The sequence below is a fragment of the Pollachius pollachius genome (assembly GCF_949987615.1).
Source record: "Pollachius pollachius genome assembly, chromosome: 19".
Classification (NCBI taxonomy): Eukaryota; Metazoa; Chordata; class Actinopteri; order Gadiformes; family Gadidae; genus Pollachius; species Pollachius pollachius.
Genome location: NC_136952.1, coordinates 16,911,676 through 16,971,102, shown reverse-complemented (window position 1 = coordinate 16,971,102; position 59,427 = coordinate 16,911,676). Strand labels below are relative to the sequence as shown.

Sequence of the window (59,427 nt, the reverse complement as noted above, 5' to 3'; positions counted from 1 at the left end):
TAATTGTATTGTATACTGTAAGAGTGTGTATGTTTTAACATTACATTGATAAAATAAATTTCATTTTCAGTGTACCTTTTCTTATTAATATTTTTACTGCTGTACCTTGCCATCAAACAGCCCTTTCCAACAGGAAACTGAAGTATGCTTGTCAATTCACTCTCTCCGACATACCAGATTCCATTGGCAAAAACAGCAATTTTACCTGCATCATACAGAAATTGTTGGTCTACTGCTGGCTCAATGATTAAGTCTAATTGTGCAATTCTATGTCTTCGGTGATAATTCAGCTTAGTCGTGAATTACCTAAATTACATTAACAACCTTAAGGAGGCAGCAGTAGACTAGCAGCTAGCAACTCCAATGTGCTGCAAAGTAAAATTGCCATTTATATCAATGGAATCTGGTGTGCTGGAGAGAGTGAGATACTGTTGGGAAAAACGGTCTGGCTAGTTACTGGACCAGATGAAATGAGACGGAGAGGTAATAAAGTCTATCGGCACGAGGACCTTGGATTTATTAAGTAAAGTGGCAACGGTTATACAAAGTCATAAGCGTGAGAAATCGAATATGTCTAAGTCCCTAATCAGCGCTGATGGTTCGTCCGGAGCTTCGCCTCCGTGGAAGGTCTGCTTCGGAAGAAGGTGAAGAGTCTCAGAGTGATACAGTTTTATGCTGTATCTCCTCGTGATGAGGTGTGTGCGTTTGAGATGTGTGTGGTTCTGTGTGTTTTTACTTGACCTTGGTTCCCAGGCTCTAGTGTATGCATGTATATCTTCTTGTGTTCCTCCTTACGGGGGAGAGCTTCAGAGCATTCATCCGTTGTGGTCCTCCCGTCCTTGAGGATGACTGGTGCATTGTCTGAGTGTCTACTATCTGCCGGGAGGAGATATGGGGCCCTGGCTCCGGCCCTGACCTGACTATATTCTCATGTATGTGTTATGTGTTAAAAGTTGACTATATTATAAGGTGACTGCCATGTGATGTGCTCAGCAGGTTATTTTGCCCCAACATATCCCCCTCAAGTCGTCGCAAGACGACTTTTACTCATTAGGGGTACGAGGGATAGGACTCCAGCGCGGGACTACCATCATAACATTATTAAACAATAACAATATAAATGCAACAATCACACAAATACACTAACGATCACAGGAAAGAAATGTAACCACGAAACGTGTCCCTAAATAATAGCGAAGATAGCGAATGGCAATCCCCCTCAACCCATCCCCAGAGGACCACACACTAAGGATGTGAGGAGGAGTTGACTGGCCGTGTTACAACAAGCAATCACACGCATGGGGCATCCAGGGTAGGCCCGGGGCACGGGAACAACTGAAACCATGGAATAGTCCTGAGCGTCATCATGGGCAGGTGGTCGCAAGGCGCCACCTGAGCATTAGACCCTTTTATTCAACTGCGCTCAGGACCTCGTCTGATAAACGGGCAATCAAGGCCCCTGGAATCTCGCCCGTGTGAATCCCCGAGCTCCATCTAGTGGGACAGCGATATAAACAACAACATTTACGTTCCCGACGTCGGTTGCGTAGACGCGGGCATAGATATGGGAGCGGCTAAAAACAGTGAAGCGTACAGAAGCGAATACAGCCAGGGGTGCCCTCAAGCCGTAAGGGAGCGGGCCGCAGCCCCTGGTACCGGAACGCAGATCCCTGGTCCGGGCGTCGTGGGTGCTTCAGGTGGGAGGGGGGTGATGCCGTTGGCGGGGACGGGAATGGGGCAGCCCACCTGGAGAGGTTACTAGCACGTCACAGGCGGGGGGGGGGGGGAAGAGGGAAGGGGTGTTGCGGAGGGGTGTCAGCCGACGGTGATGGAAACAGGACGCCGGGGCCGTGCATCTGGAGAGGCCACTCGCACTCACGGGTAGATGTCCGGCTCGGCGGGGACACAGTCGTCGGCGGGGGCTGGGAGTGTCTCTTCGGAGGCGTAGGTTGGGAGTGTGTAGGGGAGCTCGTCCTCAAAGTGAGAGGCTGCAGGGCGAGGGAGGGTCCCTTGGAGGTCTGGTCGTGCTCGGAGTTCCGACAGGATGCGAGGCGCGCAGTTGTGGGGGGTGCCGTCTGTGTCTGCGGGATACTCTCCGGTCATATTTACTCCTTTTGTTGAGTAGCTCACCGAGGGATCTGTCAGGGCCTCGGTCAACCGGATCTGGGTAATGGCAGCCGACAGGGTGAAGAGTGAGCTCTCCACTGCAGCCTTGACTCCGTGAGTGGTGTGCACTACCGTGGGGTTGTTCATGGTGAGGAACTGTGTCTTCCGTAGGGCGATGGCGATGGCCATGAGATGTCTGGCACAGTGAGGGAGTCCTAGGCCCGGAGTGGGTAGGGCCGAGCTGTGATAGTGGAGGATCCTTCGGGTGCCGGGCTTTGCCTGCCAGAGGGTGGCCGCTACATTTCCGTTTCTCTGTGTGACGTCCAGATGGAAGGGGGCCGTATAGTCGGGGGCTTGGAGGGCGGCGGCTGAGTGGAGGGCCTGTTTCAGCTGATGGAAGGCGGTGTCTTTTCCTGAGTCCCACTCCAGCGGGGCCCGTAGGTTTCGGGCCCCGACTGTGGTGACCATCTGGCGGAGTTCGGACGTTCGCTCTGTGAATTCCGGGAGGTACTGGCGGCTGTAGTTGCACAGGCCCAGGAAGGCCAACATTTGGCGAACCGTGGCGGGTTTTGGGTAATTCAGGATGGTTTCTCGGGTATCCTGGGTCATGTCTCTGGTATCTTCTCCGATCAGCCTCCCCAGGAATTTCACCCTGGGCCGGACAGCCTGTAGTTTGGGCCGCTTGACCTTTTACCCTGCTTTCCCTAGGGTTTCGAGCAGGGTCTTGGTAGCATCCACACAGGTTTGTCTGGTAGGCGCGGCGAGCAGGATGTCGTCTACATATTGAACCATAACCACGCCGTCGGGAAGTACAGTGTCCTTGAGGTCCTTCCGCACACAGTCGTTGAATATGGTGGGGGTCGATCGGTACCCCTGTGGCATTCGGGTGTAGGTGAGTTTTTCTCCCCTCCAGGTAAAAGAGAAGATGTCTTGTGAGTCTTTGTTCAGGGGGATGCAGAAGAAGGCGTTGGCCAGGTCTATTGCAGAGAACCAGAGGTGGTCGGGGTTAACCACGTGGAGCGCCACCTGCGGGTTTGGCACCCTCTCGGGGGGTCCTTCCGTGGCGTCGTTTATTAGGCGGAGATCATGGGCCATCCTCCACGTGAGTCCGTCCGCCTTCTTCACTGGGAGAATCGGGGTGTTCCAAAGGGACTGAGAGGGCCGGAGCACTCCTACCTCTTTGAGTCCCTGTATGGTGGCAGTGATCCCTGCTTCTGCCTCGGGTCTGACCTTGTATTGGGGCTGATGAATCGGGGTTTGATCGGGTTTGAGAGGTATTTGGATGTTGTGTTGGGGGGTAAACCCCATGTCGTAGGCGCCGGTGGCCCAGAGATTCTGAGGGAGGCCGTCTAGCATGATCTTTACGTCGGGGTCTTCGGCTTCCAGGGGGCTGGGGGTGTCGACCTCCTCAGGGGCGAGCGGTCGGTCGCACTCCACTCGTTCTGCCACCCCCCAGGAGGCCGTTTGGGGGAAGGAGACCCGGATCAAGCCTTTGTCAGGGGCTAGGTGAATGTGTGGGTTGTCGGTGGGGGCCCACTCTCGTACTTGAGTCGCTCGGCAGACCATGGGCCCCAGCTTCATAGCCGTGTGGTGCTTGGCTACTGCCAGGGTCACGTGTGGTCGGGACTCGGGTTTGAGGCGGTACCAATATTCTTGATCCGGGGTGAGAAGGGTGAGGGCGGCCACCCCCTCAGGTCCGATGAACATTGTTTCGTAGAGGCACTTCTGGCCGGTTCCCTCCATGGTGCGTCTCCATTGTTCGTCGTAGCTTTCGTCTGGGTCTCGAAGGACATTGAGGGTCGTGTGGAGGGGGTCGTGCGGTGGGTAGAAGTCCCCCTGTTGATGGATCCAGGGGGCCCACTCTCGGTATGTTTCTTCTAGGGGCTTGAATCCGTCCGGGGTAGTCATGTTCCGGATCCAATATACGTCTGACGGGGGGCTTCGGGGCGGGGGTTCATGCACCAGCATCATCTGGAGCGGTTGGTCGGCTTCTGTCGTCATTGTAGTCCCTTCGGGGGAACAGCTGATGAGGCAGTTGATTTTGCTCAGGATGTCTCTACCCATGAGGTTGGTGGGACACTTGGGGGCATATAGGAGGGAGTGGTAGAAGGTTTGTCCCAGGATGGTGAGCGGCAAGGGGGTGGTGAAGGGGTTGGTCTTTTCTATTCCCGAGAACCCCATGGTAGTCAGGGTTCGAGTGGAGAGGGGCGGGATTTCATGGTTCAGGTCCCCGATGGTGGATACTGTGGCTCCGGTGTCGACCATGAAACGAATTGGTGTTTGGTTTACGAGTCCGTCCACCATTGGGGCTCCCGTTCCCAGGTTCACCACCTGGGTCCCTCTCGAGGCTCTCGGGTCCCGTCAATATTGGCCGTTGTATCCCGGGTCCTCCCAGAGAGGGTACATCGGGGTCCCGGGGTTTGAGGCATGTGTCGGTCCATTTCCAGGGTTACCGCGGGTCGGGCCGGGTTGCTGCTGATGATCCTGTTGGTCGTGTTGCATCGCTGGCTGTCCCGTTTGGGGGCACTCCTTCGCCCAGTGTCCCATGAGCCCACAAATGAAGCAGGGGTAGGACCGGGGGTTTGTGTTTGGGGTCCGGCCTCTTCCTCTCCATTTGAATCCGCCTCTTTGTTTGGACTGTTGGTTCTGATACATCCTGGGTCCCGTCTGTGTTGCTGGGTTCGAGGGTGGGTGTGTGGGGTATGGATACGATGGGTACGGGTACGGGTACGGGTACGGCGGGGGCTGGGGCCCCCATGCTTGAGCGGGAGGGGCTTGCATCTGGGTCGGAGGGGGTCCGCTGGGCTGTACCAAGGGGTTGGGGGCAGGCAGCGGGGCCGGAGGCGTGGCCACTTCGAGGGGCATGATCTCGGAGGCGTGGTATTTGTTGGACTCCTTCTTGTCCCGGTTGTGTTCCTGGGTTGCTTTCTTGACGTCCATGCGCAAGAGTCGTTTCCTCAGGTCGCGGTCTTCTTTGACGTCCTCGTCCTCCCGTTCTTGCTCCAGGTTCACGTGGTGTGTAATGGCCTCCTCCCAGTCCATGGCGTTCATTCTTCCGAGTCCAATCACTGTTTTGAGGCCTTCGCGGGTCTTGGTGCAGAGACCCGTCTCAACCGCGATCCGGAACATGGCCTCGGTGGCGGCGGAGGCTCCTGGTCGGGTTCCGAATCCGTCTTTCCATCGTTCAGTGGCTCTTGTGAGGTATTCGCCCGCTGATTCACTGGGTTTTCTTTTCAGGCCGGTCATGCATGCTGCTGAGTTCTGAGGGGGGTATAGGCCCCTCAGGGCCTCCCACCATATGGGGCGGAAGGGGTCGAAAGGGGAGTCGTCCGGCTCTCTGGTGGTTCTGGCTGTGGTTTCCACGTCGTTGACTGCCCGGGGTCCTTCTCCTCTCATGAGGACCGCTCGGATGTCCCCCATGGTGAGCCGGTCAGCTGTGGTCAGTCGCTCGAGGTTTCTGATCCACTTGCCCGCCCCCTGTTTGATCGGGGGAAGGTCTTCCACTACTCCCTTGAGGTCGCGGTGGGTCCAGGGAACGTACATCGCTCGTCCTGCAGGGGTGTCCATTAGCGGGAACATCAGTCCTGGGCCCTCATCCAGGTCGCGGTTCGTCCGGCGGTCGAGGGCTTGGCTCCATTGTGTCGGGGGGCCAGCTTGTGGAGTGCTGGTGATGGCCAGGGTCGCGATCGGGGTTGCGGTACTTCGGGCTTGTAATCTGCCCGGGCCAATTGTCCTGTGGATTGCGCCTCTTCCCCACCTCTGATCTCTGCCTTCGCTCCTTTCCCGCAGCTGTCGAGACAGGAGATGGACTTCTGTCTCGATGCCGAGGGACATTCTTTCCAGCGCTTCTTCTTTCCATCTCGTTCCCACTGGGTCCCACTCCACGGTGTCTGCGTCTTCTTCACCTCTTTCGTCTCTTTCCTCGTGTCTTCCGTATCTCCCCTGGGGAATCCCGGAGTGTCTTCTCATTTCTGTTGTTGCTACTGTCACTTCCGTTTCTTCTTCTTTAGACGATAGGTTGATCAGGAAGGAGGCCAAGTCCAATGTGTTGGCGCCAGGTACGCCGATCCGCGTACGCATCCTTTCTGCTTCCGGTTGGGCTTCCCCTGGTGTTGGTGGCCTGGTTTCGGGGGCCTGGGCTTGGCTGTAGCTGGAGGAGGGGGGTGTCCAGTTCTCGGTGCTGGATGGTTCTTGCCCCAATGGCCCGGTCCTTCCTGGTATCATCGGGCATGGGGAGGGAGCTGTTGTCAGCTACGGGCTTTCCTTGCTTTGTGGGTGGTTTGTCCTTGTGAAGTGGACCCCTTCTTTGGCTCGTTCCGGTTCCGGGGGGGGGGTCTTTGCCAGGTCACCGTGACCGGGGACTGAGATGTGGCGTGGGTTATTTCGATAACTGGGCACATGAGATGGGGGAACCCAGGGACCTGGAAGTCGGTCGGGGCATAGGGGAGGGAGTGGTTGTACGGAGGTGGGCGGGCCTGCTCATCGGCCTTCGGTAGGGAGGGATAAGGTGAAGCTGTCAGGCTCGGTTGGGTAGGGGTTACTTGGTCCGTTAGGAAGGGATTCCTGGAGGAGGGGGCTGGTTTTAGGGTGTGGGGCGGGAGGCAAGAGGCCAATGCTTTTAATACTAAGATTCTCTTTTGTCTTTTCCGGTCTTGGGTTTCGAGTGCATCCTTTCGTCCCGTCTTGGCTCCTGCGTTGTCGCGACGGACCTTTGCCCGCTCATACTGGCTGCCAATGTACGCGTGTATGGCGGCCCGGCCGGTGTGGTCGAGGGGTCCCATTCGGATCACGCCCTCTTTCTGCCAGGTTTTAATGTAGACATCACATCGGTTCTCCCATTTCTTCCGGTCTTGGCCTTTCAATATTTTTCCCGGTTCAGCGTTGAGGCACAACCAGCCCAGCCCTCTGGTCCGTTGCTCGTCCGACATGGTGGGTGTGTTCGCCGTTCCTTAGCAGCCTGGTGTGGGGGTGGTCGGGGTCGTGGACGCCTTTGCACTGGAGGCCGGGTGCGGGGAGGTTTGTCTTTTTATATTTATTATTCACCGGGATAATTCTTCTAGCAGGGGGTGATCGAGAGTCGGGGTTGGATTGGTATTGATGTTGTCCAGTGGGGGGCGCTGTAGTTGGGGAAGGGTAGAGTTGGAGTTGTCCAGCAGGGGGCAGTCTAGTTGGGGAAGGGTAAGGTTGGAGTGGTCCAGCAGGGGGCAGTCTAGTTGGGGAAGGGTAAAGTTGGAGTGGTCCAGCAGGGGGCGCTGTAGTTGGGGAAGGGTAGAGTTGGAGTTGTCCAGTGGGGGGCGCTGTGGCTTGGGAAGGGTAAGGTTGGAGTGGTCCAGTAGGGGGGCGCTGTGGCTGGGGAAGGGTAAGGTTTGAGTGTTCCGGCAGGGGGCAGTCTAGTTGGGGAAGGGTAAGGTTGGAGTGGTCCAGTAGGGGGCAGTCTAGTTGGAGAAGGGTAAAGTTGGAGTGGTCCAGTAGGGGGCAGTCTAGTTGGGGAAGGGCAAGGTTGGAGTTGTCCAGTGGGGGGCGCTGTAGTTGGGGAAGGGTAGAGTTGGAGTTGTCCAGTGGGGGGGCGCTGTGGCTTGGGAAGGGTAAGGTTGGAGTGTTCCGGCAGGGGGCAGTCTAGTTGGAGAAGGGCAAGGTTGGAGTTGTCCAGTGGGGGGCACGGTGGTTGGGGAAGGGTAAGGTTGGAGTGGTCCGGTAGGGGGCAGTCTAGTTGGGGAAGGGTAAGGTTGGAGTGGTCCAGTAGGGGGCAGTCTAGTTGGGGAAGGGTAAGGTTTGAGTGGTCCAGCAGGGGGCGGTCTAGTTGGGGAAGGGTAAGGTTGGAGTGGTCCAGTAGGGGGCGCGGTAGTTGGGGAAGGGTAGAGTTGGAGTTGTCCAGTGGGGGGGGCACGGTGGTTGGGAAGGGTAAGGTTGGAGTGGTCCAGCAGGGGGCAGTCTAGTTGGGGAAGGGTAAGGTTGGAGTGGTCCAGTAGGGGCGCTGTGGCTTGGGAAGGGTAAGGTTGGAGTGGTCCGGCAGGGGGCGCTGTAGTTGGGGAAGGGTAAGGTTGGAGTTGTCCAGTAGGGGGCGCGGTAGTTGGGGAAGGGTAGAGTTGGAGTTGTCCAGTGGGGGGGGCGCTGTAGTTGGGGAAGGGTAGAGTTGGAGTTGTCCAGTGGGGGGGGCGCTGTAGTTGGGGAAGGGTAGAGTTGGAGTTGTCCAGTGGGGGGGCGCTGTGGTTGGGAAGGGTAAGGTTGGAGTGGTCCAGCAGGGGGCAGTCTAGTTGGGGAAGGGTAAGGTTGGAGTGGTAGGGGGCGCTATGGCTGGGGAAGGGTAAGGTTGGAGTGGTCCAGTAGGGGGCAGTCTAGTTGGGGAAGGGTAAGGTTGGAGTGGTCCAGTAGGGGGCAGTCTAGTTGGGGAAGGGTAAGGTTGGAGTGGCTAAACTTTTGGCGGAGGGGGAGGTGTGGCTTCGGACTGAGCGAGAGAACTCAAAAAATGGCGGCCCTGATGCTATAACTCTGTGTGGCCTGTCTAACACACAAGAGCGGATGAGAGACTAGGGGGTAACTTTTGTCACTCTTGGAGGAGGAGAACGAGAAAAAGGAGGAAAAAACAGGGGGGAGGGAAGCAAAAAACAACAACAGGGCCTATAGACGTTATTCAATACATCCAGATATTCTTTATAGCCAATAATCGTTATCTATCTTTATTGATTAATCTGCGTCAATCAGACTAAACCGTCAACCAACGCGGCAAAGAGATGTTGTTTAGTATTGTGGTTTATCTATGCGACAGGTCCGGCAGTAATTCAAAGAAACACAGTAAAAGAGATATCATTTATCCTTGTCAACTTGTCTAGGTCTAGTTTTAACGGTTCAAACAGTAAATTGAAGCGACACAGTAAAAAAGGTTATTTATCATTGTCAATTTATCTATTTCCGCTGGTTACGCCATAGAGCAACGCAATACGTCAGAGAGACATTTATTCATTATTATCAATCTATCTATTCCTACATTTACCCGTTTTAACGGACAAAGATAGAGCGGATCACGCATACACACCCACTGATTCACTCACAGATTATCACGCATACACACCCACTGATTCACTCACAGATTCCCTCTTTCTCGCAGACGCACCCAGAAACATATCGACAGACTTCTCATTCTGTGTCCCGCACCCACAATCATCAGACACAGCAGAATAGCGTTAAGCATAGCAAAGCAAGCAAGCGTTGCACACATATTTCCATATTTTAGCCGGCCCAAAAATACACTCGCTCTCTTTCTTTCTCTCTCTCTGGGCCTCTTACACACACACACACACACACAGCCACTCCGTCTCTCTCTCTCTTATTCTCGCGCATACACACACTGTTTCCTTTGCAAAGGGACTTTAACCCTGATAAAGGACTCTAAACTTCTCACCACATAGAATTATTTAATACACAGATTATTCCATCTGGGTTCCGAACCCGGCCCAGGCATCCCTCTGAGTCCACTCAATGGCTCAGGCATATATTCCATCTGGGTTCCGAACCCGGCCCAGGCATCCCTCTGAGTCCACTCAATGGCTCAGGCATATATTCCATCTGGGTTCCGAACCCGGCCCAGGCATCCCTCTGAGTCCACTCAATGGCTCAGGCATATATTCCATCTGGGTTCCGAACCCGGCCCAGGCATCCCTCTGAGTCCACTCAATGGCTCAGGCATATATATTCTGGCCATCGGTAGTCTTGTATCACTGACCGATTCTTATAGGCCCTATGGTCTCGAGGGTATTCTTTCACCATGCAACGAGCCGATATTCGATGTGTCACGCATTCGGGGTCAATCGGGTTTTACGGGGAAATGCTGGGGTGCAGTCCTATTAGTCCCCACGAGATATCCCGTAGCGAACCGTTCTCACAGTCTCATCTCCTAATGTGGTTCCTATATAACTATGCAGAGTTTGGATTTTATCAACAGGTTCTGCCTACCTTTTGTTGGGCGATCGCGAGGTGAGACTGCAGGAATCGGTCCGGTTCTCCGGGGTCCCGAGGCCGTGCCGCTCTCCGTCTCTCGTTTCCCAGTTGCGGTCCAATTCAGAAAAAATCACGTCGGGGTCACCAATTTGTTGGGAAAAACGGTCTGGCTAGTTACTGGACCAGATGAAATGAGACGGAGAGGTAATAAAGTCTATCAGCACGAGGACCTTGGATTTATTAAGTAAAGTGGCAACGGTTATACAAAGTCATAAGCGTGAGAAATCGAATATGTCTAAGTCCCTAATCAGCGCTGATGGTTCGTCCGGAGCTTCGCCTCCGTGGAAGGTCTGCTTCGGAAGAAGGTGAAGAGTCTCAGAGTGATACAGTTTTATGCTGTATCTCCTCGTGATGAGGTGTGTGCGTTTGAGATGTGTGTGGTTCTGTGTGTTTTTACTTGACCTTGGTTCCCAGGCTCTAGTGTATGCATGTATATCTTCTTGTGTTCCTCCTTACGGGGGAGAGCTTCAGAGCATTCATCCGTTGTGGTCCTCCCGTCCTTGAGGATGACTGGTGCATTGTCTGAGTGTCTACTATCTGCCGGGAGGAGATATGGGGCCCTGGCTCCGGCCCTGACCTGACTATATTCTCATGTATGTGTTATGTGTTAAAAGTTGACTATATTATAAGGTGACTGCCATGTGATGTGCTCAGCAGGTTATTTTGCCCCAACAATACTTAGTTTTCCTATCGGAAAAAATCGTCTGGCAGCAAGCTAAAATGGTACACATATTCGTAATATAGGCTAAAGTACATTAAACTGACCTTGATTTGATTAGGCTTGCCTAAGTTTTGCTGCTGGCAGCAGTCTACTGTGTATGATCCACTGACTAGCTAAACTATCCAGTCTCAAGCTTTTGGTTAATTTATAATCACCCCCGTGATTCAGATACGGGCATTCATAAAGCGGTCCTAGTTAAATCAACCCTAAACGTTCGTTTTCAAAGATGTGCAACTCACCGAGTGGTTAGTGGTGTTTGCTGATGTTCCAAAACGAGTGTCTTAGCGAAATACAGTTTCTGTCGTGTTCAATTTTGCCATTTTGTATTCCAAATATCAAGCGGAAGTTAAGGAATGTTTAGCTTGGGTTGATTTAAGGATAATTTTATGAATGCTGACCATTCTGACGCAGGGGGTGATTCCAAATTAGCCAAAAGCTCGAGACTGGACCATTTATCAACATTTTGATGTCAAAAATTCTTTCATCCAAGACAACCCATAAAGTGAGCTTAACGTGCAAAATAGTGAACTTATACATACATGAACCCACAGGAGATACAGTTTACCATGTTTTTAAGTCAAGGTGGTGTTAACAGTGAGTTTACAGTCTCATTGATATGTAGCTAGCTAGCAATTCAGTTACTCAGCCAACAAGCTAGTGTTCAAAACTTACCGTTCTTTGTGTAACTTCAAATGTCGGACGAAGTTCGAAGTTGTCGCGTCTCCGTCTGTAATCTTGCTCCCGCATGTTTCACAAACTGCAATTCTTTTTTTGTTTATCACTTCATTGTTTTTGTACCCAAAGGAAACTACCTTTGGTATCATTTTTGCCTACTTTTGCGCGCGTTTAGTTTGTTTCTCTTTATTGTTTGTCTCGTACTTTGATTGGTTGGATGCTGTCAGGTCGAAACAACGTGGATCTAATTTGATTGGATGTCTTGCCATACACACTTAACGCTGCGTGAATCACGCACACAGATGTACACAGGTGCAAAGGGAGAAAGAGTGATCAGTGTCGTGTGCAAGGGCGTCAGTTTGTTTTTAGAAGTGGTGGGGACAATAACCATAAGCTTGAGTGTGGTTTGAAAAGTGGTGGGTACCCTTATGTAAGCTATTCATCCATTCAACGCTGCATTAAAATATGCTCTGCAGTGTATTGTCAGGTGTTGAAAAACCAGTTTGTGTTTTGGCTTGTTTTGCAAAACGACATTGGAAACACCAGGGTATTGGCGCTCGGGATTTCGGATATGTAATACTAATACACACAGGACAAAGAAAAGTGTTGGCAATTTAACACTTATCTTGACATCAACAAAGTTTACCAGACAATCAATTGCAGACTGTAAAGGGGGTAGGCTACGAAATGAAACGAGGTACTACTGAGCATCAGCCTTTTGAAGAAGAGCAAGGGTTGCTGGTCGCATAATGTTATGCTGCATTAAAAAATTAAAAAAACAAGCACCCAGAGGAGAATTGCATGATCTGCCAAATCCTGACCACCAGTAAACACTCGCGAAGGACCAATTCACACTTCACTCGTTACATCATGAGCAAATTGCCCGCAAATAAAATCCCCTAGAGTTTAGATAATCACACAGCAGGTTATACGATATTTATGTCAGGATAGGCCTGAGCCTACCACTGGCTCCAAGTCCAACGTCAAATATTTCAATCAGACAAAACAACTCTAACCACATTGGCATAGCAATCGAACCGTGTGTAGCTGCTACTAGCTGCAATCTATATCTTGAGCACCAACCAGAATCAGATGATCACAATCGCTTAGGACCGTGGCGTGGGTAACCTAGCCAGGTCATCACGAGCAAACAAAACCAGCAGCAAAGTTTACGTAAACCAATTTCTTACCTTATGTGGCCCTCCACATGCAGGCTAGTTGATGTATCCATATTCCACGTTATCCAGTGTCACAAACATGCTTTTTACAGGAAGCAAAAGGACCGCCTATTTTCTGAATAAAAATTTCAATTTTGGCTGTCTGTCTTGAAACTTCTTTATTATAACGCTGTGTGTACAGACAGCCCACGTAGCCGCCTGCCCCCTCCCCCTCGCGATGATATAAAAACAACAAACATTCGCTATTATAAGGCTATTCAAGTGGATCCATAATGTCTAAGAGAAAAGCGGGAAGCGATATAAGATCCTTTTTCAGCAAGCAAAAATGCGCTGTAAGTTTAGAGAAATCTACAAATCAACTTGTTTTACGATGTTTGATATTAACTCGGTTAACTGCTAGTTCTCATCTACTGCTAACGTTAACGGTCAGCTAGCAGTTACACTGCAGTTAGCTACATACCGGCTTTAGCTAGTCTATGCTTTGCCTACTACAAATTTGTCTTCCACTTTTATTGGTTGAGTCACGTGGAATACCTTTTGTACAGTAGCGATTGTTTCTAGTGTTCCTGTTCCATGATATTGCGTTAGCCTTCGCAAGTACTAGAAGTCATAAAAGCTAGCCTTCCAAGTTCACGTTCTCTCATTTCACAATGTTCGATCTGTATGCGCCACCATGGGAATGCAGACTCATGTCATTTTACAACGCTATATGATTATCCATACTATTCATAAGAAAAAACAGAATATACCCTAAAACTATGCAAAAAACAAGTATGATTTACCCCAAATCTATGCTAAAACGTTAAATAAAAACCAAACACAAGTGCCAATAAATGTTTGTTTTATTTATGAACCATCTGTCATCAGGAAAAGGAACCAAGTGCAACAGAACAAAACAAAGAAGTGCAGGGACCGGGAGCTGTGGAGGTGAGGGTCACATAAGGAAAACTTGAACATTCAGAAACTATAACATGAAACATTACTAACAAAGTTTAACATTTTCATAAGGAACCGGAACTGAGTGGAACAGAACTAAACAAAGAAGCTCAGGAACAGGGGGTTGAGAATGTAGAGGTGCAGCAGGTGAGGTTTCTAAAAAAAAAAATATGCTATTGCACAATTTAAAACATACACTACAGACAATTATAGTGAAGTGGGCAGGGCTACAACTACAACAAATATTAAGTGCAATTATGAACAAAAAACATAAATAAAACATTTCAGGGAACTATTTAAAGAAATACTACCAAATTATCATCCATGTCACTGACTACATTACAGGAGGAGGTGCCTCAGCAGGAGGGACAACAGGATAACCCTTCCCAAACAGAGGAAGAGCTCAATACCCCTGAGGATATTTTAGTTTCCCCATACCAACCAGATGCACAGCTAATTGAGCCACAAACTCTGCCCAACCGCACTCTCCGATTCCAGGAGAGCTGGTTCAAAGACTACCCCTGGCTACATTACAGTTCTGAAATTAAAGGAGTTTTGTGTTTCTACTGTGTAAAGGCCTTTAAACATAATATTCCAACAATGGCCAGAAATACAGAACAAACCTTCATTTCCTTGGGGTTCAGGAACTGGAAGAAGGGTAGGGGGGCGTTCGACAAGCACACCAACAGTAAGGCACACATTGTTGCTGTAAACAAACACACACATACACACAACTCTGTCAGGATGCAACTTTGCAGCATCTCAGAAAAATCACACACACACACACACACCAAGTTCAGTGCTGCCACATTCTTAATTTTGGATTACAATACTCTTGGTAATGTTGTAATAATGTAGTAGGCTAATCAAACAGTTCAGTGTGGTTCAGAATAATTAATAAATAATCCATAATCCATTTCAAATACTTGTTTTCCTGATTCTTTACAATTCATAAAATAGTTAACCCGTCTTTGGTCATCAGTCAACAAACAACTAAGCTAAGGTTAGCATTTCGCTAAGCATTACTTTTCCTCCCGAGATCCCGCTAATGTTGTGTTATAAAGTAAAGGGAAACAACAAGATACCTATTCTTCCTCCACCTCTCTCGCTTCTCTGCTTGGTGTCGGGTATAGTTTGCCTCCCTCGCTCTGGTAACGTCACGTAGGCCTACCTCACGTGGAAAAAAAATAAACAAAGCTCCGAATACTGATTCAAGCTTCGAATACTATTTTTCCGAACGAGTATTCGAATAATTCGGGCCAGCCCTAAAACTGATAGCAGCTAATATTATTCACTTTCGCTCACTCCAAATTAGTTAACACTGTAACCGCAAACAATTAGCTACAACGTGGTCTTGCCTAGCTAGCATATGCTCGGAGGAAACATTATAAACGAACTGTTAGGAATAGTTACCTTGTACATTTTTGAGGAGTCGACTTTCTTGACGCTTGTCGTCTTCAATGCTGCTGCGAAGTGTGTGGAAAGCGTCTGTAAAACAACTATTAGGCTGCCTTCCAACTGCCAAGTGTAGTTGTAGGCCTGCTGGAATGACTAACCACAGGAGCTCGCGCGGCGCGGCACTGAATGAGAGATACTGATGATCAGAATCCCGCCCCCTCATTTGCTCCACTCACAGCCAGCTGTTGTGCATGCTGTGACTTGTGAGGATGTCTTCGTGCGCGCCTATCGCATGATTTAGACTCGACGATTTCGGTTGAGTATGTGGGGAGATTTTTTTTTTTTTTTTTTCGGTCGCAAAAGTGGGGGGGACAAAATTCGTATTTTAGAAAGTGGGGGGGACATGTCCCACCCGTCCCCCCCGTAATCGACGCCTATGGTCGTGTGAACATACTTTTTAATCTTTGGGTTCGAGGAAAGTAGCAAGTCTTTTCAAGTCAAAAGGGTCAAGTCCAAGTGAAATCACGAGTCACTGATGTTAAAGTCCAAGTCGAGTTGCAAGTCTTTTAAGATTTTGTCAAGTCGAGTCTAAAGTCATCAAATTTATGACTCGAGTCTGACTCGAGTCCAAGTCATGTGACTCGAGTCCACAACTCTGGTATATTTAGATATCGATTGATCGTTACTGGATGAATCGCTACACATTAAAAGTCCCACTAAGGAAACGTGACTCAACCATCGCAGGGAGTGACGCAGACCGTCACTACTGTCAGGTAAAAGGAACGGGGAAGCCTCGTTACTTTTGATCTCAACGGGCTACAAATAGGGTGACCAGATCCCAATTCACCAGATGTGGGAAAAAGACTACGTTTTTGTGGGACAATGGGATACCAATGCATCAAGGTAGTCTAAAATAACTTAAAAGAAATAAAAACATTTATATTCTGCCCCTTTGCTTATAACATTACTATGCTTTGCCATGTGGTTGATTCAGTAGCACATAACAGCCTGCACATAAAAACGTAACAAATATATCTTATTTAGATGGAACTTTCCAGAGTTCTCTCACGTGAGAAAACATAGTAGGCATGGAGCTTTCATGCTATTTCACAGTGCCTCAAGTAAACACACCTGACTGCATACAATCAAATAGAATAGACCAGGGCAACTGCGGCATCATTACGAGTGGCATGGATATTGGGCAAAAAGAAAAAGCCGTTTACAGACTCAGAGACGGTCAAGGAGTGTATGCTGGCATCCATTGAGGAGGTGGTAACTGATGAGAACACACGAAAAAACATTATCGATTCGATCAAACAAATTCCAATTTCTGACACGTCAAATATGAGGAGAGTTGAGTCCCTTGCATCGGACGTTTTCGAGACGCTTTTGGACAAGCTGAGGAGGGCAGAGGCGATGTCTTTGGCCGTTGATGAGTCGACTGACAACAGTGATGTTGCACAGCTGTGCCTCTATGTGCGGTTTTTTGATGGGGAATGTTTTCGTGAGGATCTGCTTGGACTAATTCCCATGGAGGGGCACACTACTGGTGAGATTCTGTTCACCAAAATTGCTTCATTCTTTGAGGAGAATAACTTGGATTTGGCGCGCGTCAACATGTTGGTGACGGATGGTGCGCCCTCGATGGTGGGCAGGGATCAGGGGCTCGCCGGGAGGATGGCAGCAGCGGCTCCGCAGGTGAGATCGCTACATTGCCTCATCCACCAAAGCCTCCTGTGTGCCAAGCTCAGTGGTCAGTTAAAAGAGACCATGGACTCCGTCATGGGAATTATTAACTTCATCCGTTGTACGTCCAGTTTACAGCACCGCCTTTTCCGCAAGCTGTTGACTGACATGTCTGCTGAATATAAAGATTTGCTCATTCACAATGACATTAGATGGCTTAGCAAAGGAAACGCTTTGAAACGTTTTTGTGAACTAAGAGAGGAGATTCTGGTGTTTCTCCGGTCTTGAGTTGCAGGGCAGAGATATAACAGTCGCAGAACTTGTGGAGAAACTTCATGCTTTTCAAAGAATGCTCTCACTCTTCTCTGCTGATCTTTGTCCTGGCAAGATGCTCCACTTCCCCACATTGAAAAAATCTGGCCTGCAAATTACCGAGGTGATGTCAGGGTTTATTGACTCATTGAAAAACAATTTTTCCACTAGGTTTGAGGATTTCAGCATCTCCAGTGAAGTGATTAGATTTGTGAAGGACCCTTTCTGTGTGAATGTTGAGGCAGACTTTGAAGGAAAGGAAATTGAAAGGAAATGAGCTGGTATCGTCATTGGATGAGGGGTCTTTACAACAGGAACACATTCAGTCGTCAGATGACTTGCGACAGTCATTGCAGCAGGCAGGTTTTGAAAAATTCTGGACCCATGAGGTCAGCCGAGAGAAATTTTCACATTCAAGGGGTCTTGCACTTTTTCTTCTGACAATGTTTGGCTCAGCATACACTTGTGAGTCGTCATTCTCACACATGCCACAAATGCCATTAAAACTCACAATCGCATGTCCCTCACTGACCAGCATCTGCAACAGTGCTTGCGCATTGCCCTGACAACATATACACCTGACTTCACTGCTCTTGCCAAGTCAAAAAAATGCCATTTTTCTCATTAGATGGCAAATGTTGGCAAACTACATGCAAGGTAACAGGCATGTTAGTCAAGCAATAAATGAGATATTTATTGCTTGACTGTTCAAAATAAATTTTGAACAGTATGATGCAATTAACATGTTATTCACCCCATATTATGCTCTTAATATTTTTCTTGATGTGGTATTATTGTTGAATGCAGTTTGAAATGTTTTGCCTTGATAAAGTGCCATGCACTGTTATGTTGTTATAGTTCTATTCTGTACCATACTATGCACTTTGGTTTTATTGTTGTTGGTGGATATACATTTGATGTTGCCTGTAACTCAAATGAGTGCAATCTTAAATACCTGTGATATGGCTGAACTAGACTGATTGTTAAGGTGTCTGATTTATGTTCAAAATGTAAAGAAGTGAGTACAGTAGTAGTCCATGCGTGGATTTATGGGGCAGTCTATTTTATTTTTTTAGAAGGAAAAAAGTGTGAGTTGGATTCAGTTACCATTTAGCTGCATTTCTGTTTTTAGCCAGTGGAGAAGGGGGACAGTTTGATTTTTCTGAGAATTATTTCCCTCTTTACTTGTAACACTGAAATTTATCTCCTCATTGTCAATTGAGGACAACGAGCTGTAAAGTTGGTACAGTTATGTGCTATTAAGTGGATGTTTTCTGTTAGTTAATTGCATTTCTCTAATTGTCTGTGTCTCGGATTTTTCAACATTGTATTGCCATTTGAATGTAACAATGCCTTGGGCCTATGTGTCTTACTGCATCACAATGTTCATATGTTGTTCTGCATTTACAAAATAGATTATATTGACTCCTTCAGTATGTTGTTGTAATTTCTTTGTTACCATAATTACTCATATTCTCCGGCCCCTTATTTTGCCTCAGTTTCATGAACTGGCCCCAATTCCAAATTAATTGAATATCCCTGGAATAGACAGTCAAGGCTACAATTGTTATTTCAAGTATTGTACTTTAATGTGCCTTTTCTCCAACAACAGAGCAACAACCTAACCCCAGCACAACTCAAAACACCACATTAAAAGTGTTTTCTCTAGTAAAACAATATACTGAATCACATATTCAAGTAAAACATGCACTGGATTAGGCTACATGGAGTATAGGGTGATTACCTGAACAAAAGAAAACTCACTCAGCTCAGAATCACAGATTAACTACACAAAAGAAATGCATTTGAAAATTATCCTCATTTACTGGACAACGCCAAATAAGGCACAACTGGGTAAAATATCAGGCAATAGGCACTACATACAATAATAACGTTTTTTGTGTCCTGCATTGTCTGTGTCGAACGGAAAAATGACTCAAGCAAACTTCACACAAAACTTTACCAGACTCCCCTTGCACTAGTTTCACCCAGGGATAGATACTTTCCCAGTCTTTATTGTAGCTGCATTTCCTCTTCTTAGCCGTACGGGTCGTGCTTTCCTCCATGTGTGCTGCATGCCGTTGTGGGTACCGGATTGACTCGGCTGCTAGATCGACTCGGGGTCCTAGATGCGCAATAATGACGCACTTCCTGTAAACGCTGTATTTTAAATGCATGTGCGTCATTCATTCCCATGTGTTGAGTTGTGGTGCAGTAACTGTTGCAGTTAACGTTGCAATACTACTGGCACATCATTCTCACGGTCAAAGTTACATGGACAGAGACTGAACATCACGCAGAGCGCGTTTTATAGTCTGCACCATGCGCCACCATGTGGCACAAACATGTACCTACAATATTAAAGTACAGCATAGCATTTCACTGCATTATATTACGTACAACTGAGCAGTGTTGTGCCTGAACGCGTTCACTGAACGAAAGTTCATGAACTCGTTCATATTTTGGGCGAACGTGAACTGAACGTACTGTATTACTGCCTGATGAACGTTACTGTGAACTCGTTCATTCTGGTGTCAGTGAACGGCACGCTCACTCGGTTTAACTTCGTTCAATGGGGGGGTTATTTCTCTATCAACACGGCGGATGCGCGCGCAGATCGCCGTGTTGTTTGACCGGTTGCCATGGTAATCTCCGTGCGGGTCATTTGCAGTTGAGGTGTTGCCAGCTTACTGTTACATTAAACTGTAATCAGAAAAGGTGGTTATATGCTATAGACCCTATAGTATCTGTCATATAAAGGCTGGGACGAATTTCATATTATAAATATGTACACTTTATTTTGAAAGTATAGACCAGCGCGATTCCCATTGAAACAAATGGCACGTGATTATTCTTCGAAACGAGAGCTGTTCAATTGTGGAAAATGAATTAAACTGTAATCAGACAACGCGGTTATATGCTATAGACCCTAGCGTATCTGTGATATAAAGGCTGAGACGAATTTCGAATTATAAATATGTACAATCCATAACGTTAGCTCTCTCTGGCTCATAGCTCAGCGGACTAGAATATCTCATAGAATCATTGCTTGTTGGCCGGAAACGGAAAGGGGGGCTGTTCACGTTTGGTTGTAGTCTTTTCGCTCGGTTCTCCGTCTCATCAGTAGGGCTAGAACCGAGCGAAAAGACTACAACCAAACGTGAACACTCCCCCCTTTCCGTTTCCGGCCAACGAGTAATGAGTCTTCCAACAGAAATCAATGGGATTTACAAAATGCGCTAAATGTGCAATAAAACACGATAGAAATCGTATTTCGCTACGATACTTGATTCAACCACTCTATATCATCCTAGACCAGTGGTTCCCAAACTGTGGTACGCGTACCCCCAGGGGTACGCCACGTGACACAGGGGGTACGCGAAAAAATGCAAAAGAAAAAAAATAAAAAACATCGTTTGTAAAGAGCGTCATTACATGTTTAAACCGGCGGATTAATAAGCGCCTGTTCACTCACTGTCATGCATAGACATGTATAGGCTACCCTCTGGTGGTCAGTGAATTAATTGCACTGCCGAAACAAACACGTTGCCCGCCGCCCGGCTAACCGCCGTAAATGGATAAATGGCTAAAAAGGATAAATTGCCCTTCTAGAGGGACATCCACTGCTGCCACCAGTCAGCTAACAGTCGAAGGTGCACTTTCCAGCGACAACAACCCACATTATTCGTCACCTTCAACGTCGTCTACCTTTGACCGGGATGCTAGCGATGCACCTGTGGCTGGTCACGCTGAGAGCATAGCCACGGACAGTGGTGAGGAGTCCGATGCAGAGCCTCCTGATGCGGGAAAGCATGCAGCGACGGGCAAAGGAACAACCTCGTCAAAAAGGCGAAAATATGATGAAAACTATATTGCTTTGGGGTTCACTAAGATTAATACTGGTGGATTTACTCGGCCACAGTGTGTTATATGTGCAAAAGTACTGTCTCACAACTCAATGAAACCGTCACTGTTGCGCAGACATTTAGAAACAAAACATGCTAATTTGAGAAATAAGCCACGGGAGTTTTTTGAGCGAGAATTGAGAGGACTTTCTACCAGTAAGACTTGCATACGGGAGACAGATACCATTAATAGGAGCGGGCTACAAGCATCTTACATGGTGAGTTACAGAGTGGCTAAAACTGGCAAACCACACACTATTGTCGAGGACTTAATTGTCCCTGCTGCCATGGATATGGTCGGGACGATGCTGGGGGAAAAAGCCAAAAAAACTATACAGACCATGCCTTCATCCAATAACACTGTTTCTCGGAGAATCAGTGACATGGCCGAGGACGTGTTAAAACAACTACTACGTCGTGTACGAGCCAGTGAATTTTACGCGCTACAGCTGGATGAGTCGACAGATGTAGCCGGCCTGGCACATGTCCTGGTATATGTGCGATACATTCATGAAGGGACAATTAAGGAGGACATGCTTTTCTGCAAATCTCTGGAAAAAAGGGCAACTGGAGAGGACATTTTCAAAATGCTGGACACCTTTGTGACATCAAACGGACTTATGTGGACACAATGTGTTGGTATCTGTACCGATGGCGGAGTAGTAACGCGCGTGCAGGCGGTTGCTCCTGATGCCACTTGGATTCACTGCAGCATCCACCGAGAGGCTCTTGCTGTCAAGGGAATGTCTGCCAGTCTGAAAAATGTTTTGGACACAACAGTGAAAATGGTGAACTTTGTGAAGGCCAGGCCCCTGAACTCTCGCATTTTTTCTGCATTATGCAGTGAAATTGGCAGCGATCATGAGACGTTGCTACTTCATACAGAGGTGCGCTGGTTATCAAGAGGCAAAGTATTAACACGTTTCTTTGAACTCAAAGATGAACTTAAGATTTTCTTCAGTGATCACAACTTTCATTTGTCTGAGCATCTGCACGATGAAAAGTTTCTTACACGCCTGGGTTATCTGTCCGATATTTTTTCTCGTCTGAACGAACTTAATCTTGGATTACAAGGGGTTTCAGCAACCATATTCAACGTGCGAGATAAAATTGAAGCCATGATAAAAAAGTTGAACCTCTGGTTAAACTGCACGGAGAACAACAACACAGAGGTCTTTCCCACGTTGCATGAATTTTTATGTGCAAATGAACTCTGCCTGACAGACAGCATGAAACACGAGATAACCGCGCACCTCCGTGAGCTGGCTGCACAGCTGCGCAGGTATTTCCCCGAATCTGACAGCTCAGACAGTTGGATACGTCATCCGTTTACAGATGTGCCTGCTTTCTTATCAACATCTGAACAGGAAAGTCTCATTGAGATCACAACAGATGGTTCCCTGAAAATGGAATTTAATCAGAAGCCACTGTCGGATTTCTGGATCGGACTGTGCACAGAATACCCCGTGCTGGCCAAACGCGCTGTTAAGACTTTGATGCCCTTTGCCACCACGTACATGTGTGAGAGTGGATTCTCAGCTCTGACAAGTATGAAAACAAAATACAGAGCAAGACTTTGTGTGGAGAACAATTTAAGACTCAGACTTTCTCAAATTCAGCCAGATATTGCAGACCTATGCGCATCCTCTTATGCACACCCTTCTCATTAAAGCTGCGGTGAGTTTGTAATTTAGTTTCAAGCGGTTTATAATTGAATATGTTCTAGAAATGTAGAAATGTTTGGTAGATTACTTTTTTCAAAAGTGAACTGGTGTTGCACACTAAAAATGCTGGTAAGAATTGATCCATTTGGTGAAAAATAAAATAATATAGAAATGTATAGAAATATGTGTGTGTGTGTGTGTGTGTGTGTGTGTGTGTGTGTGTGTGTGTGTGTGTGTGTGTGTGTGTGTGTATGTGCGTGCGTGCGTGCGTGCGTGCGCGTGGTGATGGTGGTGGGGGGACTTACAGACAGGTTTTTTGTGTGTGCGGTAGTAGGGGGTACATGGCTGGAGGTCAGATGTCTAAAGGGGTACGTGGCTGTGAAAAGTTTGGGAACCACTGTCCTAGACAAACCACAAAGGGGGCTCAATGTTCAAAATACCAGAAAAAACGAAAAGCTCACAGCAACATATTGAAAAAAAGAACTATGAACTAGTTCATTTTTTGGAACTGTGAACTTAGTTCAAAATTTTGAATTATGAACGTTTAACTGAACTAGTTCATTTTAAGATTTGTGAACTGAACTTTGAACTAGTTCACAAAGAAAGTGAACTTTCCCAACACTGCAACTGAGGACATACATTAATAAACATATCTTAACTCCCCCACTTGTACTCATGTTGCTATACTTTAAGCAAAATAAACAAAAAACAGAATGAACATGAACCTCTGTCATAAACATATCACTCCCCAAATAGAGCACCTGCAAACCTCTTCAGTTTCAACTTGTTTACAGGTTTGGTCATTACATCAGCAACCATGTTATCGGTAGAACAATACATCAAAATTACCCTTCCCTCAATAACAGTATACCTGATAAAATGGTACTTTATGTCAAAGTGTTTACACCTCGGCCTGTTTACAGGGTTTTTGTTCCCTGATTATCCTCATGCACTACAGTTGGTGTGTACTTGTAGTTATCTATACCCTCTTTCTCCTCATACCCTTCCGGTGGATTGATGTAGATCTCATAGTCTGTGGGGGCGTGTAAGTACGCCGTTTTTACGTCCATTTGGTGCAGGAGTAAATTCTCCTGTACAGCTTTCTGCAGAACTACCCTTACACTCGTCATGTCTGCCGTGGGTGAAAACGTCTCCCCATAGTCTATTCCCATTCTCTGGCTGTAACCCTTGGCCACAAACCTTGCTTTGTATTTGTCTCTTCCATCTACATCAGTCTTGATGGCGTAAACCCATCTACCCCCCACTGTTTCTTTGCCTACTGGCAGTGTTGTCGGGGTAAAAGTCTTGTTCTCATTTAAGGACTGGATTTCCTCATCCATGGCTTTAACCCATTCATTTGAGTTAGCTGACCCCATTGCCTCCCCAAATGTATGTGGAATGCCACACACTGCTCTACAGCAGTAGTCTACTGTGATATGAACTGCATCCCTAACACGGTTTTCAGTTATGAAGTCCTCTAAATGGCTCGGCTTCCTTCTTCCTCTTTCCGGATACCTTCTACTCTCAACTTTACCACTTGTCACCCTCTGTTGTGTTTCATCATTGTCACTAGACTTTGCTTCTGTACCTGTACTGTCACTGTGTGGACTTCTACTCTGTACACTTGGCTCTGAAGCCTTTTCTGTAACCCCACTGGCTCCCTGCGTGGTCCCACTAGTCCTGGTTTTCACATTTTCATAGTCAACGCTTGGCTCTGGCTCACCTGTCTGTGTCCGTTTTTCCACAGCTGTCTTGCTCACAAACTTCACTAGTCTGTGTTTTTGTACTTTGTTTGTGTCTGGGTGATACACCTAATATGCCGGGCTGTTTTTATCGTAGCCCACAAAATGCCCCTGATCACATCTGGAATCGAGTTTCCCTTGGTTCTGTTTGTATGTGTAACATACGGATCCAAACTTTTGCATTTTGGATACGTTGGGCTTTTTGTCTGTCAGCAGCTCATAAGGAGTCTGCCCAGTACGCCTGCTAAAGCATCTGTTCCGTACCATTGCTGCTGTTTGTACTGCGTAGGGCCATAGCTGCTTTGGTAGCTTACTTTCTACTATCATGCACCTACCCATCTCAAAAAGAGTACGCCAACCCCTCTCTGCTGTTCCGTTTAGGTGTTGAGAATACGGAGCTGACGTTTCATGTTTGATCTGGCTTTTCCTCAACAGAGCTTGGAAATCACTGCACGTAAACTCTGTTCCGTTGTCAGGTCTAATGCACCTGACCTTCCCGTAAGGGGATACATCTGCTAGGAACTTTTCTGTAGCCTCTACTGTATCACTTTTCTTCTTTAGAAAATAAACAATGTACATATTTGTAACCTTCTTTTGACTCAGGTGTTACAGGACCTGCAAGATCTGTGTGTACCATATGTAAGGGAGCCTTTGCTCTGGTATCAGGATCCCTATTTCTGGTTTGGGCAAACTTTCCCTGAATACACACCTCACATTCTTGTTCGGGCCTACCCATTTTGCCCTTGATCTGCATACCCACAACAGCATTCTGCAACTTAAGAACATCGTCATAGTTACAATGGCCCAATATCTTATGCCATGTCTGTATGTCGTGACATGCATTACACTTATCAGATTCAGTTTCAGTATGCAAATAATACAACTTTCCATAAACATGAATATTAAACCTGGTACCGTCTCTGTCTATCGGGGCATCTTTACCTTCTTTAAAGACAACCGTAGCTCCACTCGCAGTCGCCGCCTTCACTGAGAAGATGCTCTGGGGATACGACGGTACGTATAAAGCGTCTCTTAACGTCGCCTTGCGTCGCTGTCCTCTGCTGTCGATGAGGGAACCTCAGCGTTTCCCCTCCGCTGAGCAACCCTGCTGCACCGGGTGCTGTCTGCCAGCTCCACACTGTGCGTTTCTGGCCTGAACGCGCCGTTGAAACTCCTGAACAAGGTTATGTCAGTGATGACATGAGAGGTAGCCCCCGTGTCCACCATCAGACCCCTCTCCTGGATGTTGCGCGCCGGCTGCCACTGGGTACCGGTCCCTCCGTCTCTCACGGTGAATGCGTAGTCCTCGTCGGCATCTTCTGAGACTTTACACACACCGTCCTGTCTGTCCTTACTGTTCTTATCTCTATGCCTACACGTGGCATCTTTGTGTGTGTCACTTCTGCAGAGACTACACCATGTCTTCTGTCGACACGCTTTCGCTCGATGGCCTTTGGCGCCGCACTTGAAACACACCATTTCTGTGTCGTCTTTGTTCAATCCATGCGCAATCATTTTGGTGGGCCGCCTTCCCATTTTCCCTTGAGTCTTCATCACACTGTCGCTCGACTCAGCTGCATTTATCTTCTCTGTTTCTTCAAAACTGCGTAATTTAGTCTTGAATTCGGCAAACGTTATGTTATCGTCTGTATGTGCCACATGTATTGCAAATGGCTTAAAATTCTCAGGCAGTCCTTTTAAGACCATAGCCACTAGCAGTCCATCTCCTAGAGTTTCTCCCACGTTACGCAGCGCTGTGATGGCGGTTTCTGCTCTGATAATATAGTCCATTACACTTTTATGGTTTGCCTTCTTAAGCGATGTCAACATGGTGTACAAGTTAATTATATGGGGCTTTCCCCTCCCTGCATAATATTCTCTTAATATTTTCAGAGCTTTTCTTCCATCGTTGGGTGCATCCCTCATAACTAACGAGAGGCTTTTATCGTCCAACAGCAAAATTAGCTCTGCATATGCGTCAGCATTTAGCACTGCATCTGCTGCTATCTCACCTTCTGTTGTCGGTTCTTTCAACACCGTGTCCTTTAGCAATTTCAAAAGGAAATATCCCAACATTTTGGTTTCCCATATCTCATACTTCTTTTCATCTCCGTCGAACGTCGGTTGAGGATATTTGCTGATCCGCCTTGGTTCCATCATGCTAGCTTCTTCTTCTTTGCTAGCAGTTTGCACGCGGTCCGTTGCGACTTTCTAACTTCAAATCTTCCGAACAACTCCTGGGCCCATAACCTGTTGAGTTGTGGTGCAGTAACTGTTGCAGCTAGCGTTGCACTCGGAAGAAGAGAACTGAGAGATGAACTTCACTTTTAGCCGTTCTTGGCCTATTTATTCCAATACTACTGACACATCATTCTCACGGTCAGAGTTACATGGACAGAGACTGAACATGACGCAGAGCGCCCTTTTATAGTTTGCACCATGCGCCACCATGTGGCACAAACATGTACCTACAATATTAAAGTACAGCATAGCATTTCACTGCATTATATTACATACAACTGAGGACATTCATTAATAAACATATCTTAACACCATGTTATTCCCAAGTATTGACGATCTCCTTTTGTTTTCTAATCTATGAATAATAATCTAATGTACAAAGATTGATCAGATAATATTTGTGGCTTTAGATTGATGGCTAACGTGAGCTAATAAACGTTGGGGGGGGGGGGCTTTCATCAATATAGGATTAGTTTTGTAGGTGATAATTACTTTAACATATGTGAAAACAAAAATATATGTGTAACCAAGCGTTTCATTGTTGCATATACTTGGGTAATATATGAAAGAAGAATCGGTTAACTCCATTCACTGAACGGGGCGATCCACTTTATTTCCATCGCTCCCAACACAGAGTCAAAACAGCGACCCTCACACAGACACTTCCGTTCTCCTCCTTCAGAATAAGAGTCCCTAACAGGAACTGGGTTACATATGCATTCATCAGTGCTTTCAGACGTGTTTCCAATGGCTTTGTTTGTGCGAAAGAACGGGCTGCGTTCAATGAAATCAAAACCAAAACGGATTGAGCCTTCTTTTTATGTCCATGATTGAGCCCCGTTTATAAACAACCCTTCCGAGTTCTGTCCGTTGGCTAGTGTTGATACGTCAAGTGTCAATACGTCATCTGTAAGCGCAGGACCACGAGTCGATCTGGCAGCCGAGTCAATCTAGTACCCACACCGTCCACACTGTTCCTTGTTGTCGGGCGTGCCCTTATTTGCGTCCGCGTCCCAGTTTGATTGACATGATCAAACAGCCTGCCCCGCCCCCTGATGAAAGCACTCACTGCTGTCTCTACACACAGCTATTTGATCAAAGCCAGATTATAAAACACGCATTTCAAAGAATAAAAAGTAAAAATCTAATTTTTATTCAAGAAAGTCCATAAAGACAGCACAGTATATATATATATATATATACAGTGGGGCAAAAAAGTATTTAGTCAGCCACCAATTGTGCAAGTTCTCCCACTTAAAAAGACGAGAGAGGCCTGTAATTTTCATCATAGGTAAACCTCAGCTATGAGAGACAAAATGAAAAAAGAAAATCCAGAAATTCACATTGTCTGATTTTTTAAGAATTTATTTGCAAATTATGGTGGAAAATAAGTATTTGGTCACCTACAAACCAGCAAGATTTCTGGCTGTCACAGACCTGTAACTTCTTCTTTAAGAGGCTCCTGTCCTCCACTTGTTACCTGTATTAATGGCACCTGTTTGAACTCCTTATCAGTATAAAAGACACCTGTCCACAACCTCAAACAGTCACACTCCAAACTCCACTATGACCAAGACCAAAGAGCTGTCAAAGGACACCAGAAACACAATTGTAGACCTGCACCAGGCTGGGAAGTCTGAATCTGCAATAGGTAAGCAGCTTGGTGTGAAGAAATGAACTGTGGGAGCAATTATTAGGAAATGGAATACATACAAGACCACTGATAATCTCCCTCGATCTGGGGCTCCACGCAAGATCTCACCCTGTGGGGTCAAAATGATCACAAGAACGGTGAAAAAAAATCCCAGAACCACACGGGGGGACCTAGTGAATGACCTCCAGAGAGCTGGGACCAAAGTAACAAAGGCTACCATCACTAACACACTACGCCGCCAGGGACTCAAATCCTGCAGTGCCAGACGTGTCCCCCTGCTAAAGCCAGTGCATGTCCGGGCCCGTTTGAAGTTTGCTGGAGAGCATTTGGATGATCCAGAACAGGATTGGGAGAATGTCATATGGTCAGATGAAACCAAAATATAACTTTTTGGTAAAAACTCAACTCGTCGTGTTTGGAGGAGAAAGAATGCTGAGTTGCATCCAAAGAACACCATACCTACAGTGAAGCATGGGGGTGGAAACATCATGCTTTGGGGCTGTTTTTCTGCCAAGGGACCAGGACGTCTGATCCGTATGACGGAAAGAATGAATGGGGCCATGTATCGTGAGATTTTGAGTGAAAACCGCCTTCCATCAGCAAGGGCACTGAAGATGAAACGTGGCTGGGTCTTTCAGCATGACAATGACCCCAAACACACCGCCCGGGCAACGAAGGAGTGGCTTCGTAAGAAGCATTTCAAGGTCCTGGAGTGGCCTAGCCAGTCTCCAGATCTCAACCCCATAGAAAATCTTTGGAGGGAGTTGAAAGTCTGTGTGGCCCAAAAACATCACTGCTCTAGAGGAGATCTGCATGGAGGAATGGGCCAAAATACCAGCAGCAGTGTGTGAAAACCTTGTAAAGACTTACAGAAAACGTTTGACCTCTGTCATTGCCAACAAAGGTCATGTAACAAAGTATTGAGATGACCTTTTTTTATTGACCAAATACTTATTTTCCACCATAATTTGCAAATAAATTCTTTAAAAATCAGACAATGTGATTTTCTACATTTTTTTTTTTCATTTTGTCTCTCATAGCTGAGGTATACCTATGATGAAAATTACAGGCCTCTCTCATCTTTTTAAGTGGGAGAACTTGCACAATTGGAGGCTGACTAAATACTTTTTTGCCCCACTGTATATATATATATATATAAAACATTTAAGAAGGATGCAAATGAGGCATCAACAATTATAATACAAACACATTTAAAACACATACAAGCTTCGGGTCAAATGTTTCCAGAAGCAAGATGAGTACCTAGTGTTACTCTGAGAAACATCAGTTAAAGACACAATAATCGTGTTCAAAGACTCAGTCAATCTGCACATACACTACACATACAATTTCTCAGAACAGCATTAAAAGTGGGCACATTGTTTGCCACAAACACTTCACTGGCACTACCCCCCCTGGGAGTTTTAAGCAAAATTCTCAGAGCTTACTATAATTACACCATAGGTGGGCAGTGGAGTGCAATACGTTTTGAAGAGCGATATTTTAACAGTACTACAAAGAATTTGCGAGCCAGCATGTTTGCCTGCCCATACAGTTTACCACACTGACGCTGCACATCATCATCATCATCATCATCATCATCATCATCATCATCATCATCATCATCACAGAGGTCATCTCTTATCACATGTCCCAGGTATTTAACCTTCTTTAATACCCTAGTGGTTCACCTGCCAGTGAGAAAGAAGGAGAGACAAGCTTCCTATCCTCCTTGGTTCTAGCAATCAGTACCACAATATTCGTTGAGTTCAATTTAATATCACAGTGTTTCCCGCAGGATTTTTTTCAGCAGCGGTGGTGTGGTCCCCAAACCCTCTAGGGGGGACCCGGGGCATGTAATTTTTTTGTACCCTTTACATTGGAATGCATGAATATGGTGCACTTTGAGAGGAGAATATGCACTTAAATCCTATTCAAACAGTCCTGTGTATTACTGTAGATGGGATTATTGGTGTTGTAACTTTGCCTTTTGTGTCTTCATTTACAGATTTTTATATTTTTGTATAGTAATATTTAAACAAAAAATGCCACAACGCAAATATAATTTTCACAATTTATTTACAGATTTTTGCCTAATGCTTAAACACTAAACATGGTTGCTATCCCAAAAAGAGCGACAACACGCACACAAACACATAGGCCTACACACACACACAATACTAGAGGAAAAACGGCACGGAGGTTGCGGTTTATAGATACAATAAAATGATTGGGCTCAGAGGGTTTTTAACACTGGTGGTCATGTAGCGACACATTTTAGCAACTTAATTTCTCTCTCTCTCTCTCTGTCTCTCTCTCTGTCTGGCTCACTCTTTCCTTCTTTCTTCGATCTTCCGCTTCACTCGCTACTGCTAGAATCAATGTAACTTTGCAACCGTGTAGGGTAGCCTACTGCCAACAACTGCCACACTCGCTGTGTATTTTTCTTCTTTGATGTTGGTTACGTGACGATGTGCCGCGTGCTGCGCAATTGACGTTACGCGCTGTACATTTTCTAAAAGGAGCTACGTAAAAAAAAATTAAAAAAAATTAGGAGAAGGATTTTTATTGCAGCGGCGGAGAAAATTCAGCAGCGGCGGCGTGCCGCTGCTGTGTGAACGTGGGGGAAACACTGTATCATACATTATGCCATATTGAGAGCATATTCTAAGAATCTGCTGCAGGCCAACATTTGAAGGAGACAGTACCACCAAATCATCAGCATGAAGCATATGATTAATGAGGCTATCCCCAACCAAACAGCCAGTTTTACACTCATTTAGCTTTTTACATACAGTAGACGATCCATGTACAGATTGAATAGTAGCCGGGACAGAATTCCACCCTGCTACTGTGGTGGAAATTAACCTTACATTTTATGGTAAGCTATGATTATTATTAGGCCTACATATCATATAGATACTTTAATAGTGGAGAACAGCTGATCACCTTTGGCCTAGATGTTATGTGCTATGTGGCACCAGTGAGTGAGTCCAGTCCATTCCCATCTGATGGGCCATGTGACACATCAGTGAGAGGGTCCAATCTACTCCCATTTTGATGTACTCACTGAGGACAATGCTTACATTCACACGTGTGCATCATCTCTGTTTGTATAAGGATAATATATGTTCTAAGGTCACATTGGGATTCAGAAGACAGGAGAGTATACTGACATCCACGCAGTGTGACCCAGAAAAACATTCTATGCACATCAATATCTGATGAAAGTCCAACTTTGTATTGAGTAAAGGGTGGGGGATATAAGGAGCTGTACGGGATTCATTCGGCAGTGCTTTGCAAACCACTCGGCTTTGTTGTTGCCTTTTTATCGATAAAGTCTTTTTGTCATATTCTCTCCGGACCCCTCGATTTTTCAATCCCTCAGTTAGTTAAAGAATTAGATAAGTTGTTATTATTAATGCCACCACACTACACTCCATTGAAGACACAGAAGGGTGTGGTGTAATGGTGTGGGACAATGTCTCAATTTGCGGGACATGTAAAAAGTAATGAAAATGGGTGACTGGCCCGCACAAAGCGGGACATCTGGTCACCCGAAGAAAGAGTGATACGAGTACTGTTAGTTCTAGGAGCCAGTAGAGAACACAAATAAGGAGGCAGTTTGTGCAAAATTGCCTTATAAAGAAATATATACCAGTGTTCTACCATTCTACAGGTATATAGGAAGACAGACCAACTTTATCATACAACTTGCAATGGTGCGTTTGGAAAGCAGTCATAGACAAATCGTTATGCTGCATGGTACACAGAATCTAGCATGAATTTGAATGCATATATATAAAATAACACCATAGTCAATAACGGATAAAGAACTGTTTGGAGAATTTTCTTCCTGGCACCAAAAGAAAAACAACATTTATTTCTATACAAGAAACCCAGTTTCCTCCTTAGTTTTTTAGTAAGGCACTCAATGTGATGTTCGAAAGAGAGATGTTCTTCTAGGAAAAAGCCCAGGTATTTGTAGGTTGGGACTGCAAAGCGATTGCAAAGCGATTGAGAAATCGCTTTGCAATTTAGAGTTACAATCTGGTAGTCATATATATCACATGTTTTTTTACTTCTTGAAAAGTGGATCACTTTGGGCTTGTCAATATTTAGTACCAGTCTTAATTCATGTAGGTTTTGCTGAACAACATTAAAAACCGATTGGAGGTCCTTAGTTGCACTTGCTAAAGATGAACAACCTGGACAACCTGATCAACAGCACAACCTGATCAGCAGCACCCGTAAGCTCTGCCGAGAGTTTGAACATAATCTATCTCGCAACATTAAGACTGATCCAAAGGCATTTTGGCGATACACAAATAGCAACTTGAAAAATCGCCAGAAACTGGGAGACCTGCAGCAAGAGGATTGCTCACTGACCAAGGATGACAGCACGAAAGCTCAATTGCTAAACAACTTTTTTGCCAGTATCTTTACCAGGGAAACCAAATTGGACAACATGCCAGATCTGAGTCGGAGACACAAAGGGGAGCCCATCGTAAATCTGGATATCACAGCTGAGATGGGAGAGAAAAAACGGAAGAATCTAAAACCCACAAAATCATCCGGACCAGATGGACCGCACCCCAGAGTCCTTCAGGAAACAGAATCTACCATTGGCCTCCCGTTGTCATTGATCTTCAACAATTCACTGGCGGAAGAACCGACTCCTGGAAGCCTGGAAGACCGGCAACATTACACAATCCACAAGAAGGGAAAGAAACGACAGTACCAGGCAACTACAGACCTGTTAGCCTCACATCAGTTGTCGGTAAAGTTATGGAATCACTTGTCAGGGATAGATTGGTACAACACATCACAGAGGGAGACTGTTTTTGCGATGCTCAAAATGGGTTTGTCACAGGGAGGTCCTGTATGACCAAGCTCCTGGTCACACTGGAGATATGGACAGACTGGCTAGATAGGGGAGAACCACTAGATGTCATATACCTGGATTTTAAGCCTAACCCTTGACAGTGTGCCCCATACTCGTCTCCTCCAGAAGTTGCAAGCTTATTGCGTGGGCAACAACCTCCTTAACTGGATCCAGCACTTCCTTGTGAGCCGCAAACCGAGGGTGACCATAATTGGTAAGCTCTGTGATTGGGCCACTGTACTGAGCAGAATCCCTCAGGGGAGCGTCCTAGGCGCGATACTGTTTGTCATTTTCATAAATTACCTCCCCAAAATGATCCGAAGCACAGCGAAGATATTTGCTGACAACACCAATATCTTCAACAGAATAATAACCCGAGACGAACACCGTCAGATCCAGGCAGACCTTGACCTCCTGGTTGAATGGCCAGAAGAATGGCAGCTCAGCTTCAATGAGGGAAAATGCAAGGTGGTCAATCTTGGCAGAAATACCCCAAACTAAATTATACAATGAATGGTGTTACACTGATCACTGACACATCAGAGAAAGACCTGGACTTTACAATTGACAATGAGCTGAAGTTTCATAGCCACATAGCAAACGCAGTTAACAAAGCCTCCAGAATGTTGGGTCTTCTGAGGGCAACTTTCCCATGCTTGGATGAAGTCACGGTGCCTAGGTTGTTCTCTGTCATGGTTGAACCCACTTAAGAGTACGGAAATGTAATCTGGACCCCACGATATCAATCTGACGGCAAAGAGGTCGAGAAGATCCAACGACGAGCTACGAAGCTAATACCAAGCCTCTGATCCCTCCCTTATGAAGAACGTCTCTTCAGCCTCAAACTACCATCACTGATGCACAGGAGACGATGGAGTGATATGGACAGAATTGAGCCCGGGCTCTTCTTCCAACGACCCCAGCACACAGGGACCAGGGGCCACAGTCAGAAGAATTACAAGCAGCGGTTTAGGCTCGATGTGTGAGGCTCATTCTTTAGCCAAAAAATTGTAGCTGATTGGAATTCACTCCCTGAGAATGTAATCATGAGTGATAGTATGAACTGTTTTAAGTCAAGACTGGAACGCTTCTGGCGTTACCAGCAGTATAAGATACCATGATTTTATCATTAAGTTGTTATTTAAGACCGGAAACAACAGTAATCGCGTCTCCATATTCCGTATGTATGGTATCAAGGTATGAAGCAGAACTATACATATTGGTCTCATCCGCATAAAAATTGAATTTTCGGAGAGGACACCGTTAACTCTTTGTCTTTAAGTCTTAAGGTTTTCCACAAGCAGATGTGGCTGTTTGGTTTTAAAGCAGAAAAAAATCATTCAACAGAAGTAAGGGGGCCCTCAAGATGACGAAACAGGCAGTTTAGCAGCATCAGGGTGGCATCCTCTTCACCTCTGTCAGCTCTGATCTAAAGAACCCTGAACAGCCTGCTTTATCACCTTCTCAAAAACCATCACAACGAAAGATGCAAGTCTTGCAGGTCTGAAATCAATAAGAGTCTTTGTGTTTTTACACTTCAACAATAGTTGAGTGTTCCCAGATTACTGGTATCTTTTGTAGCTGAAGAGGTTCCATAAAAACAATGTACAAAATATAATAAAACCATAAAAATAATAATAAAATTATGTTTATCAAACCTCAAGTAACACTCAAAATCCAGCTAGTATGTATCAGAGTTAAAACCATTGAGCCTAACAACCTTCTTCCACCTCTCATAACGCCAAGTAGTTGTTCATGCCGTTCCAGGCAGCTCTCGGTTTATTGCTTCTAAACTCTTTAGCTTTCTTCATTCCCTCTCCTTGGCTGCATTACCTCTATAAACAGTAGTCTTCCTTTGACTTATCAAAATATATTTTGAAACCAAGGATTATTATTAAGACTTTCACTTCCTTGGTAGGGATCACTGAGTCTTTACCAAACCCAATGTAGCTAGCCGTTAGGTCCGTCAGTAAATTTATATCGTCTGAGGCGTCCAAGAACACTGACCAGTCTGTGCACTCAAAGCAGCCCTGAAGGACTGAGGGTTGTACTCAGTCCAAACCTCCAGCCTTTGCTCACCACCTGCTCACGCTGCAACAGTCTTATGGTTTGAGGGTTACACCTCCAAGGTGTTTGGCGCACAGGTAGGCTGCAGTGCTGGTCCACACTGGGCTCAGGAAAGCTGCTGTACGGCTGGACCATAGTCGGCTCAGGGTAGCTGCTGTAGGGCTGGACCATAGTGGCCTCAGGGTAGCTGCTGTAGGGCTGGACCATAGTGGGCTCAGGGCAGCTGCTGTAGGGCTGGACCATAGTGGGCTCAGGGCAGCTGCTGTAGGGCTGGACCATAGTGGGCTCAGGGCAGCTGCTGTAGGGCTGGACCATAGTGGGCTCAGGGCTGGACCATAGTGGGCTCAGGGCAGCTGCTGTAGGGCTGGACCATAGTGGGCTCAGGGCAGCTGCTGTAGGGCTGGACCATAGTGGGCTCAGGGCTGGACCATAGTGGGCTCAGGGCAGCTGCTGTAGGGCTGGACCATAGTGGCCTCAGGGTAGCTGCTGTAGGGCTGGACCATAGTGGGCTCAGGGCAGCTGCTGTAGGGCTGGACCATAGTGGCCTCAGGGTAGCTGCTGTAGGGCTGGACCATAGTGGGCTCAGGGTAGCTGCTGTAGGGCTGGACCATAGTGGGCTCAGGGCTGGACCATAGTGGGCTCAGGGCAGCTGCTGCCTTTGGGGTGGTCCCCACTAGTTTTAGGGCAGCAACTCCCTTTGGGGTGGTCAACACTATTCTCAGGGCAGCAGCCCTTGGGGTGGTCCACACTAGTCTTAAGGCAGCAGCCTTTGGGGTGGTCAACACTAGTCTCAAAGCGGATGCCTTTGGGGTAGTCCAGGCTGCATTCAGGGCAGCATCTATTGTGGTGGTCCACAATGGGCTCAGGCCAGCAGCTGTTTTTATGGTCCACACTGGTCTCTGGCCAGCAGTTGCTGTTGGGCTGGTCCATGTATGAACCAGTTAGTCCAGGTCCCCATGGGCAAAGCAGCAACAGCAGAAGGACTTCAAAACCATCTTAAAGAACCTCTTTACTCTGCCCTGTTTCTGCTGCTTCTTCTTTGGGTTAACATCTGAAAATGACACCAAAACAGGAAATGTATGTTTTAGTTTAAAATACAAACATAGTAGACTAAGGCTTTGGACTTCTAACAAACCTAGTGGGGTGTCTGCTACGGCTGGCTTGACCTCCACAGTCTCCGTGGCAGCAGAGGAAGCGGTAGGCATTGATACAGTGCTGTTCAATTAAAAATCAAGAGAAAAGATGTTTAATATATCGTTATTCCATCAAAAAATCCTGATTAAAAACAGAGAATTAAGCAGTGCATGAGCCCAGAACCAAATAAATGTTGAAAGCATAATTTTAGGAAGCAACTCAATAGCAGATCTAGGAAGATGTGGAGAGTTAATGGCACACCTACCCTTTGCCATTGTCTATGGTGTCTACTGAGGCCTTCCTCTGTTCCTCTGACACAGAAGGTGTGTGGCTCACAGGTAGACTGCAGCGCTGGTCCACAATGGGCTCAGTGCAGCTGATGTAGGGCTGGACCATAGTGGGCTCAGGACTGCTGCTGTAGGGCTGGACCATAGTGGGCTCAGGACTGCTGCTGTAGGGCTGGTCCACAGTCGGCTCAGGACTGCTGCTGTAAGGCTGGACCATAGTGGCCTCAGGGCAGCTGCTGTCGGCCTGGATCTCTCTCCCAAGGCTGATGAAGGGATGCTCCAGCAGTGCGCGTGGTGTGATGCGCTGGTCACAATCCAGATGGAGCATCCTCTTCAACAGGTCCGTGAAGCTCGGCGGGATAGGATGGCCTGGCTCATATCCTACCTTCTGGTTTGAAGTGAAATGATTTAGAAGATGGGCCAAAACATGGCCACTGCCTTAAAGTCTACAACGTTACTGAATCAACACCTACCTCGACCACCTCCTCCAGGGAGATAAAAAAGAACGATCTGGGCCGGCGCCGCTTGAGCCCTATTCTCTTCATACTCTTCTTATACTCCCGTTGTGTCTGGAAAGTAGCCTCTGTTTTGGTAAGGTTATTTTGACCCCGTAGATAAAGTAAGACAGGTGGACAGACAGACACGTATATTGATACCTTGAGTCTCCAGACGGATCCTTTGGTGAAACACAAATGGCTTTTGATGCCTTGGTCTAGCATAGCATCAGGAAGCTCACCATGGGTATGTATGATGTATGCCCACTGAAACAGAACAAAACACATCCTTCCTGTTAGCCATCCACCACTGGATTATGTGTGAGATTATTATTATTGTTCAGGGCTTCAAAAATCTTTCCAATGATCCCCACAGACTCAGACTTGTAATTTGAACATTGTCTTAGTGTAAAAAGTTTTCGGTACATTGAAATACACCGTTTAAATACACCGACTTACCATATCATACTCGGTGTATCCGGGATAAAGGGGGTCGCCAATTAACAATTCAGCTGCCATGCAACCCAGGGACCACATATCAACCATGCCTGTATATGGCAGACAAAGTATGACCTCTGGGGATCTGATAAGAAAGAAAGATAGGAAATTGGAGCAACCATTCTAATCAGCAACCAATAGGAACCAACCAGGTCAGGGTGGCTGTCAGTTACCCACCTGTACCAGAGAGTCCCGAAGTTGTAGCCAATCATTGCCTGGGACAAATGGAGGGAACAGCCGAAGTCAATGATTTTGACTTGAGTGTCCTGTCCTGTCATCATGACGTTTTTAGGCTTCAGGTCCCCATGAATGATCCCAAGGGTGCCAAGGTGGTCAAGGGCTGAGGCCAGCTGAAAATCAATATTTGATGACAGTTACCGCCCTCCCCAAGTACAGCTGCAGTATTTTACCATTATGGCTGAACCGAGGTGAGTGAGTGCGGTTGGCCTCTGGAGCCGCCCCAAGCTTCACATGTTTAATGTGTGTTGCTAGCATGTTCCTTATATGGTGAGACACAGGCTGTGAGTCAAAGGAGAACTAGAGAGAACTGGTTAGCAGTTTAAGAGCGTACTGGAAGTACAGTAGATTTCAACATAAGAGAAAAATGCATGGGATGAGGTGATTACGTATGGATGATGTATGGACAGAATGGAGCATATATGCAGAGGTCTGGGGAGTGGTTTCTTGGTTATTTTGCAAACTAGCTCACGCTTTGTTCTAACTTGTTCGTGAGTGATCTTACGTCAGACTTCTCAAACTCTCTTATATTGTTAAAGTGTTAAATGCGGTTTACAGGGGTGCAAACTGGTGATGGCCAAAAAAGGTGACAACATTTTTTGTCCAATGTGTTCTCCACGCTGCCTTGAAGTGGAGCGAGCATTTCAGCAGATGGAGGGCGAATGACCCATCCTACTCGGCCTCTCATTGGCCAGAACCCATCGTTGAACATTTGGATGAGTCATAGACACGATTTTTGCAGATCTACACATTTCACGTGGGTGCACTAGGGTTAGTTAATTGAGTTAGAAGACTGCAAATTTTGCCGAAAGGTGACACGTTTGCACCCTAACCCACCACAGTACCAAAGAGCAAAGTGTGATGATTAAATCCAAAGTCTTATACGCATTCAGAAACACTCAAGAAATACAACAATGTATTGTGTTTCGAGCAACGACATTACATTTGTGTTGAGGTTGAGTTCCAACCTTACCTGTTCCACTATAGTTTTGATCTGCATCAACGGCAGACAGTGGTTGGCTGTCTGATGGGCGAAGTCTAGGAGAGACTGGTCCAGGAGCTCAAATACCAGACAGAAGTGGGGACCGTGTTTGAGGGCACCCATCCATCTCACAATCCCACACCTTTCCGGGTCCAGAGCTTGGAGGCACCTTGAGATGTGAATCTGAGGATAAAGAGCAGGTTAAAGAGATATTTTACAATGCGAAATCACATGAAAAACTAGTACCAAAAAGAAACACACACAATTCAAAAATGGGCATATTATTTTTAGCAATATGTATTTATTAACATTATTTATTAACTTATTAATGCTTTCTTTTACCTCTTGCCTAACCGACGCTAACACTGACGGGCGGTTCTTGATTATTTTAACAGCCACCTTTACATTGGTGGCTGTTTCAACACATCTGGCCACCTTCCCAAAGGTTCCTTCCCCAAGAATGTCTTCAACCAGGTAGGAGGAAGACTTTGTGGTAATCAGGTCTCCTTTGGACACAGAGAATGATTGACCTGAGAGAGAGAGAGAGAGAGAGAGAGAGAGAGAGAGAGAGAGAGAGAGAGAGAGAGAGAGAGAGAGAGAGAGAGAGAGAGAGAGAGAGAGGGAGAGAGAGAGAGAGGGAGAGGGAGAGGGAGAGAGAGGACAAGCCTACATTGACATGAAATCAACATCCACAGATTGGTTTGTAATTGTTGTAAAGAAATTGTAGAAATAGCTAACTAGCTAATTTATTTATTATTGTAGGCTACGTCGGGCCGTTAACAGTATGTGCCTTCGTGTTTCACTCCCGTCTTAAAAAGTCAATATATCATTACGGGATAGCACTAAAATGGTTGTAGGAGGTTCTTCCAAGGGAACCTACATTTCGACGATTTGTTTCTTAGCAGCGCTACCATCAGGCGACAAAAAGACTAATGTTCAATGGGTAGACGAGCTACCTGCTGTGAGGGAATAACCTCAAATGTAATGTAAATGAGGGTCACCCCTCAATTGATCTCTCGAGTATAAATAAAGCTTAAATACAACATACAAATTGACCTACTACTGAAGCTCGTATCAAAATTGAACGTGCGTCTTTCTCTGAACTGAGGGTGGCGGTGTTGAGCCGAAGAGCTCTCGGAAGACCCGAAGCATTCACAGCGGTACACCAAAAATATACTGCTCTGCGGAGCTGGGAACTCACCGTCCATGTTCTCACTACAACAACGTCGAAAAGTTGATTTGCAAATATCTCTCTTTTCAAAAAAGCTGCTCTCTCTCTTGCTATTGCACGTAATGTCCAACACCTTATATATTTTCTCTGCGCAACACAAGATATTGCTAGGAACAAATTGTGACGTCATACTTGGAAAAACATCATTCTAAATGCATGTTGATTGGTTGCTATGTGTGTTAATAGGGACGTTTAAGTCACAAGAAACATACCATCTACAGAAAGAACTCCCAACTGAGGAACTGACAGACAACAGGACTACATAATAATGAAGAGCTATGAGGAAGGACATTAACTATTTTCTTTCCGATTGACTAATGTTCAACTGTTTATTCATCATTGAATGGTGGGAATCATGCGCATTACAGACATTTACCCATGTTATATATATATATATATATATATATATATATATACTGTCCATAGATATATAAAAACTGACTAGATTGAGGACTTTTCCAAGTCAAAATGGGCTGAAGATTTCTTTATTTTTAAGCAATCTTCAGCGGGTTGGTTTCTGACATACATCAGGCGTGTTTTCATAAGTCATTGAAACATACATACATTTTCTCTGCGAATTGCAGCAAGAAGAGAAACCTAAACTTCATCTCATGTGAACATTGTTTTATTGGGCGCCCAATAATGACATGAATGTTTAATCACCCTAGAGCAGAACCACCTTGCACAACTTATTTATTGTACTATCTCGCTGGAGCTGAAGTGTGTGGACTTCGGCAACTTGATGCTGCCTTGGTTTATGGAATCTGGATACCTTCAGTAATATCAATTGATTCCTTTCGTTTGAGCATCCATACGAAGCACAAAAATCTTTGCAATATAACGTTATAAACTAGTTATAATGTATATGTAGCCGTTATATATATATATATATATATATATATATATATATATATATATATATATATATATATATTTATATATATATGTGTATATGATATGTTACAACGTGCTGTTAGACCCTATGTAACCCCATCCCACCTCAATGGATTTCCAAATATATGAATTCTCGCGAGATGATGTAATGACGAGATCTGCTGGTCCATCTGTATGGATTTGCTTTTGTCAACAGAGAGTTTTCACTACAGCATTGTAATGCGACAACTTGGACAAATGTCATTTTGGAAATCGCCTCATATGCTCGGTATTATCCTGGTCGTTTTCACCGGAAGGCTACAAATACGTATCTGACTCATTACACTTTCAAAATGGTAAGTTATTTAGCTATCCACCAGACTACCATGTAGTTACAACGAGATGGAGATTCCCTACCAGTTGTTATTGTACTTACATTTACATTTAGGGCATTTAGCAGACGCTTTTATCCAAAGCGACTTACAATAAGTACATTTGTCATAAGAAGTGAAACAATATATATCGCTGTCAGTACAGTTGTACTGTTGCACCAAGTTGTGTAAAAGTGAACTAACCAATGGTGAACGAATTCTGAGCTCATCCAAGATATTGATGTCAATTATTTTAGTCTATGTGTAGCAACCCTGTAAAAGGGGTGAAATGATCATTAAATGAATGAATACTCAGACGACGCTGTGTCTCTTCTCCATAACATGAGTTGATCTGAAGAGCAAACACACTGCGCCCCCTACAGACCGGATGCAGACCAGAGCAATTGGTCGCCGGCTCACCAAAACACACTGATCACAGGATGATAGATTAATCATGTACTGTTTTAGACCATAGAATCCTGTAAACTGTTAGAAAACGAAGTCACAATGATACACAAAACAGGGAGATACCGAGAATGGCCCATGACCAAAATAAACACATCAAATAAATACCTTTGACCCAAAACAATAGCTTGTAAACCGTTTTTTGCATCAATCAACACTACCATACAAATCAAAATATATTCAGCCTACTACATATGCTTCTTTCTGATGGCATGTTTCAAGCTAACAACAGTTATGAATGTTTTGTTCTCCAGATAGTAAACACCATATAGCAGTAAGGTTTTATGAGTTTGTAGATAAGTTAAACAATAGAAACATGGCCTCTTTGCCATTTCCGCCAAAGCCAAGACAGAGCGAAGGTTCACCTGGTAAATAAAAACCTGTAGGTGTGGCTTCGCCCACCTCCAATATAAACTGTTTTCTTACCTGTGTTCTGGAGATGCTTCATGAACCACCTACAGAGTGCAAGCTTGCTTACCTTGTGACCCTGAATAAACCACGTGTTGAACACTCTACGAGGTAAACCAAGCCCGAAATGACGATTCCTCAAAGGATCAAACCAGGTTTTCATCAATATCTGTCTTTGTCATGTATTTTGGTCGACTCCTCTCCCCAGACATATCCCGTCCAGTGGATAAACATCCCAGTGCGGACCGCCCTGGCAATCTGGCATCAGTGGACCACCAGGACTGAGGTGGCTGTGGGTTTCATTCCCATTCTGTCTTTATACTTTCCAATCTATTCTACTGACACTATGTTTGAAGTAGAGGGCATCATGTTTATAACTAGCTAACATAGATGTTAAGCGAGGAGTATTGGTTTGGTTTAAACTATACTCTTCCTCTTTTCCCTTTGCCTGCTCTATACTATACTATATTAGTTTTTCAACAATTAGCAAAATTGTTAAATTATTTGTGTGTGGAAAAAAAAGCATTGGCCTTTAAAAGCACTTTAATAATTGAACTCTACATGTTTGAACTCTTCCCCGGTCTATACATATTCCTAACCCCAACAGTAAGGTTTAGTCTGGTTTAAGCCATGTCCCTCTTGCTGAGGGAGAGCCAGTAGCTTGACTGTGCGGACATCGGGGCTGAAACCCAATAACCTTCGGCACCTCACCACCTCACCACTCTGCCCTCTTTCTCTACAGGTGCCAGAGTTGTCCAAGGTCTCCGTGCTGATGAGGCAGAGGAACAAGGTGGAGAACACCTTGCGAGCCATGCAACACGCCGGACCAGGGACCCTCCAGGTACACAGGCCTGCGTGTGCTTTCAGTAAACAGTTAAACCACCAATCCCAGTATTCCCTTTACTGTTGCCGTACTGTAAATTTATGCACGGTATTGTATTGAAGGTGGACAAGCTGACATTTTCTGTCGTTTCTGGGTTCAACAAGAATCTTATTGAAACCAGTGCTGTACTGGAACGTTGATGTCATTGAAACCTGTTCTGTACTCTAACGATGATGTCTTTCAAACCAGTGCTTGTCCTGTAGCTTGTTTATAAAATATACAGGTTTATAAAATGTAGCTCCACAAGGTGTAACGAGTCGGTGTAGGTAAGGATCTTGGACTTATGTATCTAAAATTGTGTATATTTGATTTGAAATAGCTACGTGGAGACCTGGCGTAATATGGTCCCAGTTATATGATAAAAGTACCGGTTGTTACTCCTACTTGTTGCCTACCTTCTACTGGAGCTAATGCTATACTTGACCTGCACCATCGCACGTTACAAGCTGTGATGACATTTTGAACCAGTGTAGACCTGTAATGACCCCTGTGCCCCTCAGGTGATCTCAGACTTTGACATGACCCTCAGCAGGTTTGCCCACCACGGGAAGAGAGTCCCCACCACCCACAGTGAGTAGACCACAGTGAGATAATTGATATTAATTATTATTTTTATTTTATTTTTTTATCACGAGCAGGATTCGATCACGCTCTTTGATACAAAAGTATAATGTTTAGGGCCCCTGCAGGTGGTGTTACACCACCAAGACAACCTTAAAACACCTAGTTTGTGTAATTATAATAAGCCACATTACTATTGATGGAACATTTGGGCTGGGGCTTGTTTAAGACATCTGGTTACTTGTTCTCACAGCTTTTTACGATTTATCTGACCGTCCAGACATAGAGCGGCCGACTATAACAGTTAAATTAACCCTGACCCTAACCACAGACATTTAATGTCGTCTATAATGTCTCTCGTAGATCTACGTTTTTGTTTAATGAAGTATCGCATATTGTACTCTTACAACTGTACAAAAAGTTCTGTGTAGTCATGTTCTTTAGACTGTGAATACATTTATTTACTTTGCAAGTAATTCTGGGACATTGATTTTCCTTCATATCCTTCATATAACTTTTTTTGCAAGTATGGAGGTGAAATAGGTGCAAAATTGCATTCACAATGGTCTTAAAAGTCTTAAATTGAACTTGTTGAAACCTGTAGAAACCCTGTGATGTCTCTGTGTACCTCCCAGATATCCTGGACCACAGACTTCTCATCGATGAAGACTGCGCCTGCAATGTAAGCACTATTTGTGAGGCCTATGCATGCAGTACTATCATTTAAATAAGTAACTATCAGAAACCAATGTGATGGAAAATGACATCACCATGCAAATATTTAGGCAGTGTGATACTGTGTGTGTTAAGGACAACCTTATCTTCTCTGATGAGCACTAAGGGTTGACATGTCACGTGACCCATATAATCAGACAACGACTTATATACCTTTTTTTCCACAGAAACATAGATAACCACAAACATCTGGACCTCAAAGTTGAATAAACTTGTTGATTATAGATCATACCAATCTATGCTTATGACAAAACTGAAGAAGATAGAAACTTTATGTGAGACAGGCAGGTATGCTTTGGTGTTCTTGCGTGACCACCAAATAAAAGGTAAAACAGAAGATTAACCAAACATAAAATGGATAATCTACAGGTTTAAAACCTACGGAAAGAGGCGGAGCATCAAAAAGCTCTTCATATTGATTTCTTGCTTCACACATAACTGAAAGACCACCAGTTAAAATGACAAATGCAGTATTCTCAGTATTCTCAGTATTCAGTTTTCTCTTGAACATGGATTATGATCTGTTATCTGCAGGTTTATCACATACAGCAGTCTCAACCTTGTCCTGCAAGACTTTATTTCTCTCATTAAATATCATAGTATATATTTTCCTTGTGAGGGCCCACAGTGTTTTTATAGCTGCTGCAATAGCAGCGTCATATACTTCTACTAGCACGTTTCTAATGTTGTGTTTACCCCCCTGCGTCCAGATGAGGAAGCTGTTGAACATCTACTACCCCATAGAGATCGACCCCAGCTTGACCTCGGAGCAAAAAATACCACTCATGGTGGAATGGTAGGAAACCGATCAATCAGAACCAGTATCCGTTGATTTTCAATGCATACATTTGTGTGCGTTTGAAAGTGTTTGAAATGACAGGCTTTTACATGTTATTACCAAATTGATCATAGCCCCCTACTGCACCATGTTTGATAGTGATTATTGCCTTACTGTAGAAATACTGTAGAAAAATACATTAAATGGTGTTCTGCTTAAGAAGAATAACAAACGCATGATGATACTGATGGTGGCATGGTGGCTCATGAATTGCTTTAGACTAAATTTAGAAAGCATAAATAAGTTAGTAATTAGGTTGGAACATTTCAATTACATTTAGGGCATTTATCAGCCGCTTTTATCATAAGCGACGTACAATAATTACATTTGTCAGAAGAAAGAGAAACAAAAATATATCACTGTCGGTACAGGAACATTTCAAGTAAAAACTTTGAAATGTTGGGTTTGCTAGTCATGGTTTGCAGCGTGTATGTATCGTTCAGTTAATTTGCCTCACAGATTTCTGTCAAAAAGGTACGCAAAGAAATCCTTCAACTAAAGTTATAGATTGAATTTTATGAACCATTCCGCCCCTAATAGCAATATATGGTAGAAACACAACAAGTGACTTTATAATAGACAGCAGGCTACATATGTGATTGTTTATCACAGATAAACAGTATTATGAAACCCACATTCGATGGCTACAAATCGCAGACTGAAACAGCTGAATACCATGCACGTGTACATCAGTACCATGCAAGTGTACATCAGTACTGCGCACATGCAAATCAGTACCGTGCACATCAACATCGTGTATGCTTGCACCTAAAACACACCTCAGCTGGGCTGCTGGTTGAAATCTATGGGTAAACCCTCTCAAAGTTGACCATACTACATAGATGTACCTGTCAGAAATGTAAACCGTGTCCTCCTCTTCCCCTCTCCAGGTGGACAAAGGTCCATCACCTGTTGATCCAGCAGAAGATCCAGAGAGACATGCTGGCCCAAGCGGTCCAGGAGTCTGGTGTTATTCTCAGGTACTTGAAACACATACACACAAACACCCACACGCATGGACATACAGTTTAACAATTCCCTTCAGTACATCATCTATGAAACAAAACAAGGATCTATCCTATATGATAAACTTCCTTCATCCCTCAAAAAGGAGATTAAATGTCTCCATCAAAGTTAAGAAAGTGACAGGTGGTGTGTGTTTGTGTGTGTGTGTGTGTGTGTGTGTGTCTCCAGGGAGGGCTACGAGGTGTTCTTTGACCGCCTGGCTGAGCTCCAGGTCCCTCTGCTCATCTTCTCGGCGGGAGTGGGGGACATTTTGGAGGAGGTGGTCCGTCAGAGCCAGGTGTTCCACCCCAATGTCCACGTCATCTCCAACTACATGGACTTTTACGGCAACGTAAGATGAGGGCCACACCCCCTTCGGGCCCGCATGTGTGGTTTTTATTTGAGGCATAACCCCCCCTTGTAAATTATTTGTAATGCGTATTATTGAATATGATTGATGTATTATTTTGACCCACGGTGCGTGAGTCTTACAGTATTTTCATGTGGAAGAGCCTGGGAGGATTTGTATTGTGTAGTGGGCGAAGGTGTTGGACTAGCAGGAAGGCACTGGGTTCAATCCCAAAATGTTCACAAAGCCTAAAATGTAGGCATCCGTAAGCAAAATGCCCCACCCTCCACTGTGCTCTTTGGGCTCTATTTGGTTGCTTTAGATACAATATCCTAAATATTAAAAGTATTTCTTTAGTGTGAACTGATCAATTGAACATTAAGAAAATCTTCCAAACAAAACAAACCATGCAGGGGATAAGCCCTGAAGCGCCCCAGGTTTGATACCGATCTGTGCTAGATTTACATAAACATTTAGGGCCTTTAGCAGATGCTTTTATCCAAGCAACTTACAATAGGTACATTTGTCAGAATGTACTTATTGTATGCACTCACATTTAGGGCATTTAGCAGACGCTTCATCCAAAGCTACTTACAACACGTACATTTGTCAGAAGAAGAGAAACAATATATTGCTGTCGGTACAGTAAGGATGTTCATAGAACCAGGTGCCAAGCACAAACAATCGCTGGATAACCCATTCCTGTATACAACAAAGATAGCTAGGATAAGATGCTACACAACGTACTAATTGAATAAGTATTATTTTTAAGTGTCGGGACGTACAACATACAATAAGTGCGTCGGAGGGCTGTAGAGTGTAGGTGACCTCTGAAATGCTACATGTCCATTCCTTCCCTCTCTGTCAACTCTCAAATCTATTACACTAGCTATGCACCTTTTGTTCATGCATCTCCTAAGATATACCATCTCTTTCCCGGGGGCTCAGGGTGTTCTGCGGGGCTTCAAAGGTCCTCTGATCCACACCTTCAACAAGCGTGAGGGGGCTCTGCTGCACGCCGCCCCCCTCCCAGAGCTCCGGGAGCGGCCCAACGTGCTGCTGCTGGGGGACTCCCTGGGGGACCTGGCCATGGCCGACGGGGTGGCCCGGCCCCACAACCTGCTCACCATGGGCTTCCTCAACGACCAGGTCTGGCTCAAGGAGAAGAACCCACACTATTACAATATTGGCCTATGGTTTTTGCGTATTTTTATTGTTTGTGCTAGTACCGTTTTACTTGTGCTGTGACACCCTGTGTGGGTTTTCTAATCTGCAGCAGGAAGGCCTCTTACTGGGCCCTAGCTTTCTAAATGCAATGTAAAACCGTTAAAGAAATTATATTTCAACAAACATTTGGACGCCTTACCCTGACTCAAACTGGCTACTTTAGTCAGTGTTTAAAGTAGACTATGCAAACACAAACAAATGTGTGTTTTAACACACGCATGACGTGTGTGTGTGTTGTACCTGGTGTCTGATGTCAATGTCTGTAGAGCTGGCGATATGGCCCTTGATTATTTTCAAAAAAACGGACAATTTTGGATTAAACCATTTTTTCTGTTTTTCTCTCAAAAAAGACCAAACTATATGATCCATCATTTGCAGCATGTTGATGAGCCCCTTCCCTAGTTTGCTTCCTCCACAGTGGCTCAGGACCACTGTTCAAACCATGTGTTTGTTGGGTTTTGTTTAGGTCGAGGAGAGGACAGAGTCGTACGTGGAGGCTTTCGACATTGTTCTGGTTAAGGACGAGACGATGGAGGTACCCAATGCTGTGCTGAAGTTCATCACCTCTGGGAAAGATGCCAAGTGACCATGCAACATATGGGAAATACAACTACCTGTTTACAGTGCAAGACACACTTGTCACATGACACATGGATCTGTTTCACTTCACTTGCCGATGGATGGACAATATTTATGCTGTAAACACACGTCGAATCAGCGTGGCATCTCGTCGGGTACCTCAGACCAGATCATGGTGACTATTGGGAGTGTTCACATGTGTACTGTACGTCTGGTTAGTAGTGTACATCTCAGGTGACCGACAGCTGTCTCAGATTCTATCTAGTGACAACAGAACTTTTATTTTTAACACAAGGTTTGTGTTGATGCTTTTTGTGCAGCACATAAATATGAATAAGCTTTTATTTTGTAAATATTTTTCAAAATATTTGTAGTCTGCACGAGGTCTCTATCACTTTTGTTGAAAAAAGGTCTGCTTTGTGGTAAATGGGTTTTATTTTATGTGCATGATTTCAATGTATGATAGTAACCAAAGTGATGGGTGCTGTTATCTTGGGTGTAAGAGAATTTTAAATTATTGCATGTTTGACCATGCAAGGTGTTACTCAATGCTACCTCTACCTGAGAAGGTTAGTGCCAGCAGCCTGTTTACAGTATATACTGCACCCAATGCAGTTAAACAACATGGGAGGCACTCAAAAATATTCATTGTTTACATTGTATACTTGCAAATTAATGCCCTCTCCTGGATTACGGGAATCCAGGAGGGCATTTCACAGGGCAAGGATTAAAATGGTAAAGGAATTTTTTTGCCTGTGTGTTCAATACGAATGACAGTTTGACATTTTTATTTTTAAACATTCAGCTGACTAGGGTGTGAGTAGTGTGTTGATTTAAAATACTTTGACAGCAAAGACTGGAAACAAAACTAAAATGGTAATGTAGGCCTATTTTCATCTTTTAACTGTCAAATCAATTACTAATTTCTAGGGATATTATATTATTTTACAATTCTGCTTGTAGTATAATTTGGGATCCGTAATATGAAAGTATTGCTTATCTGTATTCTCCATTAGAAGCTTCTATGATAAAGAAAAAGTTTAAATCCAATCTTGTGTGAGCTGGGATGTTATGGGAAGCATTAAGTCACTCTTATCTCTCAAGAATCATAATGTTAGCCTGTGGACTAAACGTAACATAATTCGATATCTTCAAAGATACTGGCAGTTATCGGACAGTGGAGAGTATAGATCATAAATTAAAATAAAAAGAGACTACGCCATTTTTCTTAAAAACATTTTAACATTACAAACGTCACGGACGATAACAATAGGGGCTTGTTCGGTAGATTAATTTAAGTCAATGCACTTACTTAAAACTCTGTTTCAAACACAACCAATCACATAAACACAGAAATAAAAAAAGTTTCCAAAATAATTATTTTAAATATTTTCTCTCGTTATTAAAAAGAAAACTTTCAAATGTGTTGCTTTAATGATGCTAAATGGATAATCTTGAAGTAAAAGTCAGTCATAAAATGTTTCAAAGGTGTTTGGCTTTGTCCCTGAGAGAGGATGCTCACATTTCATTGTCCGTCCGTTTGTTCTTTCTGATATTTCTTCTGTTTGCTTGTTCTTTCTGATATTTCTTCTGTTTGCTTTTTCTTTGCGATCTTTCTTCTGTTTGCTTGTTGTTTCTGATCTTTCTTCTGTTTGCTTGTTCTTTGCGATCTTACTTCTGTATGCTTGTTCTTTCTGATACATCTTCTGTTTGCTTGTTCTTTCTGATATATCTTCTGTTTGATTGTTTTTTCCGATCTTTCTTCTGTTTGTTCTTTCCGATCTTTTTGTTACACTTTTCGGTATATTTGTTGTCTGTTTCCACGCATCACAGCTCTGTGTGTTGGGCGGCCTCTCGCTCCTGGTCCTCCTCCACCTTCAGCTTCAGCTCGTCGGGGGTGATCAGCCCGTCGTGGTTCCTGTCCTGGTTCTTGAACATGTCGGCGATGATCTCCTCTGGGTCCATGCCAGGCTTCATGCGACCTTTGCCCTCTGCCACCTGCAGCTTGATGAACTCTCCGAACTGAAATAGAAAACCATAAGGACCATGTGAAAAGGGGCTTCCTTGTTTTCCGATAACCGCATGCATTCCCAGGAATATGTGAGTGATGTGATTTGCCCCTGAATGTCTGGTATAAATCCTGAATGAATTAACTTGTTGAGCACAACATTAACACTGCCAGGGTTTACGGTTCAATTCCCACGGGAGCTGACCATCCCAAGTTAGACTACCTCTAGGTAACAATCTCCACTAAATGGCTTGTCCTTGTATCTACATATTCGCCAACTCGTCCATGGTAACTTTTGCGTCATCTCAAGACAGGTGAACTGTCATTACTTTATATGGACAAATGTTTACCTACGGTTATAGCAACGATCAGATCCAGATGGTTTAGTCCAGCGATTTTCAAAAGGTGAGGCGCGCCTTCCCTGGGGGCGCCAAAGAGCCACAGGGGAGGCGCGACACACAACACGCAAAGAAAAGATACACATCTGTATGCAGCTCTATTGATATCGGTAATTGTGCGTGCTTGTATTAGTTTTAAAATGCATCGTTTCCTTGTCCCAAGTCACCAGAAGTCAGCATTAAGGGAGGAGAAAAAACGTAGGAAATATGATCCTGAATGCATTTCTGGTTCTGTGGAGAGCGAGTTCCCCCAGATCTCCAAAAATGCTATGAATGTCCTAATCCCCTTCACCTCAACCTACTTGTTTGAGTGTGGGTTTTCCGCACTGACCCTGATTAAAAACAAATACAGATCAAGGCTGCAGGTGGAGGACGACTTGCGTTTATTTCTCTCTGCAGTGCAGCCCCGCATCGAACACCTCTGCCATCAAAAGCGAGGCCTTATTGTTATCACTGATATGGACGATTAAATTGACGGTCAAAGTTGTGTCTTGAATTACCAAATTGGTTGGGCCATAGGGTTGATGCTGCTCGTAGTGCAAATGATGTGAGTATGGCGCATTTTGTTTGTGGTTTAAATCTGTGGTTTTATGTGGCTGAAATCATTAACAAATTTGATGAAAATATGTGAATCTGTTCGATTTCATAACATGTCGTTGTCGTTCATTGATCCGAGAGCTGTCCATTGTGCTGATTTCTTTCGAGACGATATGCAACTCCTTCAAATGTGCGCGTAAGGCCCAGACACACAGCGCCGATTTCAGCCGTCGGGTGTCGTCGGTTGTAGCTTTGTTTTGTTGACTTGTGGATAGGCCTACTGATGTTCAGTGATTTTAAAAGTAGCCTCAATTAGGCCTGCATGAAGTTGGAAATTATTTGCTGTTGCAAAGAATCGTTTATGAATGCACTTATAAAAAAGTTGTGGAAATAAAATGTCTTCAAATACAATATTAAAAAACATTTACATTTGATTAGTTATTGAAAGTCATCATTGTCTAGAACAGACAAAAGATGGCATTTACTGAAGAGGCGTGTTAGGTCAGGCTGACGGGAATATATTTTTTTTTTTTGGGGGGGGGGGGGGGGGGGGGGCTCGGCTGTCCTTACCTACTCTAAGGGGAGGCTCACATTCACCCACTCAAGGAAAACAACGCTATCATCAGACAGAGATGGATTCACTCACCTCCTCCTCAGGCACCTCCTTGTTCTTGTTCATGTCCAGGGAGTCAAACAGCTCCTTGGGGCTTTCTCCCAGCCAGACGAAGAGGTAGCCGGGGGGGACACCCTTCGCCAGATTTATCAGCTCCAACTCAAACACCAACACCGCGCTGCCAGGCACTCCGGTGGCTGACAGAGAGCGAGAGACAGAGACAGACAGAGAGACAGAGAGAGATACAGAGAGAGAGACAGAGAGAGACAGAAACAGATCAGAAGTCATCTTCTTGTTTCATTTCTTAACAGTTAACAGTCAAAACATGGTTTATTTTGGTAAACAAAAAGCAGGACTGCAATTTGCACCCATTAGTCAGGAACTGCAGTTCAGAAAGTTTGGTCTCACCTCCTTTCTCTCCATGTCCAAGGTGAGGGGGTACGGTGACCACCCTCTTCTCCCCGACACACATGCCCCTCAGGCCCTGGTCCAGGCCGTCGATCACCTTGTCGGCTCCCAGCAGCGCCTCCTGGTGGTTCTCGTAGTTCCCTCTGTTGGACAAGGGAAGAAAATAAGCTTTTGATCTCCTCATATAGGCATGGAGAGGCCAGTTACTTAGGAGATGTGTCCAAAGGTATTTCCAGTGAATACCCATAGCGGTCGTTAGGGAGCAGGTAGGGCTTGGGTGCGTCTTGCTCTAGGATGCCGAACCAAGGTGGACATTGGGGATTGAACCATTGGTACCTTTGGGCTGAGAGTCAATTCGCCTTCTTTGGCTTGCTGCCCTTTATCTATACTTCAGAATTGTTTTACCGAATACTTTAAGAGAACATACTGAGTGTTTTGTAATACAGCTACGACTAAGATGCCAGGACTCCCTTGTAAAAGAGATTTCAATATCTCAATGGGACTTCACCTTGTTAAATAAAGGAAAAATAAATAAATAGAAAAGACGATTAGGACGCATAATTAAAATCGTAATGACTCTATAAACCTTTGCTACACTACACAATACTTTGTCCAACTTTACTTTGTCCATACTTTGACTTTCCCGGAACGGCTGTAGGCTTTGGGCTTCACAGCTAAATATTGAATTTAAACTGAATTTAAAGAGGTGGGGACAGGGTCGGTGTACCGAGCGCGGTGCAGGGACTTACGAGGCGAACAGCAGGGTGCCGTCCATGAGGGAGCAGTTGTAGTGGTAGTGGATGAGGTCGTCCGCGTCGCTGGTCTCGTTGCAAATCTCTGGCTTGGAGATGATCTCCACGGTGATGTTGTCCTTGGGGTTGTGGAAGTCGATGATGTCCACGTCAAAGACCAGCACGGCAGAGCCGGGGATGTCCTTGCCTGGAGAGAACCCCCACCACCACAAGAGCAAGGATTGTTATTTCAATGGCCGGGCATTAGGGCAATGGTGGCATCAGTGTAATGATGTGGCAGTCATCGTTGAAGATGACGAAGTTAATGCGAATATACAGATGAAGTATGCCTTGACTAAGAAGGCGAAGGCTTGAAACCCTAAAGCTTACAATGCTAAAGCCAAGGATGCTAAAGGAAAAAAAGGCTAAGATAACTCAAGCTAAGAATGGTAAGGCTAAAGGCAATGAACACCAAAGCCGACATAACTACAGCTAAAGACTAACAATACTACCGCTAACAATGCTAAGCAAAAGACCCTAAAGCTTAGAAATGCTTTTGCTAATAGTAGATCATAGAGGTACCCATGCTTTAGGGCTAAAGAGTTCAAAGACAGTGCTTGGATGGTCTTCTGTGCAGGACTCACCGGCTCCTTGTTCGCCGTACGCGAGGTGTGGGGGGATGATGACCCTCCTGGTCTCGCCCACACACACGTCGAGGAGCCCCTGGTCCATGCCAGTAATGACGTAGCCCATGCCGATGTAGGTGTTGTAGGTGGTGTTCCTCTGGTAGCTGCACACAGTTTAACAGTGATAAGCAAGAGGGACACAAATGAGAAGCTAAATAAAAGGAAAACTGTCTGTTGACTGCCCCATTTTGGTTTAAGGATCAGATTTGCACATACAATACAAAAAACTGGATGCAGCTCAATTTCCTCAAAATCAACAGTGACAAAACTGAACTGCTCCTAAATGCCTCCCAGTCCAACATCAGCAGAATCAACAACCCCCCTCTCACCACTGATAGCACTACTGTTTTCCCTTCCTCCCAGGCACGCAACCTCTGTGTGATCCTGGATCCAGCCCACTCCCTCGAACCTCATATCCAATAAGTCGTTAAAACTGCTTTCTACCACCTTCAGGCCCTCCCTCACACGCTCTGCTGCTGAGACACTGATCCACGCCTTCACATCCTCCCGTCTGGACTACAACTCACTCCTCTATGCCGGCATCATTGCCAACTTCATCAATAAACTCCAACTGGTCCAGAATGCAACTCACACCAAACCCTGGCACCACAACATCACCCCTGTCCCTAAGGACCTCCACTGACTTCCTGTTTCCCACCGAATAAACTTCAAAACCCTGGTCCTACAAAGCCCTTCACTTACTGGTTCCCCCTATCTGACCTCCTCTCTCCCTACCCCTCTCGGACTGTCCCTCAGATCCACCTCAGGCGGCCTCATCACCTTCGGAATACCCTCCCCCGAGACATCAGAAACCCTTCCGTTTACAAATCCCGTCTCTAGACCCATCTATTCTCTACCGCATTCTCTTAACCCCCCTTCCCCCATCCAGCCCTGGGTGCTTGTGCTGTCTGCATGTTGTCTGTTTTACAACCACTCATTGTAAAGCGTCTTTGAGTTTTTGAAAAGCGCTATATAAACCTAATTTATTAGGGCTTTACCTATTAATGACTTGGATTTTGTACTTCAGCATTTCTCACAGAATAACAAGGAATGTAACTGCCATGGAGGTAAAAGAACCAGAATAATAATAATACCCCATTTATAAAAGTAACTAAATCCAAAAGGAAGCAAACCAACCTCTTAAAGATAGAGTACGCTATTTTTAGAATAAAAAGTAAAGAGTAAAATCCATTTTGAATATAATATAAACTCCCCCCCGCCTTTCAGGCCTCCTCCAAAGCCACTCCCTTAAAACACATTTACATTTACATTTAGGGCATTTAGCAGACGCTTTTATCCAAAGCGACTTACAATAAGTGCATTTGTTACAATAAGTACATTTGTCATAAGAAGTGAAACAATATATCGCTGTCGGTACAGTAAAGACGTTCATAGAACCAAGTGCAAGTATTACAATCGCTAGGCTAACCCATTCCCCGTGTAAAGCAGCGATAGCAGCTACTGTAGATGCTAAACAATTAAGTACCTTGTACTAAAACACGTGACAACAGGCAGCCGGGCTGCTCTGCAGGATAGACAGGGATGCCATCCATTCATTCAAGTCGGGCCAAATGATTGGACAGGCTTATTACAAGCCTGCAACATCTACAGATAACCCTACATGTTCTTTTATTTTGTCAGGGCATTTGATTTATTGATTGCTGGCAGGATGTAGAGAAGATTTGGCTGATGTGTTCATTCTAAGTCACTTCTTTATTTAGAAGTGATTTATTTACATACATTTTTCGTAAAGTATGAAGAGGTTTGGAGCAGAGAGGGGTTAGGGTTAATGTTACTCAGGGTTAAGGTGACCTAGAGGAAGACCGCTAGCCTATACATGTTAAAATTCACAGTGGTATGTTTAAAGCCATGGCGACCAGTGTACCTGGCTTCAAAGTGGTAGATCTAAAGCCATGACGACCAGTGTACCTGGCTTCAAAGTGGTATATCTAAAGCCATGACGACCTTTGTACCTGGTTTCATAGTGGTATATCTAAAGCCATGACGGCCAGTGTACCTGGTTTCATAGTGGTATATCTAAAGCCATGTTGACAGTGTACCTGGTGTCGAAGGTGACCCCATTCAGGAAGGTTCCGTTGTAGTGGTAGCGCATGTAGTCTCCGACCACCGACTTGCGCATGCAGGACTCAGGAACCACCTGGTTCTCAACCGTGATGTTGTCCTTGGCATTGTGGATGTCCACCAGCAGGATGCTATAGATCAGGGTGGCCTGGGACGGCACCTCCTGGCCTGGTAACACCAACGGCGAGGACATCCACATTGTTTTTTATTATTTACGTGACAACACTGCTGAAAGAATACATACTTATGTATGTATTCTTTCGTCGCTTAAGTAATTCTCTAAATACTTTAACACTGACTGTTATATACTACTTATATAAGGGTTAATAACGATGTTGCATATTTGAATTCAATATGTTCATCATCACATTACTCTACTCCTCATCACCCCCCTCTCTCTCCCCTATGTTGACTGTCTCTCTACCCTCCGACAAAATAAAACATTTACTTTGCAGCAATGATTGGCTCCAAAGCAGTGAATTCAGGTCCATTTCATAAAGGAGCAGGCACGGGTTAGGACACGTGCTCCAGAATGCCTACAGGTTACACTGACCACCCCCTCCCACCCCTCCTAGGCACTTATTGTTGTGCGTCCTGGCACTTAATGTACGTACACTTATTGTATGGTGTTCGTCCTGGAAATTAATGTGTGCACTTATTGCATGTTTTACGTCCTGGCACTTTAAAATAGTACTTAATGTGTGGCATCTTATCCTAGCTATCTTTGTTGCATACAGGGAATTGGTTAACCTATCGATTGTTGGTGCTAGGCACTTGTTTCTATGAACATCCTTACTTTACCGACAGCGATATATTGTTTCTCCTTATTCTGAGAAATGTACTTATTGTAAGTTGCTTATCATAAAAGCGTCTGCTAAAGGCCCTAAATATACGCTACGGACATTTGAGGGATCCGACCAAACACAGCCCCTCCTCATGAACCTACCCAGTCCCTTCTCTCCGTAGCCTTTGAAGGGGGGGATGACGATGGTGCGGATCTCTCCCACACACATGCCCAGCAGGCCCTCATCCAGGCCCTTGATCAGCCAGCCCTCGCCCACCAGGGAGTCGTGGGTCTGCTCGCGGGCGTAGCTGAGGTGGGGCTCATACAAGCGCAAAGTAAAACACACTTCACACTACGCTGGACCAAAGACCTGTTAACACAGTCTGAGACACACAGAGAAGATGTTTTACTTGACATTGGCATTTTTCACATAATGTGAGGTTAAAGTTTAATAAGTTTGATTAGTAATTATGTTTTTGAGAATATGTAAAACAGCTAAAGTCATCAAATAGTATGTAATATATGCCAGCGCGTGAGTTCACCTGGAGTCAAAGAGTGTGCCGTCGAGCAGCGTGCCGTTGAAGTGGTAGCGAGCAAAGTCGGTGCGCATGATGGAGCGCCGGCAGTCTTTGGGGGTGGAGATGGTTTTGGTGACCACCATGTCAGCGTTGTTCCACAGGTCCAACAGATGAAGGTCAAACACCAGGGTGGCATCTGGAGGTACCACATCACCTACAAGAAAAAACGTTCATATTCAATCCAAGCCACTAATGTGAGAATAATAGAGACTAATGTGAGTATGCAGATTTAAGTGGTTTCTAGCATGGAATAAATGTAATGTTATATATATATGAGGGGATGAATTCCCCCCCCCACCATTATTGAGGGGAAGGGGGGGGGGGGGATTTCAGTTAGTTGCTATTTGCAACCTCGCCACTAGATGCCACTAAATCAAACACAATTCCAGTGTCGGTTTTTACTGAAAAGCGTTTTTATTATTTATTATATAATTGTTGTCTTTGCAAACTTTTGCCATGTTTAATCAAGTCAGAGAACTTCCGTTAAATACATATTTCATCTGAGAAGGCTCTCTGGGTATAATAAAGGAAAACAAAATAAAATAAATAAATACTTCACACTACCCCTTTAAACTTCTTCCAAGTTTGAAATATTTGTATTTATTGAATAAGAACATAATTTATGGGGATGAAGGAAGAATGATGAATTAGTGACGTATAAATAAATACATGTCAATTAATAATAAATAAATACTACACTACACTTCCCCTTTAAACGTCAATGTTTTTTAATATTTTTATTTATTGAATGACAACAATTTATGTGGGGATGAAGGAAGCCTGATGAATAAGTCACGTTAGCGACCGGGTTACCTGCACCGGCAGCGCCATAGGCCAGGTGTGAAGGGACGGTGACTTTCCTGCGCTCGTTGATGCACATGCCAACGATCCCCTTCTCGATGCCTGCGATCAGACGGCCTTCCCCGATCAGTCCAACCTTAGGTTCTCCTTTTTGATGGCTGTGAAGTGGCAGGAAAGGAATATATAAATAAAAAGGACCGTGTGTAGCCCACTTCTGTAAAGATCCAAGTTCCACCTCCTCCTATTTTTTTTTTTCAAAATACAAATGGAAAAAAAGTGATGTCCTGGAGTGCCACATAAGCAAACCATGCCCCCGGGCTACAGTTAGTCAAATACTGCAATTAAAGGCAAATAAAGGTAATAGAATCAAATCGCAGCCCCATCTTTCATCTCTCGCACATCGCTTTACCATGAGTTTGCATTACATCCTATATGGTAACATTAGGGTAAACTTTAGGAATGGGCCAGATATATAGCCTACTTCATTAAACACCACGTTACAAAGGCCCATGCTGCATGGCACGTTGCCTTACCTTTTTAAGATTTAAGGTTTTATCCTTTCATTGTAAAGAAAGACAGGAAGGTATAAGAGAGAGAGAGGGAGAGAGAGAGAGGGGGGAAAGGCACGCAGCAGAGGACCACGGGCAGGAATCGATACCCGGGTCGCTGCGGTAAGGACTGGGCCTTAACGGTACGCACTCTACATGGTGAACCACCGGTTGACTTACCTTGAGTCGAACGTTTTCCCGTCGAGCAGAGTCACGTTGTAGTGATACCGAACATGATCTCCATTCTTCACCTCTCTGGGACACGCCGCCGGCGTTGAATACCTCTCCACGACTACATCTCCGACGGGACTGGGGTTGCACTCCACGCAAAACATCGCATTGAGCACCAAAATCAAAACGCACACGGCGAACATGTTGCAATATAAATATAAAACCAAATTTAAAACAAAACCTACTAAATTTAAATGAGTTTAGAGTTGCATCGATGGCGTGGGGGGCAGTGCCGGATAACTACGCAGGCACCTCGGGAAAGTCGGCTGCAGACTGTGCGGAGGAGCAGTGGGTCGGGCTAAAGGGGGAGCAGTGAGTCGGGCTGGAGGGGGAGCGGTGGGTCGGGCTGAGGGGCTGGAGGAATGTTGTAGACGTGGACAGTCTGCGGGATGCTGCCTGCAGCCTGCAGAGTGTCGGAGAGCGTCGCTGCAGAGCTCAGCGGCCGACTGCAGGCGTCCGCTGCTCCACACACCTCCTCGGTAAACAAACCCTATGCTTGGCCAGCATTGATTAGGTGAGCGCTGCATGCAGCGCTCACCTATGTTCTTCTTAGCTTTTATTCTTTCTCTCTTTCCTCCTTTATTATTCTCTACAAACTTTGGGACCCTAGGCTACTCCTTCCACTCCTTCCCTCCTTTATATATATACACACACACACATATCCATTGTGAGAAATAATGTTTTAAAAGTATAATATATT

The 59,427-nt window shown here is 45.1% G+C and overlaps 2 protein-coding genes across 3 annotated transcripts; one reads left to right on the top strand and one right to left on the bottom strand.

Annotated features, from left to right (window-relative positions):
- The first annotated feature begins 41,108 nt into the window (after positions 1–41,108).
- On the top strand, positions 41,109–49,066 carry LOC307089900 (cytosolic 5'-nucleotidase 3-like). 2 transcript variants are annotated; one of them, XM_079756377.1, is made up of 10 exons: positions 41,109–41,257; positions 42,354–42,431; positions 42,888–42,986; positions 43,529–43,598; positions 44,225–44,271; positions 45,035–45,120; positions 46,053–46,142; positions 46,357–46,519; positions 47,465–47,665; positions 48,210–49,066. In XM_079756377.1, exons 1-10 carry the CDS (start codon positions 41,255–41,257, stop codon positions 48,327–48,329), a joined length of 957 nt encoding a protein of 318 aa, XP_079612503.1. In that variant the 5' UTR covers positions 41,109–41,254; the 3' UTR covers positions 48,330–49,066. The 2 variants fall into 2 exon arrangements, with proteins under 2 accessions (XP_079612503.1, XP_079612502.1); XM_079756376.1 differs by having other exon boundaries at positions 42,354–42,437.
- Positions 49,067–49,544: 478 nt separating this feature from the next.
- On the bottom strand, positions 49,545–58,988 carry fkbp10b (FKBP prolyl isomerase 10b). The gene is made up of 10 exons (XM_079756375.1): positions 58,677–58,988; positions 57,961–58,106; positions 57,112–57,301; positions 56,732–56,877; positions 55,764–55,953; positions 53,662–53,807; positions 53,036–53,225; positions 52,287–52,429; positions 51,912–52,075; positions 49,545–50,344 (listed from the first exon to the last, which is right to left on the bottom strand). The coding sequence occupies exons 1-10, from the start codon at positions 58,868–58,870 to the stop codon at positions 50,150–50,152; spliced, it is 1,704 nt and encodes a 567-aa protein (XP_079612501.1). The 5' UTR covers positions 58,871–58,988; the 3' UTR covers positions 49,545–50,149.
- Positions 58,989–59,427: the final 439 nt, after the last annotated feature.

Coding starts and splice junctions, on each gene's coding strand:
- LOC307089900 (XM_079756376.1), top strand. Junction 42,987..43,528: donor CCGGACCAGGGACCCTCCAG/GTACACAGGCCT, acceptor TGTGCCCCTCAG/GTGATCTCAGACTTTGACAT. Junction 46,520..47,464: donor ACATGGACTTTTACGGCAAC/GTAAGATGAGGG, acceptor CCGGGGGCTCAG/GGTGTTCTGCGGGGCTTCAA.
- fkbp10b (XM_079756375.1), bottom strand. CDS start 58,870: ATGTTCGCCGTGTGCGTTTTGATTTTGGTGCTCAATGCGATGTTTTGC. Junction 57,302..57,960: donor CTATGGCGCTGCCGGTGCAG/GTAACCCGGTCG, acceptor TTTTTCTTGTAG/GTGATGTGGTACCTCCAGAT. Junction 52,076..52,286: donor TGGACATGGAGAGAAAGGAG/GTGAGACCAAAC, acceptor GCTCTCTGTCAG/CCACCGGAGTGCCTGGCAGC.